General features: G+C 35.1%; 2 protein-coding genes across 2 annotated transcripts; both read right to left on the bottom strand.

Moving 5' to 3' along the window:
• Positions 1 to 6,196: 6,196 nt before the first annotated feature.
• LOC129786116 (pre-mRNA-splicing factor 18) lies at positions 6,197 to 7,460 on the bottom strand. Its single transcript, XM_055820937.1, has 2 exons — positions 7,276 to 7,460; positions 6,197 to 7,198 (listed from the first exon to the last, which is right to left on the bottom strand). Exons 1-2 carry the CDS (start codon positions 7,336 to 7,338, stop codon positions 6,221 to 6,223), a joined length of 1,041 nt encoding a protein of 346 aa, XP_055676912.1. The 5' UTR covers positions 7,339 to 7,460; the 3' UTR covers positions 6,197 to 6,220.
• Positions 7,461 to 9,553: 2,093 nt separating this feature from the next.
• Positions 9,554 to 59,527, bottom strand: LOC129786007 (MAP kinase-interacting serine/threonine-protein kinase 1). Its single transcript, XM_055820761.1, has 6 exons — positions 58,419 to 59,527; positions 54,416 to 54,598; positions 52,938 to 53,179; positions 52,555 to 52,824; positions 19,994 to 20,433; positions 9,554 to 17,018 (listed from the first exon to the last, which is right to left on the bottom strand). The coding sequence occupies exons 1-6, from the start codon at positions 58,471 to 58,473 to the stop codon at positions 16,235 to 16,237; spliced, it is 1,974 nt and encodes a 657-aa protein (XP_055676736.1). The 5' UTR covers positions 58,474 to 59,527; the 3' UTR covers positions 9,554 to 16,234.
• Positions 59,528 to 60,948: the final 1,421 nt, after the last annotated feature.

Raw genomic sequence — 60,948 nt, forward strand, 5'->3', positions numbered from 1 at the left:
TTACTTGTTTAATAAAAAAGAGCTTTTTCGAAGCTTTTAATTTGTAAACAATCTGTTCATAGATAAATGAAACGAAAGCAACAAAGTATCTATTTTTCTAACATAGCAACATAGTGGAAAGCTTAAAGGTGGAAACGCAAAGGATTATCACAACCCAGACAAAGTTTGTGCTCTCTGACAGAGACAATCCTTTTTGCCCGGCAGCCCCAATAAAATGTGATGCCGAAAGGAGACATGATCAGGTGTTTGGGAGACTACAATTTGATGAGGATGAAGCCATAAGGAAAATTGCAGCTGGGAAGCTTTCATTAACTTGCAATCGAGACAATTTAGTCGTTTCCTCTCCAATTCACATCCTTCCGCATCAAACAATAAAGTTTATTGAAAGGAGGTTCCTTCAAACTAATTTTTTTTATCTCTATTTCACTTTCTTTTTGAATTTCCCTCAAAAGGCGCCCCCACAAAAAAAAATATTTTATGCTTTTTCCATTGAGGAAAAGTTTTTCTTTCTATTAAAATCAATATTTAGGAATGGTTGTGGAAACTTTCATAATATATATCTTGCAATATGGAAAAAGATAATCATGATGATTGAAAGTTGTACTTTGAAGCTTTTGAAGCTCAAAGTTCAGTGAAATTATTATGTGTATGCAGTCATGCAGAGAATGCAACCAATAGGAAAAATCTTCCGCAAAAGAAATTACTCAGAGAAATTATTAATTTGGAGAAAAATATATTTGATACGCTATATCTCGCGGAAGTTTTAAATTAAATTGTTAATTTTTTTTTTCATTAAAAGATCAATCTTGAAGAATTTCTCATCACTCGCCTGTTCTTTGTGAGAAACAAATACAGTTAATAAGAGGAAAAAATCCTTGTCTGTTTTTTATCATCAACACAACTTCATCTTCTGTTTATTATACATAGCAAAGTAATCCTTATTTTTCTCAAAGAATATTTTAACATTCATTAAGGACATTCTCAGACGTTCACGGGCTCATTGAATATGCATTCTAAAGGAGACGACTCCATTTCTTTGCGAATTACCCGACTGTGTTCTACATCCGTCAGCCTTCGGAGGAGGTGAGAAAGGAAAATTATATATGTAATAAAATTCAAAAAGAATGTATTTTGCGCCAAGTTGAATTAAAGAGCAATCCTGGGAATGCTTTAAATTTTATCCGAGATGGAGAACTTCTTGAAATTTTTCCTCTATACAGAAGAAATGAGAAGACGATTAAAAATTCTTTATATCTGTATGTTTGAAGGGAAGACTGATGAAAGTTTTACCTGCATTTGAAACTTACTACTAAGAGAAAGAAAGAAAAAAAAATTAAATAATTCATATGAATGCACACAGAAAAATTTAAAAAAAAAGCAGAAAGGGATAATTTTCAATTTGTCCCAATGATCTAAAGTAAACCATCGAGGGAAATTCTTCCATTTCACCCTGCGCGCCCCATTTTCCCAACCAGTGACGGTTTATTTAACAAAAGTGACAAAGAAACACGCACCATTCAAGGTGTTGAGCCAATCATCCACTTTCGCGTGCGAGAAAAAAAGGTAAATTGAATTACATTTCTCCCCGCCACGCGAAGAGGAATCACAAGAATAACTGAAGCAAGAAGAGAAGAAAATACAGAGGACACAATTTAAAGTCACCTCCTCCCGTGAAGGAGAAGCAGGAGACGAAGGAACGAAGAGTGATATACCTTGAGCAAAGATTTACGCGTTTTTTTTCTTTGTCGTTTTCTCCAAGGAATTTTTCAATACATTTCACGGGACAACACGATTTTGCCCATATTAACTTTTTTTCTTTCTTCTTTTTTTTTCCCCTAAAAAAAGCACAAAAAGTCTGAAATGGTGAGATTTTTCAATATATTTATTTCACTGATCAATGAATCGAGAAGAAAAGTAAAAATATGCTCAAAAGTACATGAATTTGTGAATAATCTTCTTCTTCTTAATATATAGGGGGAAATGGGGCAATTTGTTAGTTTTTTGGGAGAAACATTTTCCTGATTTTCCTGAAAATATTTGAGTTTTCTCATGACGACTATCTTATAGGAAATTTTCCGGGCTACAACTTTGTCTCAGACGATTTTTCTCTATCTCAACGGGAAAATGCATTTTCAGGCCATTTTCCAAACCCTTCCACATTTGCCTGTTTCAAAAATCATGGGGCAAAATGTTAGTTTGCGTTTTTTGGCCCTAAATTTCAATTTTATGAATTTATTTCATCTAGACACTATAAAAGCAATTGATAATAAGGTATTTGCGTAACAATTAGAAATTTTTTTTAATAAAAAAAATACAAAAAATAAAAAAAATGAAAAATTTATGAAATTGCACTTATTATTTTTTAAATAATTTTATATTAGTAATAGAGAGTAATATAACATGCTAAATTATAAGTATTAAGTGTGCCGACTGGAAAAAAATAAAATAAATAAACAAAAAAATAGTTAACAGCCTTAAAAACGGTTTCTAACATTTTGCCCCAAGGGGTACTTTTTACTATCAGTGTTATACGGGAAAACCCGGAAAATTTTTTCGGAAAATTTAGACTAAATTCGTGTTCAGCAATAGTTACTCTATCAAAAAATGCATTTGGATCAAAAAAATTACACAGAAATACGCCAAAATACGATATTGAAATGAAAGGTCAAAGTAACTTTGAAATTCGAAAAATTTGTTTTTTAAATAAATCCCAAAATATTAGATCAATTAATATAAAACTTTATAGGCTTAGTTAGAGTTATAAAAGGTACCTTTTGACTAAATTAGAACAATTACGAAATAATATTTACTGAGATATTGGAGATGTGTGGTCTTGATTTTCTAACATTTTGCCCCATTTCCCCCTAAAGCTGAAATGTTTGTTTGTCTGTGGCACATGAACTCCTCCGAAACGGCTGGGCCGATCTTGATGAAATTTGGTATGGGGGTAGAGGGGGTCAATACGAGTTGCAAGCGCTATATGGGATTCCGCCCCAACCCCCCTTTGTAGCGCCCCCACAGAAAAATTGATTTTTTCCCATTTTCTACTGCTGAAGGGTCAGATAACGGGATTTTTTTATTTTTAGAATTTTTCGGGGTACCGTATTATTCATCCCCCCTACTAATATACGCCCCCTTTTATAGCTTAAAATGGAGTTTGCTCACACGTGATTGGGGGCTAGGGTTTACTAGTTTTTTATATTTCCTGATAACTTCTTAGAGCTTTCTAGAAATATTTAAGTATTTATTCTAAAATGTTTCACAAGAAATTTCCGCTCATTTTGTTAAAACTTTATCTCTTTTCCTGAGAATTTTGAGCCTGGTAGAAATAAATCTTTAAGACTTGTAACCTGTAGTTTAAAAGCTCTCAACGTACAGCATTAAAGCTCCCGAAAAAAGCCGTATTCGTGTTTAAGGACTAAGGTTTTAAAATGAACCGAATTACCCCATCACACTTAAAGTTGTAAAATCCCTTCTTTAGCCAAATGAATTCAGCTTTAATGAAAAAATTTAAAAAAAAAAATAATAAGCAAATTTTCTGAGTGTATTATACATTGAGCAAATCTGGGTTAAAATACGAATGGAGACGTGAAAATAGTGATTGATTATTACTTTCACTACTGTTAAATATTTGTCGTACACCCGCAGCCGTTTTATCAATTAATTGAAAGTTTAATTTTTCTATTTACAAACATCCACAATATGCAGGGAAATTGTTTGATTTAATTTTATATTACTTTTTTGCAGTAAATACTGTAAAATGGGGTGAATTGAAGCATAAAATAATCGTCATTTTGAAATAAAGATTTTTTTTTATATAGAATGAAAAATCAGAAAGCACGAAGATTTTTCATTTTTGGCTAGCACAACATTTCCATCTCCTAAAATATTGTACATCTGAATCTATAAACATAAAGATTCTTAAAGGAGTTTTACAAGATAAACTGTATAATAAATTTTCCTGAAATCAGGATTGTTTTTAAATAGAAATGAATAAAATCCTTTTTCTTGAATAGCTTTTAATTGACATAATTTTTCGCATAGAAGATAATCTTTTAAAGTATTCAACTGATTTAACTTCATTTCTTGACTATTCCTTTTCCAATTAAATAATAATCTAACGAGCAAACAGATTTTAAGTAGGTAGAAAATTTTGCAAAAAGATTTTAGTCGATATGTAAATAAAAATGACGCCATCTTTTTTAAGCCACGTTGACTTTAATTTTTATTTATTGTAAAAAAATCTACTGGACTAATTTTAATGAAAAATAGCTAAAATCGTCTTCAAAGAACAAAGAAAATTTAGAAAATGGTTTTGTGCTAATCAGACTGATTTTCTTTGAGTTATTGACCAATCTTGAAAAAAAAATAGGTTCAAAGTTAAGCTACATAACCTAAAAATTCCTCATAGATTTTAAACAATTATGTGGTCAAGAACTATCAACAACCGACAGAAATGAAGTAAAAATTTTAATATTCCTCTGATATGAAGAATATTCATTTTATTTTAAAGGTTTAAAGAATATTCCTGAAAGTATAGGATGGTCAAGATAACATGAATCGCTTTTATAGGATATTTTAATATTCTCAATATTTTGAAGAATATTCGTTTACGAGTCCAAAATTCTAAAGAACCGCAAAGAACCAAAATGAACAGACATTTTTCTTGTTAAATCAAAGTTTTTATTAAGAATCGTCCATTTCTAAAACCCAATCAAGATCCTCTTTGACTACATCACATACTACAGCTTTTTCAAGATCCAACCAATCCTTTAGCTCCATCCTGGATTTAGTTCTCTCCACAGCAGCTGCATTTTTTTCATGAGAAATATCTGAAGCTGTATCGGTCAGATCTTCATCGTCATCCTCCTCCTCCTCCTCATCAACAACGATTTGGTCGCTATCCTCGTCCTCATCGTCGTCGTCTTCCTCAGAGTCCTCATCCACGAGAATTTTGTCGCTTTCTTCACCCTTCTTTCTGTTGGCGGAAGCTTTTCGTTTTGCGGAAGATTTCTTTGCGGACATTTTCCTTTTCCACGCGTTCACACTCCCTTTGTGTGGCAGGGTGCACCCCAGTTCTTTCCTAACATAACGATAGGCCTTCTTTGATATTGTATGTAGTCCCACGGCGAATCTCCTCATCTCCGGTGTATATTCACGTGGCCTTCCTCCATCTCTCAACAGAAATTTGCCCACCTCTGTCATTGGCGCCAATCCCTCAGCTACCCCAACTTTTTCCAGGGCCTCCAGCAACTGTTTCTGAAGATATTTATTATCTCTTTGAAGTGTTTCTATGAGTTTCTTTTGCCCATTATATGCGCTCCGGAGGCCTTGGATTTTATGCTTCAACTGCGGCACCACCTCTTCCTTCATAATCTGCAGTTCTACTTCATCGTACGTGGTATCTGTCTGTGTTGATTTTGTTTTGGAGGCTGTGGTACTTGTGCACTTTACGGAAAGATTCGGAATCTTCTTTAATACGTACTGAGGCCTCTGTAGTGGCCTTATAGATAGAGTTTTTATTACTTTTGTAGGCTGCGTGGGGATTTGTATGTGATATTCCGGAATATTGGAAATCTCATCAAGTTCATCACATGCCTGCTCATTTGAAGGATCTTTTAGGAGCGGTGTTTTGGGTCCTTTGATAATTTTTCCAGACTCCTGAATGGAGTTGTTGGGCTCACTCTCCTCACTCTTGATGGTGTCAGTCACTTGCAGGGGCACTGTACCCGGCCGTAGACGCGGTAGACGCCCCTTAATAATGTAATCCCCTTCGAGGAAGTGTAGATTGCAAACGTGATCAAAGGCACCAACATCCTTCACGCCAAGACGATTCTGCCACAGAGCTCTTAGATGAGGGTCCTTTGGGAATTGGTGGTAGGTGAATTTCTTCCCCAGTCTCTTCCCTGGGACGCCAGCGTGGTAGTAAGTCTTTGTGGAGCACGAAGGGACAGCACACCTCATTGTTTTAAGAAGTTTTGTATCCTGTTGACAAAGGATGTATAAACAAAAAGCAGAAACGTCAAAAGAATGCGTCGACTACATCAGCACGTCACGCATCTACATTTTCACAGAAGGTAAATTGTAGTTGTCGGTGATTTAACTGACGATTGAGGGTTTGCAAATCTCCCGCTAAAATTTGAATTTTTCAACTTCTTCCTCTCCAGAAACATTATTTCCTCCAAAAACAAACACCAGGATAATTAATTAATAACTTTATTTACTCAACCATGTCTTTTTTGCTAACATACTCAACGCACCGAGAGGGATTAGTTGGGAAGAATTCCTGACACTTGGTCATGAGACGTTTCAATCCCTGAATGTACTTCCGCTGGGTCTCATCGTTCAGCACATGCGCCACATTCTTACTGAAGATCTTTTCTCGTCCCGTACGAGCGTGGATACCCACCATGGTCACCCCAATGGGCCACGGAGCATTCCCAATGGCCATCTGTAGGTAAGCATCACTCGCAGCGATGTAGTTCCGTTCCAGGAGAGCACGAGCAATATCCGTGAGACTGTCCAGAATATCCTCAGGCAGTGTCTTGTTCTTCAGCTTCCGGAAGAGGGGCTTCATATACACGCGAGTCTGTGTGAATGTTGCCCGAGCAATTTTCATCTTCGTGGACATCCTCTCGGCCGTTGAGCACTCATTGAGATTGCTATTCCACAGCTTCAGCAGGTACTGCAGCAGTGTGGTGATGACATTCATATCGTGATCCTTGTTTCCACGTCCAAGGCGTCGCTTTGCCATCTCCTGAATCGTATCCCACGTAATCGTTTCATCTTCCGGAAAGTCATCCGTTGAGGTCTTCTCACCCGAACTTGTGCTCTCATTTCCGTGAGATGTGAGAATTTCATCGAGGTACGCCTGATCAACTTGCTCCATGGCCTCCTGGAAGTCATTCCGGAAACCACGATTGATCTCCGGTTGGGTAATTTCGCACTGGCGCAACCTCCGGAAGGCTTCCTGGTCATTTTCCCCGAAAAGACGAATTGGTTCACAGCGCTCGCGGAGTCGTCGAATCACTTCCGGACGTGGTAGGATGGAATGTTCACTTGTAACATCAGTGCTGGCAACGCAACTTCCGGAACTCGTTGATTCGGTTTGTTCTTCCCTCTGACCGTAAGTTTGGAAGTACTTTTCCTGCTCTTTTGCAAGCAATTCACCCCTTTTGAAGTATTTCTTTCCACCATCCTGCAAAATTGAATTAATACATTGTCGGGAAATGCATGAAAAATGAAAGAAAATGTCTGGAAAATTCTTTAACTTACAAGCAATTGCTGCTCTTCGAGAAGTTTTCGTTTCTTGGCAATTTCCGCTTTGAGAATATCCATTGAAAAATCAAAATTAGGTGTTTCGTCACTAAATAATAGATCTCTTTTAGAGAAATTAAAAGAATTTTCTCTCTATTTTTGAGAAAATCAAATGATTAAAAACTTGTAAACAATAACAAAGTATGCTGTGCTTTTGTAACGAGAAAAAAAGAGACGAGATCAATTTTTGAATGTGTGAGAGTGAGAAGGGGATGTTGTCAAAAATCAAAATATCGTATTTATAAAATATCGATTAAAAATCGTTTATAGAAAAGTCGATAAAACAGATGAAGAAAAATAATGTTTTTTGCGAATTTTGTAATTCTTAACGATTTTTTTAACGGAACAAAAGCAAAAGAACTTCAAAAAAAAATTTTTTTTCTATTTTAGATTATTTACTAATGTAAAAAAAAGCTTTTGCCGGATGAAAATATCAGACAATAAAATAAAGAAATACTTTAAAAATTAAAAATATCTTTTATACGTTTTATACCGGAAAATTAGTTTTTCCATATCGAAAGTCAATCATAACGCGTCCAGTTATAAGAGTTGGTGTCCCACAACATGTAGAAGTTTGTTTATGCGTTGTAATACTATTTGTGAGCAGTATTAGTATAGGCAAAGTTAATTTTTTTTTGTAAAATTCGGCAATTTGATGGATAAAAATGGTTATATCTTTGGTTCTATAAGACCTACAGAAATTTCTTGACTAGTTTTGGAAAGGTATTAAAACAGGCTATAAATTGACATAAATTTCAATAATTTTCAAGGTCATCTCCATAACACAAAATGGCGGATTTTTGTTCTAGCAAAACAGTTTTTTGCATTTTTTGTCTCGAAGAAGTGGTTCTAGAGGGTTCTGATGTTCTAGAAAGTTGTAGAGAATTGCAAAACCTTTAATTTGATACTAAGATGGGCAAAATCGGTCAAGCAGTGCAGGAGATATGGCTCTTAGAACTTTTCAAATTCAAGAATTTTTCAAATGGCTATATCTTCTAAACGGCGACATAGATTTTCTTCATTTTCGGACTGGTGAAAGATATTGAGTCAGGCTACAACATATCAAAATTTAAAGGAAAACGATAACAGATGTTGGGAGATATAGCCCCTTAAAGTTAGGCAATTTTTGTTTTTGTTTTTAGCGCCTCTTGCGGATGTTTTTGAAACTTGAAATGTTCTAGGCAGTTGTAGGGCTTCTCAATACCTTTCATTTGATACCAAGATGGTCAAAATCGGTCAAGCCGTTCTCGAGATATATCGAAAAAACACTTTTTGCTTTAGACCGCCATATTTGCTAAACGGCTTGACCGATTTTCAAGTATGAATTATCGATGAAAACGTCTCACTGAGTTCTACAACATACAAAAAATTCAGATCTCTAGCTATAAGGGAACTGGTTGATGGTGTTTCAAAATGGCGGACGGCGGCCATCTTGGATTTCGAAAATGTGAAAAATTGAAATTTTACACCCACATTTCTATAGAAAACTTCAAACCGGAAGTCTCTATTTGTTACCGTTCTCTAGCTATAAGGCAAAGTTTGGGCGACCGGCCGGCCGGATCAAAAATTTTCCACCACCATTTTTGGAATGTGGGTTGTCTGAAACGTGCTCATACCAAGTTTGAGCTCGATCTGAGGTGGTCGGAAAATCCGACGATTACAATACTTGGTGTTGGCCACGAAGTGGAACACCAACTAATTGTTTACCCGGCTGGTCATAAATTCCAAACGTTCCAAGAGAACTGAATTTTCTGATTTTTCTTCTATGTTGTGTATTATTTTGTAGGAAAATCAATTACTTACCAGCCGGGTAAGCTTTTACGACGGTATTTTATTACACTATTCACTACACATCGCGTAAAAATCATCTTAAGGTAAAAATATTGCCAGAAACACTGCTAAAAAGAATTTTTCTTCCCTTTTAAAAATTCCCAAAATTCAGTGAAAACTGCCGGGGAAAATTAAAACACATTTTTTTTATGGAAAATCACTTTTATTGAGACATTTCTTTCATATTTTCTGACAAATATATTGCATTAGTTTTAGATACTATTTCAATTTAAAATAATTATAAATCAATATAATTTGCTTTCACGGTTAAAACTTTCACAATCAAATTTTCCTGCAATTAATAAAGGATTTCTTTTTATTAGTCTTATATAGTAGAAACTAATTTTAATAATTGTTTTTTTTTTTCTTGTTTAACATTATTTTCTATTCAAGATATGAAAGAGAATGTAAGATTTTGGTTTTTCTTTGTGATTTTTTAATCCATTGTATTTTTTCGTATTATTTTTTAAGAGAATTTTTTCCATAATTCATCTTCACAATCATTTATTATTGGACATTTATTATGAAAAAAAGTTCTCCTTTACAGTCTTTCTCAATATAGTATGACAAATTTTCTCCTCATTTTTTTTTCTCTTATTTTTTTGTGTTCTATCGGTGTTGGGCTTTTTTTTCTTTTTCCTCTTATCGTCTTCTTCATCATAAGCAATAACAAAAATGTAGTACTTCTCAAATTGTATAAAAAAGAACTTAAATCTAGGGTTTTCTTTATCATTCAAATTCTGCAGATTTTAGGGTACATTTTTTTCTTTCTTTCTCCTTCTTTATCACACTACATCAGTGCAATAGTTTTTTTTTATCAGTTAAAATTACATTTTTTTCTTTCATCTTCTCTTAAGTAGTTCTCTGGATATTGGAAAAAAATAAGAATAAATTCTTAGGAAATAATTTTTATCTCAGTGTTGGATAGCATTTGTAAATAAGAAAAGCAAAAAAAATGTGTAAGATATAAAAAAAAAATAATTCTTAAAAATTCAAAAAAGTGTTTTAATAGTAAGTAAATGTAGGAAGATACTATTCTTAGATTTGTTTTCTAGCAAAATAAGTTGAAGGTTCTGCAGTTTTTATATGTAATAATATGTAGTAATGTTGAGGGGGGTGGAAAACTAACTGAAAACTCGGAAGCATCTACTTAAAAAAAAGATTAATGTTAAGCAGGGTTTGGTAAGGAAAATTAGAGATTTTTCTCTTTTTCTTTTACTTCTTATTAAATTCTATTATCTCTTGTATCGTTTTTATTAGTATTTTTTTAAATTTATTTTTAATTCTTCATTCAATTTTTTTAATCTCCAAAATTTTGCCACTTACTCAAGATCGAAACACATCTTCTATTGCTTTTATACTCCCTCTCTTTCTGAGAACATTGTCATCCCTCTTTCCTTATCAAATTGTTCTCTCTTTTCTCCCTTCCGATTTTATTCAGTGCTTTTATCACAATTATTACTCTCCTTTCTCTCTTTTTATTTAAAAAAAATATCCCACCCAATTCTTGTTCTCATCTTTCGTTTGCAAAACTTTTCTTCTTCGCAAACTGTTCAAATTTCCACAAAAAATGAAATTTTCTTAATTTTTCCGTTTTTTTTTTTGTTTCTCAAATTCTTTAATCTTTTTTTAAATTTATTACATTTTATACTCCTTATTTTCTACGCTTTGTAATCCATAAGAATTTTGTTCACTAATTTCATGGCCGTTAGAAAGATTAAATTTTTTTAAGAATAAATTTTGGTGAGAGGGAGGTAAAAATTTTCCTTTTTCGCAATTTAATAAAATTTTTTATTATTTTTAGTTGTGCTTTAGTCAATTTTTGTATATTTATGGAGATTTTTAAGGGGAAAAAATGCTGTAAAGATTTTATTTAGAATAAACTTGGAATACTTTTTTAAAGATTGCTTTCGCGATCTTAAAAAAAAGACAAGATCTTACGGTTTTTAGTACAATTGGAACTTTCTTTTAAATACACAGAAAGATTTAAATTAAAATGATATAAAAAAGAAATCATCGCGTTGTTTTATGTTAAAAATATTTAGTGATCGCGGAATTTTAGTACAAGTTACCTCGAAATTTGTTCTAATGATAATGCTTAATTTTTCTAAGGAGATTTTATTGATCACTACATTTTAGTACTAATAGAAAATGCAAGATTGCAATTTTATAGTTGTTCCAAATTGCGTGATGTTAGTACAGAAAATGCCAATTTTGTTCAGTTTTAGAACAAAAAAGAGCGTTTATCGGACTTTAGTACAAATTAGCATTTTTGTACGAAAATTAGTACTAAAATCGTTAAATTGAGCGATATTAGTACAGAAAACGCATGACCGTGTAAACAAGTGTTACTATTCAGTACTAAATTGATCAGAGATCACAAAATAATCACTAATCTTATTAGAAAAGTTTTTTTTTTCAAATAATTTCTCCTATCAAGAATTCATTAGTCAATAATTTACTTATAAAAATTTTCATTAAAAGCCAATTAAATTTGAATATAAAAAAAATTCTCTAAAATTTTTAGTACACTTTTTATTCAAAATTTGTTCTAAAAATTTATTAATTGATAAAAGAATACGCAGCAACTTCCATTTAAATCTCCATAAAATACGCTTGGGTGAAAACAGATTGTTTTCATTTATTTTTGCAAAGTTTATCACGATAAAAATAAAAGATAAAGATAGAAAAGCGAAATTAGGACTGATTGTTGTTTCGTTTTACTAAATTGCAAATTCTTTACTCATTGTATTAAAGTTTTTTTTAGTAACACTTTTGTTTTTTTAATAATAGTATCATAGACTTTTCTCATTAAAGTTTTGTGGATTTTTTTTCTTGAGATTTTTTAAATGATTTTTTATTAGTTTTTTTGTGAGGTTTTTTTTTCATAATAATCATTTTGTAATTATTTATTTTTTATCCATAATAATTACTTGGAAGCATTTTTTGGGCTCATGCCTTCTAAAATAAAATATTTCTTTTTCTTACTAGAAAAGATGTTTTTTGTCAATTTTCTTGTTTTTTTTTTCAAAATGAGCCTCTAACTCTAGAAAAAAAGAGAGAGAATTATAAACATGACTCTTACTTTTCTTCTTTTAACTTCTCATCTTATAGTAAGAAAGAACAAAGTTTTCATCATATATTACATTTTTTTTCATCTTCCGCCTTCGCGTCATATATAAAAATATATTTTTTTTCTTTTTAAATTTAACATTTCTAATATTTGATGGTGTTTTTTTTTAATCAAAGACTTTTCTTTCATTCCTCTCTCTCTTACTGGATCTTTTAAACTTTTCTCTTTTCTTAGGATTGTTTTTAGCATTTCCTCAAAATGAAATTTCTCTTTCCGCTTTTTTTGCTTATTAAAAATTTAATTTTAGAAAGAATTTTCTACACATGACTCACGGTGCTTGTTAGCTAAAAAATAACGTGAACTTTGTACTTTGGTGTTGCTGTACCAATTCACATTCACACCGTCGAAAAAAATCGAAACATTTTTATAGTAAAATTTCATTACCGCACAATAATTCCGCGAAATTACTACAAAATATTTTTTCTCTTTAATTTTTTCCTCTGTAAAATCCATTCATAAAAATCTCATTTTAGCATTAATATTTTTTTCGCAATAATTCTCACCAAATTTCACAAAAAATCTTTTAATTCACTGTTGAATTTATCATTTTGTATTCAACATGACAAAGTTATTAATTAAATGTAAGAGTTGTACATAAAGGTATTATTAGAAGGTAAATATTCTTTTTTTTTTTCTTTATTAAAACCTACTTTTAGGTATTTAAGGTAGTTTTTTTTAGTATAGTTTATACTTTTCAAAATTGAAATCTCAACGATGATGATATGAAATGACAAATTTCTCTCATAAATCTACCATGATCTTGTTTTGTTGGTAATTTTCCATTTGAGAGTTTCTTTTTTTCCTTATTTTTATTATTTGAGCTTTTATCTGATTTATTCGTCTTCAGGATAAACCTTCTTTAGGGTTCCATTGTAGGTCCAAGATTTAAAGTTTAATGAAAAATCCTGGAAACTTTTCACATAAACATGAAAATTATAATAATAATAATAATATTACACATTTCTGATTTGAACTGTAATTTAGTCCAATGGTCAGCACTTTCTGTTACTTTTGCAAAGTTCTTTGATTCGATTCCTGACTTGATTCATTTTTTTTTATCTTCTCAATTGAGAGTTAACATTGATATTTAGGTGCTCCGAATATTCCTTCTCAACTTTTGTTAATTTCAAATGTCCTTTTCTGAGATAAACTCAAGAAAAACGATTTGAAAAAAAAATGTTAAGTGAAAAAAAAATCTGTCAGGACTCGAACCCTCGATATTCGAAATCGCAAGAAAGAATACTAATCATTAAGCTAATTATCAGTCGTTTCAGAACAAGTTTAGTAATAAAAATATTTTTCAAAATTCGCGAAATGACTTCAAAAATCAATAAAAAAAATTAAAATCAATTTTATTATACTCAAAAACTGTCTGAGAAAGCCCTCTGTTGACGAATAAACAAGATAAAACTCTCAATATAAAAATGTAAATATGAATTAACATCCTTGCAATGATTTCATGATAGCAATGAGAAATAATTTTTGGAAATATTTAAAAATGGTTTTTTTGTGGTTTCTGTAATGTCAATGATGCCATCTTCTGTGCAAGAAAACTTTTTCTCTAAACATTTATTTTTCTTTTTTAGAAAAAAAGTAAACTTGCAAGAAGATTTTCTATAAGAAGTCTTAACATACAAAAAAAATAATAAATGCTCTGACACTGGGAGATGATCTTATTTTAATTTTCAATGGTTTTTATTTCTTTTCTTCTTCAAATTTGAAGAAAAAAAGTGAAATAATCAAATAAAGTAGAAAAGAAGATTTTCTTTTACATTAATTCAACAATCATATTCTCTGTGTCGCGAGAATTATGTCTCCACAATCACTTCAGACAATTTTTTTTTATAATGACTTTCAAATTGTACACAAAAAGATTTGCAAAAAAAAAATAAAATAAAAATATAACATGGCAACATATTCATGTGACTTTCCCTCTATCATAGTTAATGTACGATATTTAGTGTGTCTTCATACCATTTTTTCTCTTCCTCCTTCGCATCTTCTTTTCAACATTATACCCTTTTTCGTTTTACAATTAAATGGTTATAAAAATTATTAATCTTCTCTCATTTCATTTTCTTTTATGCAAAGTTGTAAATTGAATGACTGACAAATGATCACATTTTTTATTATACTTCTTCTCCCTTCTCTCCCCCACATTCATTCCTGTTGGTTTCACGTCTTCTTTTCTCATTTTTTTCTCACAGATTTTTTTCATTATATTTTTCTCTTTTTTAGCACACTCGTTTTGTTTTTTACGCAATCACACATGTTTTGTATAATAAAACTGTAGAAAAACAACAGAAGGGGATGTTTTTTTTTCACTTCGTTGTCTTCAAAAAATCTTTTATTTTTTTTCTTGCCAAATTACACGCATTCACACACCAAAAGCTTTCGCATTGTGAGAGAAATGAGAAGTTCTCAATTTAAAAAAAAATGGATGGATGATTGTGATTAGTTCCTTCTCATTTCTCTCTTTTTTATAAAAAAAAAATATTGTAATGTTAATTTTTTTGTGATAGATGATTTTTTTTCTTTATATCTCTTTGAGAATATAAAGGTTATTTTGGCTCCAAGGTACGGGGATTAAAAATAAAGGACTTTTAAAGAAATTCATCAGGTCGTAATGCAAGTGAAGACAATCTCAGAGATTGCTGATCATCCCATATTGATTTGATGGAGTTGTAGTCAATTTGAAAAGGGTTGATGGTATCACATTTAAATTTAAGAATTAGTTTTGTTTTTTTTAAGATTTTGATAAATTCCAGATTTTTTAAAAATATTGTTAAATGGGCATTTTGTCAGTATTTATCCGATTTTAATAAAATCTTTTGCTTCATTGTTTTTTTTAAATTTATTGTAAAACAATAAAATTCATTTTTTTTATCAAAATCGGTTTAATGCTCAGATTTTGATAAGAAATTGTCAAAGAGAATTTTTTTGTTAATGCTTTTAATAAATCCGATTTGGAATACTTTCTGATTATAATTCATTTTTGAAAAAGTAAAATTTATCTCCTTTTCAATTTTTGTATATTAATCAAAATCGGACCTAAATATTGGTCCGATCTTGATAAGAGATTAAAAAATCTTCAACACTATTCAAATTGAATGAGTTAGCTATGAAAAGGAAATAAATGTTGCCTTTACTAAAAATTATTTTTTATCAAAATCGAATAGGTTAAATCGGAACTCTATGAAACATTTTGGCAAATGAGAAAATAATTAAAATTGATTGCCTAATTGCAAATAATTTGGTTTTAGCCAAGACGTCCGAATTCTATTAATTCTGATGTTCAGTTTTATTAAAATCGGACAAAATGTCGGATTTAGTTAAAAATAGAAACTTTCAGTATTTCCTTAATCAATTTGAGACTATCAAAAAACCGAATTGAATGACGGTTGAAATTATCAAAATCGGATAAATAAAACCAAATTAATTCAACCGATTTGATTAAAAAATCTTCATTTTCTTTGACAATTTCATCAAAATCGGGTAATTTTTCTTTAAAATATTTTCAAAAGATCATTAAATCTTCGCTTAATTGCCATATCTTTTCATCTAAATGTGATACAATTTTGAAGAAATCTTTCCCACTTTATTTTGCAAATCCTTTACAAGGAAATTTCATTAGGAATTTTGCAAAATAAAATGAGATCAATTTCAAGGTGAATAAATAAAAAACAAATATTTTGAATTTATTGAATTTATAATTCAAGATGATGAGAAATCAATTCTTCATTTCTTTTTATAATTTCGAATAGCTGAACCCCATGCAAAAAGAGGGACTTTCTTCACTCGCAAAATGGAAGAGCAGAATTCACAATATTATGGGCCCTTTTTGCATCGTGGATGCTTGCGGGGTGGGAAAATGCTTTGTTTTTTGGAAAACTCACTGTGTTTTTGGAGGATGAAGGGGGATGATTGATGAATGGATGCGCACCTGGGTCCGCACTAGCCGCTAGCTGTTGCCGTCGTTCCGCCACGTATCTCAATGCTGGAAGCACGCGATGCAATGGAACGCAGACGACGCTGCATAAGGATACTCTCACTGGGTGGCGATAGCCCAATGTAGTTGCCGGAGCCCGTGTCGTCCTCATGGCCGGCGCGTGTTGTATCATTGGACGGCACAACGGACATGCCGCATGGGCGAGCGAAGACGCACTCATTGCGCCAGTTGCGGATGTGATTGTTGCTGTATTGCTGATTGTTAAAACTACGATAATTCTTAAAGCCTAGTGGATATTTATCAGCCGATGTGCTACTCCTGTAGCGCCAATTCTCCTCAGGTGGAATACCTCCCCTGGCCACCATTTGGCCACCCTTGGTGGGATTCTTTCGTCGATTCTTGCTCGAGTCCACACTGCGCTTTGTGCTGCGCTCCACCAACCCCTCAGCCGGGAGCTTCTCCTTCAGCTCCATAATACTGTCGAGCGCCCCCTTGGGTGCCCCACACTCGAGACCCTTCCCAAATTTCCCGGCACCACTGGCGCCGCCACCACCACCACCATTGCCACCCAGTGCTGGGGCACCCTGACCGCTGGTGCGCGCCTGGTGCTGATCCATGTGCTGCCGCAGTGTGGTCTTGGCATCCTCGAGGCCATTCTTCGATGGCTGATAGATATTTGGACGTTCTTTTGTCATGTAATCGTAGCGCATTGAGAAATGCTGCAAAATTACACGTTTCACAGCCATTGCCGATTCAGCAAATTGTGACAATTCACGTGCCGATTGATTGCTGCAAAAGAGAAAGAAATATACATACATATAGCATTTCCACATTAATTTACACGTGATTGCTCGAATATGCAGCAAGTCATGCAACTTTCGGGTGTGAAGCATAGAGTTTAAGATCATGGTCGTCACATTAAATCTTGCCAAGACTGCACAGAGATTCTTTGCTGTCTTATCTATCAATTAATTTTAGGACATTTCTCTGACTAACAGGGAATGGAAAATTATTATTTCTTCTTTGAAAGTTAAATGTCTTTAATTGAGAGTAATAAAATTGCTAAAAAAGTAAAATAAAAGTATTTTGTAGATCATTTTAATACATTAAACGGCGATAGAATACTCGGAGATATTTTTTTACGCAACGTGTAATAAATAATTAATAGTCATAAAATTTTACCCGGCTGGACTATTCTTCTTCGTCTATTTTATTATGTTATCATGTCATCGAGACAGTTCTATGTTCAATTTTGTTTTATTCAAATTAAATGATATGAATAAAACAAAGATTTAAAATTTCATACAGACAATATAGAAAAAAAATTGTCAATTATGGCCAGTCGGGGAATTGTCTTATGAAAATGACGTGACAATTTATTACCGCGTATAAAAATTAAAATTATTAAATTAACGAAAACCTTAAGGTGTCCAACATACTGAAACACATAAAATAATTTTAAAGATTTAATTTAAAAATCTTTCCTTAATAAAATAATTAATACATTAACGCAACAAAGTAAAAGAAAGTTGGCATGTGGACATGGGCATGATATTGAAAATTTTCAAGGCAAAAAATAAAATCCAAAAGACTCATAAAATTACGAGAAAATAATCTTTTGGAACAAAGAAAATGTATTTATAGGTAAAAGATAAAAATATTCAACATCACCGCTTGAGAGAAATTTTCCGGGAAAATCCCATTCCTGTAGAGACATCGCGTCATGAAATTTATTTATGATTCTTCACTCTCTTAAAAATCACCCAAAGATGATCTCTCTGTGTGAGATCAAACGCTGCGTTGATAATCAATTTGCTCATAATTTTATCTTTATAGTTTTATCAACTAGATATGAAGGGATGAGTATAAGTGGATAAACAAAGTATTCAGTTTTAATTGAAACGCTTTTGTGTCTCGAGGGGAGATTTTATATGAGGATGAATTGCGAAAATTGCATAAAACATGTAATTCGAATTAACATATTTATCAAATAATTACCACAAGGCACATTATTTGCCATTTAGCATCACTTTCTTCGATGTACAAATAGGGGGGACATGGGATGAGTTTGTTTTATCAAAGTCAAAGGGAATTTGATAGAAATATTCTGAATAATACGAAAGTTTATAGCAAATAAAATGGATTTATATTAAAAATATATTCTATGATTTTCTTTTAAATAAAGATTCCTTTGTAATTCAAACGAATTCATTCAACCCCTGTCTCCCCTAAGGTAAAGATGCTTCCTACCGTGGAAGTTCAAATTGGTTATCATTCAATGTGCGTAACTCTCGCGGGAGATTATCGAAATATGTTTACAACCGCCTCAATTATCTGGCAGAGGTAAAAAGTATCAAAACAAGAATTAAAAAAAAAACTTTCTTGCGATATAATTTGCCAACGAAACGAAGAAAAATAATCCCTCCTTCCCCTTTTGCTAGTCACAATATCCGAGTCACCTTCCTTATCACATATCGCGTGTGGCGCAAAAGAGGAAAAAACTTTCCATGAAAGACTGGATGTTACTGGATGTAGCCAGGAATGTGCCCTATCAATTTCCTCGCTCTGGAGCGCATTTTAGGCCTTGCTCTTATCACAAAACACATCACACTCCCCATCAATTGGCTCCCACCTTCACAGAGGAACGCAGTTGCGCATGATAAGGGAGATTTTGCTAGGAGATTGTGAGACCTTGTCCTATTTCCTTTTTTGGCTTTACATTTTTTTTTGCTGCTTCGCGCAGTCTTTAAGACGGGAGTCATACATAGAAAAAAAAATCGCGAATTGCTATCGCAGAATTGAAAAAACAAAAACATAACTCCTTATCGCATTTTAGAGTATTTTCTTCGTGGTTTTTTTGCCATGTACTCGGCCACATTGATAGCATGTTTCTCTAAATATAACACACCACACTGATAAATTTAATAGCCCATGTACCCCATCATTGTGTACATAGAACGGAGTATTTAATGTACGTAAAGCATTGAAAGAAAAGGAAAATAAATATAAGGTACATAGAACAATTTTGATTAAATATTTAAGCCAAAATTATGGCACTTGTCAATGAAAAATAAATAATAAAAATTTGCATTTTACTGGAAAATTATCTTGACATTTTTTGCTGATAATTCGAGGTGGGGGCGCCGGGTAAAACCAGGTGTCTCCATTGTAAATTCAAGGCAATTTTTAAGCAGTTTAATCTGCCTAAAAAACAATAATTCTATTTTTAGGAAAGATCTTTAAAGAGGAACAATTAAAAATGAAAATTTCAATAATTTTAGAAGAGAAGGAATAGGGGAAGAAATTGCAATTTTAATGGAGAATTAAAAAAAATTATTCTATGAAAAATATCTTAGGTTTCTTGTGTAATTAAAACAGCTTTAAAAAGAAAGAATAAAACTTCAAAACAATCAGAGCTAAAAAATATTTAGGGAATTGCTGTTTTTTTGAAACCTAATAAATAATTTTTGCAGTTCTGAACAAATAACTCTTATAGAAAATTTTCTTTTTCCTATTTTTAAAAGTTTCTCTTTTTTTTTCATTTTAATAAATAATTCTCATTTAAAATACAAAAAGCACACAGAAGAGAATCCATAAGAAAAAGATCCACGTGCTGGCAATTTTATTATATTTTCTTCGTTTAAAAGGGTGAGCTTATGGATTTAGTGCGACGATAAGAGATTTGATAAGACCGATAAGACGAAGATTGGGAGGTAAAAAAAGCAAACGAGTGATGATTTGAAAGAGTTAAAAACGAGACTTACCGGCGTATAATACCGGGTGTCTGGAGAGCCCTACGTCTCTGGTCTCTCACCACACCATCGATGGTGTCCTCCTCATCGGCCATCCTGATCCATGGATGCTGAAGAACAGCCTCGGCACTAAGACGCTTCGGCGCCTCCTTCACCAGGAGCCCCCTTATCAAGTCCTTTGCCTCATCACTGACACCATCCCATTCGGGCTCGGGGAAGCCGAATCGACCATCCTGGATGGACTCGAACAGCAACTCCTGACAGGTACGACAGTTTTCACCACGATTCCACCCACAATCCTGCTCACAATTCCCTGAGAATGGTGGATAGCCACAGAGAAGGATGTACGCAATGACACCCAAGGACCAGAGATCGCATCGCTTATCGTAGTGATTCGCCTCACCGACAAACAGATCCACCACTTCGGGCGCCATGAATTCAGCACTTCCCACCTACAAAGAAAAAATGCAAAAACATCCATTTGAGGCTTAAGAAAATTCTATTTTTATAAAAACTCTTTTTTTGTACTTAATTCTTCATAATATAATAAACTTCCTCCCAGAGACTCTCTTTTCAATGACTTTTGCGCGAGAAATTCTACGCGCCGGTTTTTTTTTTGAGTATGTATATATATATATTTTCTACGCGCCACTTTGTCAGGAAATTGTGGATGCCCTTGAACATTTTTTCCATCCACACCATAAAGCACGAATGAAGAGAGAGAATATAAAAAAAAACACAAACACTCAAAACTTAAATATATGTATATATGCCAAAAAGAACCCATTTACACGCAAAAAAATATAAACAAGCCCCTCTCTATATCCCATTTGAGCAGTTGGATAAAATTCATTTGATACGTAAATAGTAGGTTTATATACAAAGTTGCTACAAATAAATAAATGAGACAAGTCACACGGTAAGTTTCTCTCCCATATTTCATGTTAAACTGACCAAAACAGCCATATTTTTGAGATGCGCAGCGAGCCCTCGCGATCTTCATTCAATCTCTCTCCACGGAGAAGACCAAAAAAAACAATGTTGGGCAAGAAAAATAGGAAAGAAGCACAATGTGGAAAGGAGAAGCATTTTTTTTTGCTTTTCAAATTTTGTATTCAACAGATTGTATATATGGAAATTTTTTTTCTTGTATGTAGACCCCGATATTTAGAACAGGCCGCAAGCTTCCAAGTGAGAGGAAACTTTTTTTTCTTCATCCACAATGTGTCGATCGGATGATATATTTGCAAATTCTACTACGCAACTCTTCAACTAATGTAGTACGGCCCCAAAGAATCTAAATCTATAAGCAAAAATTTTATCACACTCGTGTGGCATATAAAAGAACCGGAGATGATCATGAGGGATCAAGGGGTTACAAACTAATACTTTTTGTAGTTGTAGGTTCTCAACTTTGTTGAAAATCCTATATTTCTTTCAATTCGGGTTTTCAGAAGTTTGTTGGTATTTTGTGTAAAAGAATTTTAAGATCTGAAAGGATTACAAAATTAGTACATTTTTAGAACTTTTAGCTGAGACACATTTTGTCTGTAAAAGTGTTGGTTAACAATTAGAACGTTATAATTTTTATAAGTGCTCAAAACTTTCATAAGCAAATTTATTCTTTTCTTACAATTCGCAGATTATGAGAATTTCTTAATACATAATACAAAAAAAATATATAAAAATTAGTACATCGTTTTTTAGATCTGTTACCTCAAGACACATTTCGCTTCTTAAAAGTTTTGTTTCAGTGAAAATATTTAAAATCCTTAACAAAAAAGAAATTTAATAGAAATTTCTAGTTTTAAAACCCTAAAGGTGTTCTAAAATGATATACTTAAATTTCTGGTACATACGTGTATTCACTACAATGGTGTAGTTGCTCAATTTTGTAGAAAATATGTTTGAAAAAAAAAACGAAGCTAAAGATTTAAAATATTTGAATATTTTTTACTAAAAATTTAAATATTCCATTAAAAAAAGTTATTACAGACGGATTAAAAAATCAAAATTAAGCTCAAATTATCACGCCTTTCTCATATCTCGTTTCCTCTCCAATCATTCTCAAGCCTTTAAACTTCTCATAAAACAAAGATTGATTCATAAAGAATTAATTATCAGCCCCTTTGCAAAAATTTATTCATCAACGATGCTTATTTTAAAAAATCTTCATCGCTTCTGTTTCCACACAATGTATGAGATCGTGACTGATCGTGGTAGCATTTAATGCTTTACCTTTTTCACAATAGGATCGTCTTGTTTTGCCACATTTTTTTCTAGCATAAAAAAAACGTGAGGAATTTTTGGTAGAACCAGACTTTTGATTAAGCAAATCACGAATTTTATGTTAAATGTGATTGATGAATCTTTTTTATGCGCATCTTCAAAACGGACGGAAAAAGCTTCGAGGACGAAGGGGAAATAAATCACGCGAACATTTCAGAATTTCATTTTTTTTTTTCATTTTTATGCTGCTGACAGGAAAAATTCGCGAGTGAGAAAATTAAATACAATATCAATTGCTTTATCTATAAAGGATTTATTTGTGGAAGTTTGTTTATTTATTTTTGATTTTATTTCCAACATTTTCATGCACAAACTTTGCTCATAAAATAAAAGAAAATTGTGAAAATTTGTACATAATAATCCTTTTCAGATAGATCAGAAAATCTTTGCAATCCTCAGCATAAAAAAGAAAATAAAGAAAAGAAAAATATATAGGCAGTGTGTGTCTGACAATCAGCATCAAATGCATTTTTATAGATTTCAATTGGATGCAGCAGCACAGATGCAGCAAGTTGAGGGAAAAGAGACACCACAAAGAGATCTCCTTCAAAAGGAATAAACCTTCATGGCATGTTTGCATGATGTGATGTTCTCTCAGCAGGGCCTTCAGTCTGTATGATTTCATACACATTTTGTACGCGGAGTTAATGCATGTTTATATTGGCTATTTAAGCATTACACAATTTTCTCACAATTTGTCAAGACGACATGGGGACGACTGATGAAGATGATTCTTTTTTTTCATTTAATGTCTGTTTGCTCTCTCTATCTGGGTGTGAGTGGTGGAAATTGAAATAAAATAAGCATCTGGTGCGTATTTGTTAATCGTGCGAAGGAGATTCTCGAGTATGTGGTGAAGTTTGCAAAATTCACATTTTAAAATGCAAACTATCTGTTAAATTATTTTTCGCCACTTAATTGCCGGTGTTGTGGTTACATTTAATTATCATCTACACAAAGTATGTCTCGCCCGAGCTCTGTGCAGCCCAAGAAAGAAAGTCTGCAATTGACAGTATTTTATTTGTCTTTTTGCGAACTTTTTTTTATGTTCGGTGGAAGGTGGGCTGAGGAGGTGAAAGCTTTACACTCACAGCATGAAAAATTGTTCGGTACAACCATGAAGAAGACTCACAACTGATCGCAGTTCTGAAGAATTTTTTTCTTCGTCATTCTTCTGTTAATATTCAATGCATGTCAATGACTTACCCGAAGGCAAGACAGATGCGGAAGATGATGAAAAGTTAATTTACGGCTAAAACGGGAGATGACAATTTTTTCCGCGTTTTTCTGCACCACTTTATGATTCGCTTTTTTTTCCTTTATCTCAATGCCCATTTCTGCTTTCAATTAAAGGTCATATTGCACGATGATATGGCTCTATATGTGCCGAATTTCCGCTTCTGGGGGGCGTTTTCTATCAACTTATCGCGAAATTATATTTATCTTTTCATTTTTTGTGCTATTTTGTTCTTTGTTTTTAACCAGAAATCTCATTTTGCTGAAATAGAATTGAGATAGAGAAGTTTTTTTTTAGTTAGAAATATTTGCCCATTTGTGGTTTGATCTAGAATTCTTATCGGAATTCTCTGTAATTTAATTGGAATATTATGTTTTGAGAGAATTTTTCTTTATTAAGTCAGATAATATTAATATAACTTTGACGATTTCTTCTTTACTAAAACTTCGAAAGAAAAATTAATAAAATGGGTCGATTCTAGTAAAAATCTTTTCTTTTCTTAAAATTCGTCAATTATAAGATTTTTGGTATTCTTTTAAAAAAACTCATAAAAGATTATGACAGTTTCATAATTTCTTCAATAGTCTGTTTAAAGGAAAATTACTTTTCCGGCGCTCTTTAAAGATCTTTCTGAGTGATTTCTAAAACAAAAAAAAATACAACAACGACAATAGAATGATTTAAAAACATGAACTAGTCAAATCTTTTATGTTGTAAGAAAAGATTTTTAACAGAATCAACCCCAAAGATTATAAAACAAAACCAAAAAAAGTTCTCAAGAGCTTATAAAAGAAGGAATTAAAAGTTAAGTCAAAACGATTATAAAATAATTTGCCCCTTGTTTATTGCAAAAGGGTATTACGATGCTCACACAAAAACAAGCGATTGTCTTATCATTCGTGCTTGCGACAGATTACAGGGGTTATTCCAAAATTACTCCACAAGAGATTAAGGTGAAAATGTGATTAAAAAAAAAAATTCCAACCACGCAAAACAACTCCTTTTAATCTGATTGCAAAAATCTATCTCAAGAAGTAATATAGCAGCCTAGCAAATATTCCGTGGGGGATGGAAAATGCGACTAATTGATGTTTTTTTCTCTGCGGGTACAATTAAAAGGCAAAAAAGGTGATTTCACAAGCTATATGCGGAGAGTATTACTTTTGAGCAATCTCCATGGTGCTTTGCCATTCTTTTTCCACCAAAGTATTAATTTCTTGGATGTATGGCAATTTCATCTTGATATTGCGCCTTTTTTTCTCTATATATACCTCCTTCAATGCAGCGCCACATAAACCAGTTGAGTCGGATGAAAATGCCGCACGATGCAGCTTGGGTTTGTCTCTCAGGGCGTTATTATTGATTCCATGATTCATTAAGGTATTATACATATATGTATGTAGGTATGGCGTCGCTGTGAGAGAGTCATTTGAAACGTGGACGGTTTGGTTTTGTATAGAAGACGAAGAAGAAGTTTAAAAAAAAAAAGAGCGATTGCGGTCTGGTGGGCGCGCGATCACGGGGAGATCGCTACGTGATCTCTCTCAAAGAGGTTTTTCTTACAAAAAACATTGCATGCACTCTTCAACAACCGATCACAACCGATGGAGAAAGAGTTCAAATATAAAATGGCAAAACTGGCTAAGCAGGACCATTAATTAAATGTCTAAATGCACATAAAATAATGTCAGAGTTGCTATTTTTTTCGTTCGTTCGTATGCTTCTTCGCTAAAAAATCAATTGGAAAAGAAGCAAAATCGTAACTGTTGAATAGCGCTCGAGTTTTCTTTTTTTTTGCTCCACCACCGCGCATTGCGTCTCTGGTGGAATTTTCTGTCTGGTATGATCATTCTTTTTTTTTTCGGTTGTATTGACACACTAAAAGGATTCACAACCTTTACGGTTAATCGATTCATCTTTCTTTATTGTCTGGGACTGCGAAGAGGCCGTAAATGAGGTGGTAAAGACAATTTTCAATGCAATTGGGTCGAGCACAGAGAGAAACTACATCGAGAGTTGGATTAAAAACCACAAAAAGGTGATCATTCCTACACACAAATAAATTGGATGAATGCATTTTAAGTTTATGAAGGCAGCATATTCTAGACAGGCACAATTTTCTCTCTTCTCATGAGTCTCCGCGTCCAATTTTCACCTCGACTCTTTTAATCTCCCCCCAATATATCACACACAACATTCACCGGGCAAAACTCTCGCGTCGCAACTACAAGAGACTACATGTACCTAAAGGTATTTGGTGTAACTTCAAAATGTCACATAGATTGCAATTTCCGCGTGTAAAATACAATTCCATTACTCACAGAGAATGGGTATAAGAGAAGAAGAAAAAAAAAGCGAAAAAATTGCTTGTACGTGAAAAGAAAACCAAATTCTGTGCATGAAACACCAAAACAAGGTATAAATGGAATTGAAAGATCAATTAAGGTGAAGAAAATAAGGAATAATAGAAAGTCACCTCTTTGTATACACAGAGACGTGTTATTTATTGCCGTGCAGATGACCCACAAAAAAAACTGCGAAAAATTTCAATGTACATCCAACCGCGTATATGGTTTTATTGCAAAACAATAAGGCCCTTTCAGATCTTCAATATCGTGCACCCAGGTATTGAATGGAAAAGAAGTAAAACACGAAAAAAACGACAGAACAATAAAATTTTATAATGCACATTCCATTTTTCTAGCATGCACCTTCTTCAATGAGCACTATAAGCCATTGTTTCATAGACGTGTAGTAAATCAATCGATGACAAATTATTTTACAATATTGTAACTTCTCAATGGAATTTTTATGCTTTTACCTTTTTATCGTCGCATTTACCTCCTACCATTGCCACAAGGGGCGTAATTTCAAGGAAGTGGGTGTTCGTTTCAATTTAATTTTTAATGTTTTACATTTTACTGAAGTTTTAAAAATATTAACTATCATGTTTTCTTTGTTTTATGAAAGAGTTGTGGGTTTTATTGAAGAAAAAAAAATTATCAAGTGGCGAAGCCCAAAATCAATTGAAGGAGGTGTTTTTTATGTTATTGAATTTTTAGGCTTTGACAATTTGTTTTGCAGTTCTAACGTTCGACTGATCTTTTCTAACGTTTTCAGTTTCTTTTTTAATGATTCACAATTAATTTATAACATTGGATGTTTCTTTTCTAACATTTGACGACTCTTTTCTAGCATTTATCGTTATTTTTTTTTAATTTGACGTTTTCTTCTAACGTTTAAAATTTAATTTCATGTGCTTGACATTTCATTTTTAACGACAATTTATTTCCAATGTTTATTATTCTAACGTTAGACACTTATAATGACGTTCGGTATTTATTTGACCGTTTGACTTAATTCTGAAATTTGAAATTTTATTTCTAATTTATAACGTTTATTCTGAAGAGTCAATTTTTTTCCTTAAATGTATGTTTTTTAAATGTAATTTTTTGCGTGTTATTTGCAAGATTTCTTTTTTATTTTCACGGACTGAGATTTAAGATTCAAAAGAATTAGCTGTGATTCTTAATGTGTTTGAAAATTATTTAAATTCCCTTTAAAAAAAACTCTAAACTGAAGAATTCACCCCAATTTAGAATAAACTTCAAACAATTTCCTTCCTCAATGTTTTTTTTATGTATGTTTCAATTTTATCCTTTGAGTGCGTTTTTAAATTATATATAATTATATAGAGACGTGCTTGGCTAATTTCTTCTTATTAAGATGTTAATTCCCATGTTTTTGCTCACTTCAATTGGATTGTTGAATTACATTTTTATTACTATTATTTTTCCATCCCATTTAGAAGCATACACGCAATGTCCTTGGGAACCCCCCCAATGACTTTTTCTTGGAAAGTTCTGCTCCACACTGATCATGTTTAACTATGTGCTGAGATTTATGATCTAATTGTGCTTAATATATATTTCTTATTTCAAGGGTGGTATCGTTTTGCACAAAAAAGTGATTATTTTGTATTTTCTTGCTTTTGCTTCCTCCATGTTGAATTCTTATTTATTTCTTCTTGTTTTTATCTCTTTTTTTGGTCTTCTCAATCATGGAAGAGATGAATTAATTGCTTTGTCGCAATTAAAAAGCCCGCAAGATATGTGGGGCAAATGTAGAATAATTTCTTGCTTGGGTTTCTTTATTTTCTTCCCTCTCTCTCGCGTATTTTCATTGTATATTAAAAAGATGGCGACGAGCAATGTATATAGAATTAAGAAAAAATAACCATTGATGGGTTAAGAAGAATGAGGTGAAGAGGTTGAAGAATAAATGTTGGTAGAAGAGAGAATTCGCGATTATGTCATAAATTAATGAAGTTTTGTTGATGCGTTTTCGCTTGGCTTACCAAATAACATGGGAAAGAGTATGAAGAAGAGACGCGTAAAAGAATAATTTGCACAGAAGCGAATTAAATTAAAAAGTAACATGGAAATTGCTATTTTGGATAACCTTGAAGTTAATATAACTCTTTGCACAGATGATCGTGGAACATGGTAGCGCGAAGAATTCTACGCCATATCCACCGAGTTGTAGGTCGAATGAAGGGGGGAAGAAGCATGATGGGATGAACATAAAAAAAAATAGCACGGTCTCGTATTGTTAGTGAATTAATATATACGCACAAACTAAAGTTGAAATGTACTGGTAAGCTGACCAAGCTTACGGGAGCTGTGTTTCTTTCAGTGTACCAATTTTGTGAGAGCAAACTAGAATGCGAATTAACTTAAATACGCGCAAAGTCGGGAAAAATTGAAAAGTAATACCCGAAGAAATCTTTAGAAGGCCATATCTCGAGAACGGATCCATAGATTTTCATAATTTTTTTTTTGTTTGAAAGGTCTTGAAGTCAGCTATAACATATCGAAAAATGAAAAAAAATTATGTCGCCATTTTCGAAAAATTCGAGTTCGAAATTTTCGAAAACTTTGTTTTTGACTTTAGCGCCTCTTGCGGTCATTTTTCGAAGTTGCAATGTTCTAGACATTTGTAGGGTTTCTCGAAACCTTTCATTTGCGCTTGAGTTGATCAAGATCGGACTTGTAGAACCCGAGATATGACATGCCAACTTTGGAAGGCTATATCTCGAGAACGGATCCATAGATTTTCTTCATTTTTGGCATGAAGCTAGATAATATGGTCAACTACAACATATCAAAAAATGAAAAAAATTTATGTCGCCGTTTTCGAGATATTCATCGAAAACTCATCGAAAATTTTGTTTTTGATTTTTGGCCCCCTAGCGGTCACTTTTGAAACTTCGGATGTTCTAGAGAGTTGTAGGGTTTGTTGAGATCTTTCATTTGACCCCGGGTTGATCAAAATCGGTCAAGCCGTTTTCGAGTTATGGTCGATTTTCGATGAAAAATTGTGGCGGCCATATTGACTAAACGGCTTGACCGATTTTCGAAAATGAGGTATCGTTGGAAAGCTCTTGATGGCCCCTACAACATATAAAAATTTCAGATTTTTAGCTATTACAGGGGCTAAGATATAGCGAAAACAAAATTTTGAGGTTATTCAAAATGGCGGACGGGGGGGTGGGGGGTAAAATTTGACGTCATAATCGGACGTCTTCCAGTCGACTTTTAAACTTTGCCGTTTACCGCAAGTCTCTATCTATTACCGTTCTCTTGCAATTTAACGTTGTACTACGGACGGCCGGACGGACGGCCGGACGGACGGCCGGCCGGAAAAAAATTTTTTTTGGCGCATACGTTTTTTGGAATGTAGGGACCCTAATTCGTGCTCATCCCAAGTTTGAGCCCGATCTGACGACTTTTGATTTTGCTCGGTACACAAAAGCTGTGTCTGAAAGAAACACAGCTAAAATTTTCCACGAGAAGCCCCCGTCGCGTTTATCAAACAATACAAAATAAATTTGACTGGATGAGCACCCAACTCCATCTCTAAAAACATTAATTCCACTCCAACAGTGGAAGTGATGTGATTGGAGACTTTCGCATTTTAATGATTTTGACATAAGAGCAAATAAAATATATATACATCTCGTATGTTTAATCACTCTGTGTTTTTACGATTGGATAAATGAAAGAAATTTACATTTGAAGATTTTGTGAGGAAAATAATCTTTCTTCTGCCATGTATTTTGCGTATTAATTCACGCGGTAATAAGTCGCTGAAGAATTCCTTGATGAATTCTTTACATGGGTTTAAACGATTTAAATTTGATTAATTACGCTCTAAAATGCATTTTTGCACATTAAAAGAATTTCGAGTAAAAATAACTTTATGTGAAAGAATTTTATTTATTTCCCTCACAAGAAGCAAAAACAAATTCGTTCGATTTTTTGGGGTGAGAAATAAGGATTTTTTTTCTTAAAATAATTTTGCAAATAGGGGAGTAGAGGGCTCAAGTGAATTACTTTGAAATTTTTAACTAAAATTTTCTAATCCTACAGTTCAGAATTAAATTAATTCAAAGCAAAGGAGTTTATTCATTATTCAATGGGCTAACTCCTTATTCAAATGAACGATTGGAATACGATTAATTTTTAAGGGTTTTATGTGATTAAGAAAGATCAAATAATCGAGAAAAAGATTTTTCATTTTTCACTAGGATCAGCTGGGAAAGGCCAAACAAAAATTCACTAAAAAACATGTATAATGACGTCACAATTGTGATTTTTGTCTTTTTAAATGCATGAAGCATAAAGATTCATTACAAAATCATGGATTAAACATTGATATGAATGCTTCTTGCACGTCAAGTGACGTCATTATTTACATTTTTCCAAATCTTTACCTACTTTTCTCAGCTGATCTCAATGAAAATGAGAAGTTTCTTTGGTAATTTCTTATTATTATTTTCATTTTCTACTGGATAAACCATGTCCTAATCATCCCATGAATAAGTAAGTTTTTCATATGTCATTGAATAATCTCCTTTGATCGTTCAAAAAATCCTTACAATTTAATTTCTAATAGAACAAATCCACTTGAATAAAAGCAAAAAACTAAAAATTCAAGTACCCAATGTTTGTTGGCAATTAAGTGGGACACTCTTAGGAGAAGTTAATCAAAAACCCTGTTCACAAGTTTTGTTTTTAGAAAAAAAAAATCCGATTTATGGATCAAGCAGATGCTCTTGTACAATCACTGTAATTGACCCCTCGAGAAATGCTCGTCCAGCACTCTAGTTTGCGATAGTGCATTGGTTTCTTTTTTTACGAGAGAGTATATTATATTTATAATTAGGCTGTGATAAGATAAATTTTATTAATAGTGAAGCATGATTGAAAACATCGTCTGGAAAAAAAGTGGAAAATCTAATCAATTTTCAATGTGTTTGGTAGAAGTGCTCGGGGGGACTTAGCACATTGACGCGCACAAAATTCCAATAACATGCACAAAGTCGCGACACATCAGGCGATTTTCTTGCCTCTATGCTTGTTTTTTTCTTCTTCGTCTATTTTTCCAAAAGCACCAACATCTCTTTCTCTCTCCCTCGTTTCTTCGATGTTTTTCTTCTGAACAAGTTTTTTTTTTTCTTCGCCTCAACCATCTTGATCGCGCATATAGAAAAAGTATTATGGATGTAAATTAAATTATAATAGCAAAACGTGGAAGAAAAAGTCAGTTCATTTGGATCTCATGGGAATGATTATTTTGGGTGTTTTATCACAAACAGAGAGGAGAAATCTCATAAAACCCCCCAAGTATGTAGTATAAGACAATTGTGACCAATTGAGCTATTTGGTGATCAACAAAACCCACAAATTAATTTTAATTCAAGGTTGGATACCAATTCTTTTTTTCCCTCTTCTATTTGTTTTCTCGCATAGTGCGCGACTCTTTTGGCCCGAAGCATGTGAGCAATTGAATAAATTTAGCCCATTTTCAAGCACTCGATCTTTCAACTCGATTCATATTTTGCAAAAAAGATTAATTTGTGGTGGGAGACGAATCGTGATCACTTTAGCAGTTTTTCTTGCCACAATCTCTTCCAAATGAGCATACATGATGTGGTTTTTTTCATCTTCGTCTTAGGATTTATTAGTCACTCTGATGAGATACACTGAACTCTTCGTATTGCAGTAAATATACTCTCTCACAGTCAGATGATTTCTGCCAGAGCCAACGATAGTGATCAATTTAACTAATATTTCGATCAAACTTACTAAGAGATGTTTTCGATGGAAGATCAAATAATAAATTTCGCCTTGAGATGGATGCGTGGTGTGGATTTAGAAAGCTCTCGCCCCATAAGAGTGTTGCTCATATTCAAATAATGCACCATAAAATGGATTATGAGATTAATTTATATTTAACTAGTAAACCCTAGCCCCCAATCACGTGTGAGCAAACTCCATTTTAAGCTATAAAAGGGGGCGTATATTAGTAGGGGGGATGAATAATACGGTACCCCGAAAAATTCTAAAAATAAAAAAATCCCGTTATCTGACCCTTCAGCAGTAGAAAATGGGAAAAAATCAATTTTTCTGTGGGGGCGCTACAAAGGGGGGTTGGGGCGGAATCCCATATAGCGCTTGCAACTCGTATTGACCCCCTCTACCCCCATACCAAATTTCATCAAAATCGGCCCAGCCGTTTAGGAGGAGTTCATGTGCCACAGACAAACAAACATTTCAGCTTTATATATTAAGATTTAAATATTAAATTATACGCGATTTTTTTCTCCTTCATCCACCTACCTCGCGGTGTGTGTAGTATACCGAAAGAAGTTTCCACCCATAAGTAAAAATTGCAATTCAGCGGTGAACTTTCCCATTTTGTGTGTGCAAGAAATTTTATATTAGATTTGAGAGACAATCGTTGCCTGGGAAAGTATTTTCAAAAGGTACATAAAATTTACAAAAAGCACATAATATACCACCGCCAGGTAAATGGTCTTTATATGTACATACAGAACTACACACATTAAGTAAAGGTGTGGAAGAAAAATATCGGCAAAAGAAGTGAAAAAAATACCCACATTGCATAGGTTTCGATGGAGATCGTTGGCTGTGTTGGTTTTATTTCGCGATAGGAATAACAAATTGTGACTCATACGAGCTTTTTTTCTTCTCCATTCAATAGGTGGAAATAGAGAGAAATATTGCGAATAATGTGAGCAAAAGAAGTTTACTGGAGTTGAGTCAGAAAAAAATAGTCGCAAAATAAACAGTTTGATACGAAAATCAAATAAGCGATAATTTCAACCAGTTGAGCTTCCAAAAGAGGTGTTCGGAAAACTTATGAAATAAAATAATATTTGAATTTGGCGCGCAATCGAAGTGGTGAATTCGTGTGGTGAAAATAGAGAATGTAGGGAAAAAAGAATGATTTGGCGGCAAAAAAGACAGATCGGTTTTGGAAGGCAAGGAATACGGATGCAAACGTGCCTGCTCCGTAATAAAGTGTAATTTATCGCGTATAATTCGGGGAATTTCGCGAACATTTATGGTCCTTCGCAAGAACCAGGACCTATGGAAGTGCAGTGAAGTGATGGTGCTTGGAATCGGCTGCAATTGGGGGGAGAATTGAGGAAGAAAATTTGATTAAGAAAAATCAAATGGCGTCTTCATGATTCGTAGAATTGCAGTTCGATTCCAAGAAAAATTCCACAATGGGTCCTCGGAGCGGCTGTGGGGCCGCAAATAAGGAAGTGTGTCACTCCCGGAGAGTGATATGGTAAATCTGTGAGTACAATTAGGAGTAAAAGACTCCAAAGTGACAAATTTGGCAGCAATTTATGTTGCAAATTTGACACGGAGGAACAAATAGGGGACTTCACCTTTTTGTCAGTGAAGTAAAAAATTAATAGGGGACGTCACCCATAAAAAGTAAAGTAAAAATTGTGTAAAATAACCGATTTTACAGCCAGAGTTTGAATTATTGGAAAGGATGCCTTAATTTAGGCACAAATGTTGAAATAATTTAGATGCATTTATTATTAATTGCATATAGAAAGGAAAGGTGAAAGGAAAGGTAACTTGAGAAAATTAAAATTCAATTTCTCATAATTTATAAAAAGGCGATCGTAAAATTATTTATTAATTTTTGTGCTTTATTAAAATGAATGAAAAATCATGTTTTGAAGGTTATTGAGTGCCTGCTAAGGTACTAACTATAAATAAAATGAGATTTACTCTTCCAAGAATTGTCCTAAGTACTGGACAAACTCATGGGGCCAACGTGCAGGCCAATAAAGGTTATAATAGTTTGTCCTAAGTACTGGACAAACTCATGGGGCCAACGTGCAGGCCAATAAAGGTTATAATAGTTTGTCCTAAGTACTGGACAAACTCATGGGGCCAACGTGCAGGCCAATAAAGGTTATAATAGTTTGTCCTAAGTACTGGACAAACTCATGGGGCCAACGTGCAGGCCAATAAAGGTTATAATAGTTTGTCCTAAGTGCTGGACAAACTCATGGGGCCAACGTGCAGGCCAATAAAGGTTATAATAGTTTGTCCTAAGTACTGGACAAACTCAAGGGCCAACGTGCAGGCCAATAAAGGTTATAATAGTTTGTCCTAAGTGCTGGACAAACTCATGGGGCCAACGTGCAGGCCAATAAAGGTTATAATAGGTTGTCCTAAGTACTGGACAAACTCAAGCGGCCAACGTGCAGGCCAAAAAGGGTTTAAAAAAAAAAAAAAAATGTTTAAAGGTTGTCCTAAGTGCTGGACAAATTCAAGCGGCCAACGTGCAGGCCAAAAAGGGTTTAAAAAAAAAAAAAAAAAAAAAAAAAAACAAGGGTTTGAATAGACTGTCCTCAGTTCTGGACATTTTTAAAGGCTATGGTGCAGGCCAAACCAGTTCCTCCGGGAACAAACTGTCATCTGTCATCGATGCTGGACATCAACAGGCCTAAGCGCTGGCCATAATATGTCCTACGAAGGTTGAAGGTTTCGACTAGTCTTTGATGTTGAAAAAAGATTATTCGAAGGTCTACGAAGCATACAAATAGTTCCTTCGGGAACGAAATGTTAATAGTGTTGAACATTTAAGGTGGTTTATTGCTAACCGTACAATCTGTCCGTAGTTCCGGACATTTAAAGGGCGTCGTGCTGAGCAGGATGTTTCCTTTGAGAACACATTTATTCATTATGGAAATATAAAGGACTTAATTGCTGGTCATCGTATTTCTTTGGGAAATTGCTTTCTCAATGATGGATTATTGAGGGCTTTCGTTTTTTATTCATAATACCTTCAGCAATATATTTGAGGGCCTATGTACTGGCCACAATGTGTCCTGTGGGACTGGGAAAGAGTTTAAAGGTCATGAAGTTTCCTTGGAAACTTATTTGTTTAGTGTTTCCTTTCAAATCAAGAAATGGACAACTGATTGAACGTCGGTTTGAAAGAACGTATGGAAAAGTGGCTTCGTTTCAGAGCAATAGAGGGTCTCTGTGCTAGCCAAGAGGATCGTTTCAGTGCAATTGCAGTTTGGTACATCAAGTTGATTGGTCTTAGTACTGACCATAAGTTGTAGCTGAAAACAGCGATCATAGGTTGGTCGTTGTGAAGGTTTCATGTGGGCCTCGAAGCTCACTCGTCAAAGGTTTAATAGATATCCTTCGGGTTTTCAAGTGCTCTTGCAGTCTACTAACTGCATGAGGGGACATTTGACACATTAAAGGATAGATTGAATTCAGAATCGAATGAAAGAGTCGAAGCATTGGCAACACAGAGAGTGTTACTTATCATGGAAACCAAGAAGGTAAATTATAGTAAAAGTACTGCATCGTGGTGTCCGAAATAAAAAGAGCATATTAGTCGTGTTCTATTGAAAGACATATGATCCAGAGAAGGATACACTCGATATATGTTGATTGTTGAACAAGTGCAGATATTTAAGGTGTCCCGTCTGCATAAGATTTCGCAAACAAGGTTCAGGTTCTGCACTTTCTGGCTCATACTCTGACTTGATCAGCCTCGCAATCGACGATTAGAGATCTAATGTCACGAGTGACTATTAAATTTAAGGTCGATGGTGTTGTTTTGAAAATGTCCTGATGAAAGTTTCATTGGGGACAAGTTCCCAACGAGGGAGAAGTAAGGAGAGTCGCAAAGGGATATGCAGATGCGCCCACGGGGGGACAAGGGACGGTCATGAAGGATACATACGTAGATGTTGATTCACTAAAGGAACTGGATAATGGCAGTACGAAAGGGATAAAGTGCTTGGAAGAGTCGTACGTGCCAAGGGTGATTCTTGATTAATCTCAAAAGCCCCACGGGTTAGAATAGAATAGGAATGGGATGTTCCGGGTGGATATACGAAAATCTCCATTGTCTGTCTAATGAGGAGATGAAGCTCTCCAGGTTGTCTGAGAACAGCTGATGATCGTGTTATGAATAAGCTTTAGCCAGTAGAGACGCAGTGTGAACTGTTATTGGAGGAGTTGTAGCAATTAATAGAGGTATTCGGAGAAAGGAATGAAGCCGCAGTGGAAGAATGAAAGCTGTTATAGTCATTTGAATGTTCTACCATCGAAATGAGAAAGCTATGAACTTAATGAATTCCTGGATAGGCTTGATCAAGTTTAAGCAGTGTCACCTTTCTTTAAAGTGGACGTGATACGAGTTGCTCACGTGATCAAGAATTCTTGTCAGAAGTTGTGGTAACGTTTGCCTCACCGAATTTGGCTGACGCAGTCAGGGAGTCCGGTGATTGTAGAAGTGCGAATGTCAGCAGAATTTATGTTCTGATCGGAAGAAGGAATCAGTCGATTATAGTATTGCTCGAGTTAATTATATACATATTCAGCGAGTTCAGATTGAACGGAATGGCCGATATTGGTGTCGAAGCAAATCTAAAAAGAGGCTAAGGTAAAGACAAGTTACAAAGGCAGAATTAGCATCTCGTTGATCGTAAGAAACATTCAGTGAAGAAAACCGTAGTTGAAGGTAATTAAATGACAAGGTGTTAAGTCACAGATCCGGATGGAAGTAGCATTTATGACACGAGTTGCAAGATTTCCCGTAGGGTTCAGACAGGAGGCGTGTAAGGTAATTAAGCAGATTTGCATTCGTAGGCTGATGCAAATAAAAAAGTGCAAATTGTAAAGTATGCTGCGATTCATATGAAGCCTTTAGGAAGATGTTAAGGGTCGGTGAGTAGACCTCCCGAGTAGCGATTCGGCGGGATCGCTCCAAATAATGTTGCAGTAAGAAGATCTTGCAGGTTGGGAAGTGGAGCCTGAAGTTTAGCATAGCGTCAAACGTGTAGAAGAGGATGTCAAAGAATTCTAAGTATGGTTGGCACTGGCGTTACAGTGGCAGCCCTTGTAGATGATATCAAAGTACGCAGTGGATAAGATTGACAATAGCGTAACTGTGGCTATCGCTAGAGAATTTGACAATAATTACATGAGGTAGATCTATAAATTGAGGTTCTAGAAGATTTCTAAGGGCAAAGAGACATATTAGAGCTCGTGGAGTCAGTAATGTCCATTGAGCTGAATACATCGAGACATAGTGGATAAATTACGAATTAGAAATTCGACAGCTGGAAGTTGTCGAGAAGCAGTAACATCAATGGAAGCGGAACTCAATAGTGGCTGGAAGCTGAAGAATTTAGTTGTAGAGTGTCAACAGGAACTATGAGGTAATAGCAGTTGCAGAGGAATTTTTTGTCAGCTAGGGATAGTAGCGTTTGACAAAGGAAACAGTTGAGAAGGACGCTACACAATGAATAGGTCGAGCTATCGAAAGGAGATCATAAGTAGTAAAGCAGGACCGCCAAATCTTTCCATTTTTTGTGGAAATCGAAAAGAAGAGATGTTTGATGCTCAGCGGTATGCTTCCGCTCAAAGAGGGGACTGTTCGGAAAACTTATGAAATAAAATAATATTTGAATTTGGCGCGCAATCGAAGTGGTGAATTCGTGTGGTGAAAATAGAGAATGTAGGGAAAACTTCAGAGGCCAAGTTAAATATATGTAAATGCTAAGTCTAATAGATAGCTGTAGAGTATGGATTAATCAGAAAAGGGAATGTACTGGTAAGTTTCACTTACGGGCTGTGATTCTTCCTTCAGAGGTCAGTCTAAGTATGATATTTGATATAAGTTTGGTGGTGCAAACTCTGGGGGAAGGCTAACTCGCGCATTGGCTGTGATTCGTGGCGCGAGTCATCCTTCCCCAGATTTTGCACCACCAAACTTATATCAAATATCATACTTAGACTGACCTCTGAAGGAAGAATCACAGCCCGTAAGTGAAACTTACCAGTACATTCCCTTTTCTGATTAATCCATACTCTACAGCTATCTATTAGACTTAGCATTTACATATATTTAACTTGGCCTCTGAAGGAAGAATCACAGCCCGTAAGTGAAACTTACCATGTACATTCCCTTTTCTTATTAATCTATACTATACTGCTATATATATATTTTACCGTTATATTTTACTTTGCATTTACATTTATATTTATATACCTTATATATAAGGCGCCCCGCTTCGCGGGGCGCCAAATAGTTAGCGTACTAATTAAACATACAACTATATATATTTATATTTTACCGTTATATTTTACTTTACATTTATATTTATATATCTTAATATATAAGGCGCCCCGCTTCGCGGGGCGCCGGATAGTTAGCGTATTAATTAAATAAAATATTAAAACCCTAATATCTCCTGAACGGCTCCATAGATTTTCTTAAATGACCTATCATTGGAAAGGTCTTGACCTCAGCTATAACATACTCAAATTTTAACGAAATGCATAGTGCAGTTTTTGAGATATTTAAACTTAAAAATTTTGGATATGCAAAATATTGACTTTAGCGCCTCTTGCGGTCATTTCTCGAAATTGCAATGTTCTAGACATTTGTAGGGCTTCACAAAACCTTTTATTTGCGCTTGAGTTGATTAAAATCGGGCTTGTAGAACCCGAGATATGACATGCTAACTTTGGAAGGCTATATCTCGAGAACGGCGACATAGATTTTCTTCATTTTTGGCATGGAGCTAGATAATATAGTCAGCTATAACATATTAAAATTTGAAGAAAATGCATAGTGCAGTTTCCGAGATATTCATCGAAAACTCATCGAAAATTTTGTTTTTGATTTTTGGCCCCCTAGCGGTCACTTTTGAAACTTCCGATGTTCTAGAGAGTTGTAGGGCTTCTTGAGATCTTTCATTTGAGCCCGGGTTGATCAAAATCGGTCAAGCCGTTTTCGAGTTATGGTCGATTTTCGATGAAAAATTGTGGCGGCCATATTGACTAAACGGCTTGACCGATTTTCGAAAATGAAGCATCGTTGGAAAGATCTTGATGGCCCCTACAACATATCAAAATTTCAGACTTCTAGCTATAACAGGGGCTGAGATATAGCGAAAACAAAATTTAGGGGTGTTCCAAAATGGCGGACGGAGGGGTGGGGGGGAGGATTTGACCTCACCATGAGACGACATCAGGTCGATATACTAACTTTGCCGTTGACCGCAAGTCTCTATCTATTACCGTTCTCTTGTAATTAAGCGTCAAACTCCGGCCGGCCGGCCGGCCGGACGGCCGGCCGGACGGCCGGAAGAATTTTTTTTTGACATACGTTTTTTGGAATGTGGGGACCCTAATTCGTGCTCATCCCGAGTTTGAGCCCGATCCGACGACTTTGCATTTTAGGTGGTACACAGAAGCTGTGCTATTCTTTTCTTCGAAAGAATCACAGCTAAAAGAATGATTTGGCGGCAAAAAAGACAGATCGGTTTTGGAAGGCAAGGAATACGGATGCAAACGTGCCTGCTCCGTAATAAAGTGTAATTTATCGCGTATAATTCGGGGAATTTCGCGAACAAGAGGCTTTTTTCCGGAATTTTCAGATGGAATATTTCTGAACAGAAATGCTTTTAATAAAAAAAGCCGAAATTCAAGAATTACACCTGACTAACTGAACTCAACTCGTAAACATCCCACATTTTACATAACAGTGCCCAATTGTGGAAATAGACTCGTCTATAAAATTTTTACTACAACTGTAAGGTTCTCTAAATTATTGTTCTAAATGTTTTACCTTTAGTATTGTTAGAGGTCGTCCCATATCATCGAGGAGAGTTTGGATAATGCCCCCACCACTGTCAACTTGGATTCCCCGGCATCTCCAATTCTACTCTCTCGTCACTCTTATCTTGGCTTTTGAAATATCCATACGTTAAATGATTTTCTCTTGTAAATTGTAATTTTGCCTTATATGAAATAAATTGAATTAAAACTAAGTGCATAGCAATATATTATACTCTCACCGAAAACGGCCACGAGTTCTGGGATTTTATTAATTAGAATCTACTACTTACAAAGGTGAGAACGTAACAATTCTGGCGAACGAGCGATGTCGGAACAAACTGAACTCCTACAAGCTATGCTGGCGATCCTGGAAGAGATGAGGTCCCAACGTACCGACGTGAAACCGTCGCATCCATCTGAGGTTGCGTTGGAGGCTCTGTCACGCAGCATCACGCCATTCACGCATGCTCCTGAACAGAACCTAACGTTCGATACCTGGTTCGAGCGTTACAAGCACACCTTCCTGGAGGATGGCAAGAACCTAGACGACGCTTCGAGAGTACGTCTCCTCCTCAGGCGTCTGGATGCTGTCTCCTACGAGAAGTACTCTAGCAATCTCTTGCCACGCAATCCAGCAGAGCTCACGTTCGTTGAAACTGTCGAGATTCTTACGAAGCTCTTTGGCAGGGGAGAGTCGCTTTTCTGCACCCGCAGGAAGTGTCTTCAGCTGGTCATCCGTGATTCTGACGATCTGACTACACACGCAGGCATTGTCAATCGTCAATGTGAGGCTTCACGCCTTACTGAGTGTACTCCCGACCATTTTAAGTCACTCATCTTCGTCCTCAGTCTCCAGAGCGAGAAGTACGTTCTCGTCCGGGAACAATTGCTCACGAAGTTCGAGACGGAACCACCGGAGAAGATCACACTGGATTTCATGCTGGAGGAAGCCCGACGTCTTCTGAACATCAAAAGTGACTCAAAAGTCGATTCTGGAGCTGCCAACGTGAATGCTCTCCGGAAGTCATTTCCCGCCAAAAAGGAGCGTCCGCCACGCCCGTGTTATCTTTGTGGGTCAATGCATTTTGTACGGGACTGCCCACATACCGCTACCAAGTGTGCCGATTGCCACAAAATTGGCCATAAGACTGGGTATTGTCCCCCAGCGAAAGATAACGATGACCGTGAATCTCACAGACAGAAAGGCAATTCTCAGCGCAACAATTTTACACACAAGAGACAAAAGCCAAGGGGCAAAAAGCCGGCAAAAATGAATGCCATTTTCTCCAATAAACGTTTTGGGAGAAAATATCTTTCTGCCCGAATCAACGATCATCCGGTTGAATTTCAATTGGATTGCGCCGCTGATCTCTCCATGATTTCGAGGGATACTTGGGTGGCTATCGGACGCCCACCACTCACGGCATCCACCATCACCGTCAGAGATGCACAGGCAGGAGAAATTCCAGTCGAAGGCGAATTTCAATGTCGCATCACACTTCTGGGCAAGGAAATTTGTGGAAGATGCATCGTATCCAGCAGTACGCACTCCAATCTCTTTGGAATTGAGTGGATAGAGGACTTAGGTTTGTGGGATTTGGCTCCAAATGCCTTCTGCAACACTGTGAAACGCGATCTCGACACTACGCAGGCTGTCCGGGAACTTCAGGCCAAGTTTCCCATCGTGTTCAGTCCAGAAATGGGGCTCTGTACTGAAGCTTCAGGCACTATCCATCTCAAGAGCGACGCCACGCCGATTTTCCGACCCAAACGCCCAGTAGCTTTCCACATGGCAAGCATCATTGATGAGGAACTTGAGCGTCTACAATCTTCCGGAATCATCACACCGGTTGAATTCTCTCAATGGGCAGCGCCAATCGTAGTCGCACGCAAACCAAATGGCAAGATCAGGATTTGTGGTGATTATTCCACCGGTCTGAATGAATCCGTGGAAACCAACAACTACCCAATCCCGGATCCGGATAGTCTGTTCAGCCGTCTATCTGGAAAGAAGATCTTTAGTCACGTTGATCTCTCGGATGCCTACCTTCAAATACCTGTCGACGAAGAGTCATCGAAGTTGCTCACGATCCACACCCACCGTGGATTATTTCGCTTCAATCGTCTGCCTCCGGGAATCCGCAGCGCGCCAGGAATTTTCCAGGAGATCGTCGAACGGATGTTGCAAGGCATCCCGGGTGTCATTTCGTATTTCGATGACATCTGTGTGGCCAGCACGAATGCTGAAGAACATTTTTCCACACTGCAAGCTGTTTTCCAGCGCCTGCAGGACTTCAATTTTCGCGTCAAACTGGAAAAATGTAAGTTCTTTGCGAAAGAGATCAAATTTCTTGGTATCGTTGCAGACCAAGAAGGGCTCCATCCTGACCCTGCAAAAGTTGAGGCCATCAACAATATGCCCGCGCCACGAAACGTACAGGAACTCCGCAGCTTCCTTGGTGCTGTGCAATTTTGGGGTAAATTTGTGGATTCCATGAGCCATATTCGTGTACCCCTTGATCGCCTCCTCAAGAAGAATGTCCGTTGGAATTGGTCACGGGAATGCGAAAACTCTTTCCAGCGCTTCAAGGAGATTCTCAAGTCTGACTTACTCCTGACGCATTACAACCCGAAACTGCCGATACTTGTTGCCTCTGACGCATCGTCCTACGCCATCGGATGTGTTGCGTACCATGAGTTCCCTGATGGTAGTCTCAAAGCCTTCTATCATGCGTCCCGGAAGCTTACTGACACTGAGGCAAAGTACAGTCAGGTGGAAAAAGAGGGTCTTGGGTTAACATTCGCTGTGAAAAAGTTTCATAGATTCATCTATGGTCGCAAATTTACCTTGCTTACCGATCACAAACCGCTGGTCTCCATCTTCGGAAGCAAGAAAGGCATCCCCGTGCACACGGCGAATAGACTCCAACGATGGGCATTGATCCTCCTTGGCTACGAATTCGACATCAAGTACACAGCCACTGGACAATTTGGGCATGCAGACGTGCTCTCTCGACTCATTTCTTCGCAACGCCGTCGCCAAGAAGATGAGGTTATCATAGCCCTGATCGACGCAGATATTTCCATCGATAGCGAAATTGCACGAGACGTAGCATCTCATCTCCCTGTCGACTTCAAGATGATCCAACGCGCTTCACAGACGTCGCCCGCTCTACAAGAAGTTGCGAGATACATCACTGGGGGATGGCCGTCGTCACGGAACGCCATACAATCTGGGGAAGTATCAAAATTCTATAAGATTCGTGATGCTCTCTCGTTGATCAAGGGTTGTGTATTTTACAGGGAGAGGCTGGTGATTCCTGAGGCTTTCCGGACAAAAGTACTGACGCAACTGCATGAGGCTCACCCAGGCATGGCTCGAATGAAATCCTTAGCCAGAGGATATGTGTTTTGGCCTGGGATGGACAGCGCTATCGAGCATCGTGTCCGGAATTGCCAGGAATGTGCCACCGCCAGCAAAACTCCCGTAAAAGCACACCTTGCGTCATGGCCACTAACTTCGCGATGCTGGCAACGCATTCATATCGACTACGCGAAGTACAAAAGTGATTATTACCTTCTCATTGTGGATGCATTCTCCAAATGGCCCGAAGTTTACAAAACATCGTCGATGACTACTGCTGTCACCGTTGCGAAGCTCCGTGAGTGTTTTGCTCGCCATGGACTACCGGAGATTCTCGTGAGCGACAACGGGACCCAGTTCACGAACGCAGCCTTCGCGGACTACTGCAAGCAGAATGGCATCAAACACATTAGAACTGCGCCCTATTCTCCGGCCAGCAATGGCCAATGTGAGCGTTTTGTCGACACGCTTAAGCGCTCTTTGGAGAAACAGAAATCCTTACCTGTGGACGTTGCACTTCAGCAATTTTTGGCAAATTATCGCGCCACCCCGAATGAAAATTCTCCTCAAGGAAAATCCCCATCGGAGGTGATTTATGGTCGAAAAGTTCACACTGTTTTGGATTTGCTGAAGGTGCCCTCTGATGAACCAATTCGGCGCAATGAGAAGATGGAAGCACAATATAACCGTCACCACGGAACCAAGGCACGCTCCTTCGCGAGGGGGGAGGAGGTTTACGCCAAAATATTCGCGCAAGGAGGCGTGAAATTCACTTGGACACCTGGAAAAATTATTGAGAGACGAGGTTCAGCTGTCTACAATGTGAGGTTATGTAATGGCACACTTATACGCTCTCACATCAACCAGTTGAAGCGCAGATTCTCCGATGAGAATAGAGACTCTGGCTCTCTGCCGCTCCCAACAACATCTCGCAACTCGCACCAATACAACACGCGATCCCATTCACGACAAATTCAGTCTTCCGCTACGCAACACACTCCATTGAGACCGAAGACTGAACGGCTTTCGGATCCGATCGTGATATCGTCGGGATCTTCGTACGGCACATTGAGTAACGCGGATGAATCGCTATTGAGTCCAGTGAGAGAAATTCATTCACAATCTGATTCTCCTGGAACTCCTCTGAACGCTATATCCGACTCTCAAGGAGCTGTTGGCCCAGCACTCACTCCACGTACACCAGATGCACCGACACAACGACCACCTTCACAGACACCGATCTACCGTAGAATGCGCACGCGACGAAATGTACAGAAGCGTCTTAGCGATCACTACTGAGAAAAACGTCTCCACGTTTCATCGAAGGGGGGAGGTGTTAGAGGTCGTCCCATATCATCGAGGAGAGTTTGGATAATGCCCCCACCACTGTCAACTTGGATTCCCCGGCATCTCCAATTCTACTCTCTCGTCACTCTTATCTTGGCTTTTGAAATATCCATACGTTAAATGATTTTCTCTTGTAAATTGTAATTTTGCCTTATATGAAATAAATTGAATTAAAACTAAGTGCATAGCAATATATTATACTCTCACCGAAAACGGCCACGAGTTCTGGGATTTTATTAATTAGAATCTACTACTTACAAAGGTGAGAACGTAACAAGTATGATTTGTTTTGATGTTTAACGGATGTTTTTAATTTTCTAACGTTTGACATTTTATATATTCGAATTTCTAACGATTGACATTCGTTTTTTGTTCATTTTTTGTTCATTTTTCTCGATTTATTTTAAAATCAAAACCTTTGACAAAAACGTTAGAAAATTAGTCCTGCAATATTTTTAATGTATTATGAGAGATATTTTTAATATTTAAAACTTTAAAACCTTTTTTTCTCAATTTTCTTTGTCAAAGAAGTTCTAACGTTAGAAATTTATCCAGGAAATCTTACTGAATTTCTAGCATTACCTACCCGTTTTAATTTGCCAATTCTTCCCCTTTTTTCCTCCTAAATACCTCCCCCTAAATTTTTTAACACCTTGAAGATCACCCCAGCTGAGATTATAAACGTAGAGGAAGAATAGAATTTGCTACACCACTCTCAAAAAAAGAAATCTCTAGCGATCGTAACTTCCTCGCACGGAGTGTAATGAGGTTAAGTTATCGGTCAATAAAATTAAATGGGTAAATACCGGCGTGAAAAAATTTTCATTAATCGCTGCAGGGAGTTGTTTGTTTTCCTTGCCTCTCAACTGGTTTTCATACAAACAACAATATTTTCTTTTAACAACCTCCCCGTAATACACCAAGTCCCGCATCTTTAAGTGCAACAAAGTCCCTCTCACTTTGCCATCTAACAGTGCGCGGTGGTGCACTATTTTATGGAATATCTCCTACGCGAGAATGCATTTATCAAGTCTATGGCAGAGAGAGTCTCTTTTATTTTTCCTCCTTAAAGTATTTGCAACAAATTGCAAATTATGTATTCAGGGTTCTTCCGGCATTCTCGCGCACTAACTCACAGTCATAAGTTTTACCAGCAGAGTGACTCTAAATCAGGGAATGAGATAAACATCATCTACATGGGAATGATAACAATAACAAGTAATTAATACCCATTCAGACGTGTGTAGGAGTCTGAAAAGAGACATAGGAGATGGATTGTGCTAAGGAAAAGTCCATTGTTTAGCTCAACTGGCGTGTGCAATACTTAAATGCCTGCTTCTGATTAAGACTCCTTTATATAGGTATATAGGAATGTTTATACCTCTCTAAGCTTTGTTGATCTCAATCTAATCAATGTGGGAGTTTCTTTGGCTGAAATTTGACGATTGAAACGTGCAAAAAATAAGGCACGTGTCCCTCTAATTGATGTTGTGGTGTAAATTTCAAAGCCACATAGCCATATGGAAGTGTGAACGAAAAAAACTGCATTGGTCTTTATGCAAATTTCGCAAGAAAATTCCTGCATAGTCAACAATTTATATATCAACTGTTTAAGCAAAATAGCTTTCATGTGTTTTTTCAACCCCTTCGCATTCTAAATCCACAAAGTTCCCTCTTTCTCTCCTATTTCGCATTCTTGCAAGTAATGGGTGCTGATTCATTAATGAATTGATTGAGTTGTTGTCAATTGAAATCAATACTGGTGGAGGTAAGGCAATTTTCTCCCCACAACAGGCTTTTCCCCTTTTTTCTTGTAAACAACGAGAAAATTGTGCATAATCTGCACTACAGGCAAACAGCGAGGAAAAACAATTTTAATGCATTCATAGAGGTCGTTAAATTGCAATATTGTTAGTTCTTTTTTTCTACTCAAGTACATCATAAGTAGGTATACATAGCATTATGTACAGGCAGTTGATGTTTATGTTAGAATAGAAAAAGGCGCGCAATTGAGAAGGTGATAAATATTTATATGCGTAAATTTAATTTATTTTTAGTCACATGGCAAGTATTCTTTCTCCCATATTAAAATGTTACGTAGTATTGTAGAAATTTTCACATTTTGTGATAATAAATATTATCTTGTAGAATTAATAAAAAAAAAAAGATCTTTTGCTGTTTTTCCACACCACCGCGTGTTTTTTCCTCAGTTACTGGTTCTTCTATAATTTCTACGTCGTACTTTCTTATGCAATTTTTAAAGGAAGAATGCTGATAAAAATATCACTGCGCATAGCATAAAGAAAGCTCTCCAACCACATTGTTTCATATCAGTTTTGATAGTTTTTCGTGCGTCAGTTTTAATTAATTTCACAAAAGTCGGATTGAGAATGAAGAAAATTGTTGTTTTCACACATACTTAATGCCATGATTAAAATATATTGTTACAATTTATTTGTTAGCTTCATAAAATATTATTTTCTACGCAGAACACGTTATTTCTCTTAATTTGTCTCAATTTAATGCGTGTGAGTGATTCAAAATTAGCACAGACTCTCTAATATTAATAAATTTTCTTGATCACAAACAATGTATTACGTACAATGCCAAGAGAGAAAATTTTCATTGATTTCTCAGTTTTTTTCTTCTTCTAAACACAATAAAACTACACCAACATCGTACACAATTCTTTGCATCCAAATGACTTTTCTGTTGCATGAGAAAAATATTTCACAACCTTCTATATCGTTCATAAATTTGCTTGTAAAATAATTTTTGATGCTAAAAACGAGGCTTGTTTAGTATCGTCGTGGTTGCCTATAAAATTTTATTGCACATTTCAAAATAAACTCACGAATTGTATCAAAATGCAAATTGATCATTTAGCTGAGCGCAAAACCAAGAAAAGAAATAAATAAAAAAAGGAGAGTTTCTCCTGTTCGTGAAAAGATCATTTAAAATGACTTTTCTGCGTCACATGCGCGATTCTTTTAAGCCCCCCTCGTGTGTGTCTCATGCTTTGATGAATTTCCATGGCAGGACAGGTAACAAAAGCAATTTATATATATTTTCTTCTTTTCTTCTTCTTATATGTACAATATCGCTTTATATATAGCAAAAAAGTCCAACAACATGGTTTGAGTAAATTTACGACGGTGTCACCGAACTATTGTCCCAATTCAATGGCGCTTAAGTGCTGTGCACGGCTGTATGTGCGCGGTTTGTGATGCAAATAAAATGCAAGAGATACCACCAGAGAGAAACTCATTATAGGTGTCCACAGTGCAATTTTAGAGAGTGCATTTTCAATTGCATGTCTCGCTGATTGTGTCACTTTTACGACCGCGACAAGACACGAAAAAAAGCAGCAGAAATAATTAGAGGAAAGCGACCATCTTAAATAGATCTGCCTGCACAGTTTTTTTTTTATAAACTTCATTATAAAATTAATTTGATTTTGGAGAAATTCATGTGCGCACAATTTTCTCCTCCAAAAAACCTTCTTGCACTCTGCTGTGAATGCAGCATAAAAGTGCAAGAGACCTAAAGAGATGAATTTTCTATATAGAAAAAAGCGCAAACTTTGCCCACCACATAAGATGTTTTCTCTTCTTATTAGACAATCCTAAGAGAGCGGGAGAGGCGTGTCGAGCCCCCTTAAAACACCATTTTATTTGGCAATGCCCCAAACAACATTTTGCAAAAACGTGCGATTTCTTCGAGGTTTTGCGCGCCGCTTTAAGATATCTCACATATCGCCTAACTTTTGGATCAACCAGGAAGAGGAATATATAAGTGGAATTTTGGCAGATAGAACATAAATTTTGCACCAAATTGTCAGACATTTTACGATTTTCCTAAATACATTTTCTACGTTTTTTCTTTTGGTGTAGAAAAATGGTCTACAATCGCCTGTTTATGATTGAAATGAAACATTTTGTTGAACATTTTCTACCTTTTCCGAGGGGCCAATAAATAAGAACTTTCAGTTCGATATTTTGGCTATTTAACGTGATTGAAAAGGAAGTTTTCATTAGTCTCAAAAATCACTCAGAAAAGTCCTCAAATTTCGATAATTATTATACCATTCCTATAAATAATTTTCCGTAATTTTAAGAACCGAAAAAAGACAAATTTTGAGCTTATAATGAGATGCTTAGAAAACAGATCAAGAATTCTACATTCAATTATTTGAAAATTCCAAAAATTCATTATTTAAAACCCCCTTAACTTCAATTAACTTTTATTGTTACTTTTCAACCATTATACTGGTGCAAAAATAAATAAATTGCTCGCTTGTCAATCATTATAATACATTGAATGTTCTAACACAATATTCTTTTACATGAGGGAATCCCACATCATTCATTTGTGGAAAGCAACAACCTCTTACTACACACAACATTTCTGCATTCATCTCTTCGCACTCACAATTGGTTTAATAATTTAAAGAGAAACAGCGATGCCACGTAGTACAGCTGTCTGTGTAGTACATGAGAAAGTTCGAAAAGCGCGATGCTTCAGACATTGAAAATTTATTGCAAACCACCTTTGGTTGGTCTGAATGACGATGAAATGTTGCTCGAAACGTTCGTTAATTTTTTTTTGCACTTTTATCGTAATTCTGGATGAGGTGATCGTCAAATGTATTGAGACAGTAAAAGAGAGACGACACCAGAGCTATATACTTTGGAGGTGTGTTTGCTTTTGAATCAAACTTATTTCAACGATTTCTTCTCTATGTGAGATTGTCTTTCAAAAGAAGAAATTTTATATAGAAAATGTTTCTTCCATTTCTCAAATCTTCATCTCTTTTTGAGCCATGACTGCTTTCCTTCTACCATATGAAATGGTTTTATTTCAAAGTTGTGGGAATTGGAGGAGAGCTGTTTGTGCTAAAATATATACATCCAACTGCGTTATCATCGTCACAGTATGTTGTCCCAAATGGCGGACTCTTTCCTCCTCTTTCATTTTGTGTGCTTTTTTTGGCGTTGAATAGCTCAATTGAGGAAATGAGAGGCACATAGTATTATTTATAATAAAACCATCTCATATAATTCCACCAACAATAACAATCCTAAATAAAATATGTAGAAAATATGGCAAAATGTGTAATCGTGGCATTATATCACAATTTGTTTAGACTCTCTTCTCCTTTTATTGCCATATTTTTTTCGCTTCTTTCACGCCGAAACAGATAACTCGGCACAATCGCATGACCACCAGTGTTATTTGTTTGAAATTGATAAAAGCTCTCCGGCCCCCGTGCCCTGCACTTCAACCCACCCAAACGCATTTCTATCAGGCCACTCCATGGCAAACATGCTATTAACCTTTTCCCCGGTATATATATAGCACTCTCACACTGAGAATTATTATCAATCAATTTTCATCAGTATTTGAGAAGGACAGAAAGTCTAGAAAATTCCATTGAATTCCTTTTGCATTTTCTTGCTGCAATTTTCTTCTTACCATACCTGCTCTGTCTTCGTGGTTTTGCATTGAGTATTTTTTGTGTACCATTTTATAAGGGAATTTCGTAACATTTTATAAAAGCTCATGCATAATCACGCGGCATGTCTATATGGAACCACGAGGTGACACAACAGACAAGATCTTATTCTCCGTATTAGAGAAACATTATCTCCTCGTGCTGTAGCGCTTATTTTCCTCCTTTCAACATCAACCCAGCACACCACATAAGGAGCTAAAAGAGCTTTTTTGGGCACGTTTAAAGCGGCATTTTTTTCAACATCTACACTTCTTGCAGAAAAAAAAACGAAACTTGCTGAATTTTTACCCATCTGACAAATTGATTGGGTGTTGTGTGTGAGAAAATTTCAATTTATACATCAATTTCTCATAATTCCATAAAACTTCCATACCGTTTTACCCCGAATGTACATTATAAATTGTAATTCACCTCACCAACCAGTAAGAATATAAAATCGCAACTTCTGTCATGTCACACAACATTTAATTTATTGATTGTGATTGAATTTTAAAATCAACGAAATTTTCAATGGAAGTATTTTTTAAATAATTGAATTATTTTTTTTTAACAAACTGATGTTAAATAAATTCACCCATTACTGGTTAATTGAAAAGAGATTAAATTAAGTAAATAATTTAAAATATATATTGAAAATTCGATGAGACTGTCTGTATATAAATAATTATTAAAAAAAAAATGAAATAAAATCAAATTAAATGAAATGAAATGTGCCAAATTATTGCTAATCCGATAGAATTTCATCTCTTTTTCCCAGCAATTGTGGCATAATTACCAAAAATCTACTCTATGGGTAAATATTGATACAATATAATCACATTTAACCACATTTCACGACATATTTGGCAATTTGCAACGTTATTATTCTCGCGCAAACCTTGAATACAAATTTTACAGATAATCATAAATTAATGACATCATGTTGTGGTCATTGAACAGCAACCATTATTTCCAGAGATATCATATTAAATATTATTTAGGAAAATAAAAAAAATGAGTTGAAACCCGTTCAATTTCGCCCACATAATCAGACAATTGAGCGCAAAACCTACAATTAGTTTATTTTTAGCTTTCTTTTCTAGTTATTTTGGAACTCGAAATATTAAAGTTTTTTTTATTAAATAAAATGAAGGAAAAATTTAAAATCTTAAAAGGAATCATTAAAATACTTTATTCACATTGGTTCAATGTTATTAAAAGACTAAAAGTTATTGAAATTCTAGCTTTCTGGATTTTGATAACATTAATACATCCGAATTCTAGCTCTTAATTAGCTACATAGAATCCAAAATCAAGTTTGAAATAACGTTGGAGTCTTCAATTGTCCTTGAAAGTTAAATTTTTAAATTATCTACTCAATATTGTTTGCCGCCATTTTGATTTTTTTCACAATTTAAAATTCTCAGAATTCTGAGTTAAAAATTAAAATTTCTCAGCTTTTACCGAACCGATTTTAACAAAATTGAATGGAAATGAAATAGAATTAAATATGACAAAATATAAAAAAAGTAATCAAAATCAAGGTAAATTAACATGTTTTAAATTTTTTTTAACTTGTTCCCAAATTTAAAACTTAATTCTACTGAATTTTTGTCCAGATTACTAATTATAAAACTTTTAATGCATTTAAAACCCGCAGGAATTTTCTTTAAACATTCCATCACAGAAATTAACCCCATAGGGCATTAAAAGCATCCAACTAATGAAATCAATGCCCCCCTTTAAAAATACTAATTTTCCACCCCAAAGCTCAAAGTTCAATAAAAGCCAATTCAGCACGAGAAGGTAAACAAAATGCAAAATAGAAAATAACTTGGGGCTCTTCTCTAGACGGTATTTTGCGTCTCAATTTGTCCTGTTGATGGTTACATAACAACCTTTCGATTTATGCATAAACAAAAATTCATTTAATTTTATTTATAGAATTCACTTTATTGCCCCATTTCGTGCGGAAAAAACCCAGAAGTGTTCAAAAAAAATCGTGAAGATCATTAGTGATAGGAAGAAGAATGAAAAGAGACCTTTCCTTAATTGACTGTGTCGATGGGAAACCTGAACGATAGCGCCCTTTGCGGACAAACAACGTACACGCCCTAGTTCTTCCGTCTTCTCCAGCACAGCATGTATTTTGTTGTTGCTGTTATTAAAAGAACGAAACTGTACCACCACTGAAAGTTGCTAATGAGAGCCCAAAAAAGCGTGAAGCTAAAACATGGTGAAAAATTTCCATATGACTTGGTGTCCACCGCAATTTGGGCATACATATAACGTACGAAAAAAAGGGGGAAGGAAATTTCCATATAGCAATGAAAATGACCAGAAGCAAACCAGGATGGTGGAAGAATACTATCGCTTGGGAAGCAGAGAATAACCGAAAAAAAGCAACAAAAAGAATGAAGAAGAGAAAATAAACGAAAGAGGTTGATTGTATGAAAACACGAAGACTTTTGCGTCAGAAGAGTGAATATTGTGAGGCGGAGAAGGAACGCCCGGTGGTGGCTTTTTCCAACCGTCAATGGCAAATAGTGCGAGGATCCGAAAGATATTTTGTCAAGACGCGCGCGGGTCGTCGGAATGTCACACAGTAGATAATTTCCATCACATATTAAAATGTGAAAATTAAGAGACGAAAATAGAAAAAGATTGGACGACGATATAATGCGTCGTTGAAATGTTTGGGGGACTTTTTTTTTAATTTCTCTTAAAGCCCCGTGGGGGCTTTTGAGAGAATAACAAAGAGAGTCAAAAGGAGTAGAGATTTTTTGAATAAATAAAAATCGTCGTAAAAAAAGAAGATATGCGAATGATTTATAAAATTAGACTTACCGGCGTGAGTAGTTGTGGCGTTGCGGCCGGCGATGAGATATTGGTGGTGAATTTAATGCCGGATCCGAGATCGAAATCACAAATTTTGATGGGGCACAGCTTGTCCGGGTGCACACAGAGAATATTCTCAGGCTTTAGATCACGATGGGCGATTCCTTTCTTATGCAAGAAATCCAAACCAGATGCTATTTCCCGGATTATCTGAGCCGCCTCATGTTCCGAGAAGCAAACATACTCCTGAATACGCGTCAACAGGGGTCCCCCATTAATCTATAATTTATAAGAATAGGCCATGATGAAAAAAGGTTGAATTTACTGTGTGTGGGTGGATGGAGCTCCTTAGAAGAAATATGTATATAGAGAGAGAAATCTTCATAACTTACCTTCTCAAAGACCAAATAGAACTTCTCATCGTCCTCGAAGAATTCAATCAACTGAAGGATACCCGGATGTCCTTGACAGTGATGGAAAGTCTCCACTTCACGGAAAACACGGGCACGAGCGTGTCCGGGAATCTTATCAATTATCTTCACAGCATACTCCAGATCCGTGTAGATATTGACACACGTCTGGACCGATGCATAAGCACCTTCGCCCAAAATTTCTCCCGTCAGCTTATACAATTCTACAACGAAGAGAAAATAAGGAAGATTTTCATTTTTTTATTTTCAATCGCTCACAAAAAGGACAATGTCATTGCTATGTCATAGGGAAAATGACCCCATGTGAACTCTGTACTCTCCCACACAAACACAGAGTAGAAAGAAAACCAAATCCACCGCCAAAGGCACGTATCTTATGTGACTTTTAAGAGCAACACAAGCTACACATTGATATCAAATAAATGAAACGTGATTGACCGATAAATTTGTCTTCACTTGGGGACATCGAGTAATACACCCACAGAATTAGATTGCATCGAGTTCGGTTGACTTAATCATCAATCAGTGCATAACTATCGCACCAAAAGAAATTTCTCAACTCGCACTCGGGCCACATTTATTCAGGTAATGCACGTACCCCCATCATAAAAGGAACTAAAACAATGTGGAAAAAAAAATAAGGAATGAAAATGCAATGCATTTGAATCAGCAATCAGATTCTTTTTGCTGTTCAAGTGCCGGAATGTTTAAATAAATTTATGATCAACTGTATGTGGTTGACAATTTTTTAGAGATCGAGAGAATATTTTTTTTGTTAAATAAAGAGATTTTTTTTTATTAATTTTGAGCATAATTTTAGAACATTTTTTTAAGAAAATTAAATTTTTAGCTTACTCTAAAAGAAATAAAATGGAAAAGAAGTCCTTTTTTATGAAGTTAAACAAGAATAAAATCTTCAATATTGATTTAATATCCACCATATCCACACATAAAATCCATCTTAAATATTAATTAATTAAATATGATTGTCATTCAATCCCAAATCCTTTGATTTTCCATCACAAGCAATGAATTCAAATTAATAAATCCCATCAAATCAACCTTTTAAAATAAATCAATTCGCATAGATAAGACAGCAATGTAATTAATTTTATTGGCTTCAAAACACTTGAAATGAAAATTGATTGAAGCTTTTAAAAAAATACATAAAACAAATTCCTAAAATATGAAGAAAATTCTCAGAAATAAGACGTAAATTCCGTAAGACGTCTTATCGCAAATTCTTTAGAAAAAAAAATATCGTGTGATAGAAGTCTCTCACAACTCAAGACGGTTCAAATTACCTGAATAGAATGTAATAAAAAATTCTATATATACTTGTGAAAGGTATGTAAATTATTTGCGCCGTGGAAAATCGTGGAGAAAAGCTGGGAAATCGAAGGGAATTTAGATTAAAAAAAAAAGATGATGCAACTCACCCTGGAAGGTGGATGATTGAAGTGAGGAGCTAGTCCTGTTCTTCTTACGGCGCTTCCTCTTCATTTCCTCCTTGTGCCGATTGAAGTCAGCCTGCCGCTCCGTTTCGGTGAGGACACGCGTTTCCGTGGACTCATTTCCAGAAATCTCCTCGCTGCTGTACCGCGTAACCTCCGCATGGGAAACTACCATGAGAGAAAAATGCAAAACATTAAGAGGAAATTGCTGGGAAAATTGCGTGCAAAATGCGAATGAAATGGAGAGAAATCACCGTATACTTTTCATCATATAAAATGTATGATATTATACGTATAGGTATATCTTTCACCCAGCACACGCTCGCACCCAATTCACGAGGAAAAACTCGTGATGCAAAAATCCAATTGCACATTAGATGGAAAATATTATATTTGCAACACATCACCCAGCTCTTTTTTTGCACAGAGCTCCTCAAAAGAGAACATTCATACACTGAAATCCACGACCCCATTGTCCCTCTCTTTTCGCATCAAATTCACTCAAACTGCATTATATCAAGCATACAACATTGCAGCTCAAGTAACCAGTTTGTAAATTTTTCCCTTTCTCAAAAGTCTATCTTTCTATGTTCAGTGCACCGCATAGTTTTTCAGTTAATTTCAGAGTTGTATTTAGGGAGAAAATTTAAGAGAAAATCTTGAGAAAAAATCTCTGCTTTTGATCTCTCAAAGAAAACTTGAAGAAAACGAATCCTTTCATTCGAAAAGCTTTAGAAAATTTTGCAGAAAAGCCCCATTTAGCTGATTTCTGATTGTCATGAATTATATGTAATGTATGCATATGTATATACATATATTGTCAATTTAATTACTTATGTAGGTATTAAATTATACGGGTAATTCAAATTTAATAATAGACACAACCCATTAATTACCCAAAAGTTTAATTAATGCAATTTATCAATTATATTAAGTACACACAGAATGTTCAATGAATTTTGTTGGTACCAACTTCGAATGAATTTATTCAACAACAAAAATCAATATCAAAATTACAAAATGATTTTCATGTCGTTGGAAAAATTATATATTATTCATAAATTCTCTTTCGTGCTTTGGAGCACTTAATAAGATGAATTAAATATAAACTAAAACTAACTAAACTATTTCTCCACTTTAAATCACCCGGAAAGGTATTAAAAATAGAATTTTATTACTAAGAAAGGTGCCAACAGTGGGAAAATATTTTATTTGTCACGTCTAAACTTTTTAATGATTGTTTAAACGTTAAAACAAAGTGAATAGAAACGTTAATTTAAAAGGAAAGTTATTTTAAATGATTACTAAATTAATATTTAATTTATCCACTCATTTTATTTCTTAATTTATGCAAAAATTAAGGGCATAGACTTGTTAATAAATTGCGAATTATATCATTGTCATAATGCATGTGCTTCAAAGAACAAATTGTGTCATCTCTGATTAATCAAGAACGTAATATATCCATTTTCAAGATAAAATTTTAAACCAGTTCAGTTGCTTAATTTACATAGATACGTAAAATGAATTATATTGTATGTTAAAGTTCCTTTTTAACTAATTAAATTTCATGAATTTTCCTTCGTTACTCAAGAAATTTTCCTCAGAAAGACAATAGAAAGTTTATAAAATTGTTAAAACTTTTTATATAAGAACTTTTCTAGGAGAAAGAAAATTCTTTAACATAAAATTATTAATTTTATTTTTAAAGGTTTTTTCTCTACATATTTTATCGATCAATAAATATTTATTTTTACAACATGCCGAGCCTTCATCAGGGACCCCTATTACAAAAAAAATTAAACATTTTTTTTAACTTGATTTATATATTTTTTGTAATAGAACATACATAGCCATCTATTTAGTAAAAAAAAACTATCTATGTCGATACATATTTTTGAAGGTAAACCCCTTGAACTGGTTAGATTCCCTTCATTTCAAATGAACTAATATTTTTGCGAACCACCGGAAATTTCCCGAAAATATAAAATAGCAAACGGGTTGCAAATCAATAGTCATTGCATATTCTACTTTCAACCCCCTTTATGACAATATTGTTGTGCTCATTGTGTACATAATGCATTGTTCAATTTGGATATCGATTTGTGAAAACAGAGAGATGCAGGGATGTCGATGTTTCTCTCTGCAAAATGCAAATTATTCCAAAACCAAAAGTGACTTAATTTAAAATAATTTTGTCGCATTTTTTTATTCAAATAAAATTCCCTCACGTGGAAGTTTAAAATCACCGTCATACATATCAAATGAATGGGAAATAAATTGTGTGCGTTCAATTAAAATTTTGATATAAATGCAACGAGAAGTGTAGTTGAAGCGCGCACTCTGCTCGTGTCATCGACCGCAAAATAGAAAATTATGCAATTTGGCCTTGCAAAATACAACCGAAAAGCTCAATTTATCTCGCTTTTTGCAGAGTGAGAGAATTTTCTCTCTTTTCATTTTATCCATTAAGTGCATTGGCACGAATTTTCCACCTTTCCTCTCTCTTGTTTTTTTTTAACCGTTGTAAATTTCACAACTTCTTGTACATGGCTTAGGTATTGTTTTGCCAATCGAGTGAAATTTCCCTATGCGACAGTTCAAGAGAATCAATAGGGAAGACTGGGGTTTATTTGCAAAAAAAAACAAAATATGAAATGTTCTAAATTATTTTTCTGTTTGAAAATTTTTAAGGCGAAAATTTTTTTAATGATTAATTCGTACTAGAATATGTTCTTTCAAAACTAGAACTTGATTATTTTTTAATAAAAGAATATTTTCATTTTTAAAGATTTGGGTCTAAGTGAATCATTGTAAATTCAGAAAAAAACAACGTTGAAATATAAATTTTGATCCTTTTATCATTATGTTATCAATTGATTTACTTAATTAAACAATTAGAAGACCTTTAGAAGAACTAAAAGCTCTAATAATTAAAAGTGAAATAATTCACCCCGTCCAATTCTTCACAAATTATATAAAACAAATTTAGTTAACCGTTTTACAATATATAGTTAACCTTTAAAATCAAGACTTGAACAAATAAAACAAAAAGTTGCAAAAGATTAAAATTCTCAATAAATGTTAATCCAATATGAATCCAATTCAATTTCAGCCAAATTGAATCATTTAGCCCCATAGTAAACCCACCCCATAAGAAGCTTTTGTGCGTTGTAGCAAATTTCAAATCCTTCAAATGGATTTTAGTGGAAAGATTCCTATTTGATTCTCAGAAGGACCAAAATAGGAACCCAGCTGTTCAATTTATCTATTCACATTCCCTTTTGATTCTTCCCAAAAGTCGAATAATTTTAGTTTTGTGCCAATGGAAATTTTCCATCGACATTTCGGATCCCTTTGGCGGCGTCATCTGCACGCCTATGTAGTTGTGCCCTTCGAATTATTGATAAGTCAATTGATGGCCTACTCCCAGGCAGCGTCGCGTTACCTCATCCCCTTGGCGTCCTTTTCTCGAAATTTCGGTTATGCTGCGCTATGTTGATCTCCTCTGCCTAACGCCACATATACCTCTCATGCTTCCACTTGCTCAATATTTAATTGCGCTCTCTCTCTCTCGCAGATGCACGCACACACCCACTTTTCATGAGGGAAACTTGAAACGGCCGAACACACACTAGTATAGAGTTCAGAAATTGCGTAGCAAGAGAAAAACCGATGGAAAAGGTTTCTGATGAAATTTACGATTATTCCCTCAGCTGTCCCATTCCCGTGGCTTCGGTGTAAGGGAGAAGGGTCCTGTGGAAAAAACCGGATGATGCACAAATACGGGTGCAGCGAAGGAAAAGCCTCTCTCACGGGAAAAAGTCCCCAAAAAATCCAGTTTTTTTCATATAAAATCATTTTAGTTTTGTATGTGAGTCAAAGCGGCCATTTGCCTGCTTCGCGAGCGAACGCGAAAATATTGGTGATGTGACAGCGAGGTAGGTATATAAAATACAATAAAAAAGTTATATAGGTATGAACTTACCATTAGATATGGAAATGACGTTAACGTCAGATTCCTCGAGAATTCGCTCCACCATTGTTGAATGCACAGAACTGGGGGTCTCTTAGCTCACAGTTCAAATAGAAATGCACACACAAGTTCTTTTTATTATGAATAGGAAAGAAAAAACCGTTCTCGTACCAAAAAAAAAAAGAGTTTAACAGCGAAAAGAAGGTATTTTTATATATCAAATATTGTACTGTATCACGGATAATCGCTCTCCTTATAAAAAAAAATAACTGATTTAAATCGAATAAACTGATTTATCTGAAGGAGTCTCTTGGAGATTTTTTAAGATTTACTAAATCTCTTCCTCAAGGTGTCTTTCAGATGCGAGCGGACTACTTCTTTTGTTTTTTTCCTTTTTCTCAAAGAGGATGTTCTGTGTGTTATTTTGTTTTTTCACGGTCTTCCACTTAGAGCGTAAGAAATATGATGAAATTTATTTCAAACACTCTCAATTTGAGCTTCTTCCTTGCTTAATTCCTTTGCCGCCTCTACTTTGTTTTCTCTCAATTTCCTCATTCGTCAATTTGACTTTATATTTTTGCAGAAGGTCATCAAATTGACACAATTTATCCAAATCTGCTCCTTGATTTTCTTCCTCCCTTTTTTTGTCTTTGCAAAATCTGTCCTTACGTCTCTTGAGTTTTGGAGTCAATCTCTCATGGAAAAGCCATAAACCGAAGAAATGGTTTATTTCAGATGATTTTTGTGGTTTCTGTAGTGAACCCAAAAACAATGTAGAAAATGGGCTTCTTTTTTTGGTGTGGTGGAGGACAAAAAAAGATTATCGATTTCTTTTTCTCGCCTCTCCTGTACAACCGATTTCGTCGGGGGGTTTTTGACGTTGTTTCTACACTGCTTTGCACATCCAAAAATTTTTCTGCACTTCACAGCCCTTTTCACACAGAATGGATTCTTGGCTGGGGCTCTTTTTCCGTTTCTCAATCAAAAACGCTCACAAAAACTCGCGCAAGATTTTCGAAAATGATGTTAAATAAACGCTAAAATAGCGGACAAAGGCCGATGTTTCATTCAATTTAGCTACCGCTCCATTTTACACACAATCCCTTTGATGTTTGAATTCCGACTGAAGCGCAATTGCCTCGACCATCTAGTCCGAAGCCTCTCTGTATACGCACACATGCTCACATCTCCGTATTCATATACGCTTCGCGAACTCACCATTCCTGGTGTACGTGCACTACGTCGTGTTCATACGTTTTCTTTCTTTTCTCATAACAATATTCACCATAGAAGTGTGAGCTGCAAAGTATTCTTGAACCAAAAATATATCTTAAATTTGGAAAAATAATTTTTAAAAATTAAACTGAATGTTGTTGATTCCATAAAAGTTTGAAATCTTAGTAAACATTTGAAAATGTATTTGAAACGTTTTTTTTTACTTGAAAGGTTTCTGTCATTGTTTTGGTTGTCAAATTCTTATTTAGAAAATAGTGAAAATGTGCAAGATTAACAAAGAAGATTTTCTCAGTTTTTCTTATAATTGGTACAAAAAGAAGATAATAGGAATTGTAGATTGTACTTGTATTGCTACCGCGTGATTAAGGATCAAGAAAAACCATCAAATGTTGATCTTTATGAAATCAAAAAGATGACCAAAAATCTGCACTCAAGCTTCTTCATGATCTTGGGTAGATGAAAAATATTGATAATACTAAAACCAAAACTCTTCAGGTAACCCCAGGGTTATCGAATTCATCTTCGTGTCTTTCTAAAAGTTTTATACTTTTTGTTCTTTATGCGCATAAATAAGATCGAGTACAGTGAAGACCCCATATTACGAATCCTCAGATATTTTCTTCATACATACTTATTATTGTAAGGAGTGAATGTACATCCAAAGATTCGTAATATGGGGTCTCCACTGTATCAGAACATATGGATTCCTCACGAGTTGAATGAAGGCTGACCCAGGAGGAAATATATCGAGAAACCCTTTTAGAATCTCATAATCACAGGGGATGAAAAGTGGATTGAATACACTCTTCTTCTTGTATCTCAAGCGTGGAAGATCATGGAGTTTTGAAGTAAATCTTTTGATGGCTTCTAAACTAGAATTTCATTTTACACACGTTTAATTAACAAACTGCCAGAATTCTGGAATAAAACTCTTGAGCGAGAAGGAGCGGATTTATTTCAACTGCTCCAGAACATATCCACGAAGTTAAGTCTAAACAGTGAAATCTAATCTACCTTAATAGGTTAAAAAAAAATCCTTTGGGTCTGCAATCGATCATTGATTTTAATGCTAAAGGATCCTCAAAAAGCTAAAAGCCACCTAATAATAAAAAAAAACAACATTTTCATAGTTACAAAAAAATAACTTAAAATGGAACTTGTATTGTAAAATTTAATAAATAATTTTCTTTATAATAAATGAAAATAGTGTTTTCTTGCATATCATGCCGCCGCTGAGGCTCAAACCTCCAATACATCTTTCAAGCAGCTGCGGTATAGTGGTGAGATAGGTGAGATTCTATTTAAA

The sequence above is a fragment of the Lutzomyia longipalpis genome, chromosome 1, assembly GCF_024334085.1.
Source record: "Lutzomyia longipalpis isolate SR_M1_2022 chromosome 1, ASM2433408v1".
In the NCBI taxonomy this organism is placed as follows: domain Eukaryota; kingdom Metazoa; phylum Arthropoda; class Insecta; order Diptera; family Psychodidae; genus Lutzomyia; species Lutzomyia longipalpis.

Bases quoted from the DNA above. Each gene is read 5' to 3' on its own strand.
- LOC129786007 (XM_055820761.1), bottom strand. From the start codon at position 58,473: ATGGTGGAGCGAATTCTCGAGGAATCTGACGTTAACGTCATTTCCATA. The intron at 54,599-58,418 runs GTAAGTTCATAC...CTCTCATGGTAG, and splicing joins CGTCATTTCCATATCTAATG to TTTCCCATGCGGAGGTTACG. The intron at 52,825-52,937 runs GTAAGTTATGAA...TATAAATTATAG, and splicing joins TCTATTTGGTCTTTGAGAAG to ATTAATGGGGGACCCCTGTT.
- LOC129786116 (XM_055820937.1), bottom strand. From the start codon at position 7,338: ATGGATATTCTCAAAGCGGAAATTGCCAAGAAACGAAAACTTCTCGAA. The intron at 7,199-7,275 runs GTAAGTTAAAGA...TCAATTTTGCAG, and splicing joins TCGAAGAGCAGCAATTGCTT to GATGGTGGAAAGAAATACTT.